Source organism: Amblyomma mixtum, chromosome 2, assembly GCF_055824585.1.
Source record: "Amblyomma mixtum isolate Tamu chromosome 2, ASM5582458v1, whole genome shotgun sequence".
Taxonomy (NCBI): Eukaryota; Metazoa; Arthropoda; class Arachnida; order Ixodida; family Ixodidae; genus Amblyomma; species Amblyomma mixtum.
In genome coordinates this window covers 113003064-113073766 of record NC_143013.1, presented here as the reverse complement: position 1 = coordinate 113073766, position 70703 = coordinate 113003064, and the positions used below count along the sequence as shown (strand labels likewise).

General features: G+C 50.2%; 5 protein-coding genes and 1 pseudogene across 5 annotated transcripts; all 6 read right to left on the bottom strand.

The window, feature by feature from the left end:
- Positions 1-1674: 1674 nt before the first annotated feature.
- LOC149360617 (uncharacterized) lies at positions 1675-2699 on the bottom strand (annotated as a pseudogene).
- Positions 2700-3158: 459 nt separating this feature from the next.
- Positions 3159-4233, bottom strand: LOC149360616 (uncharacterized). The gene has a single exon (XM_089569348.1). The coding sequence runs from the start codon at positions 4174-4176 to the stop codon at positions 3169-3171; it is 1008 nt and encodes a 335-aa protein (XP_089425474.1). The 5' UTR covers positions 4177-4233; the 3' UTR covers positions 3159-3168.
- A 21720-nt stretch (positions 4234-25953) lies between these two features.
- Positions 25954-27132, bottom strand: LOC149360615 (uncharacterized). The gene has a single exon (XM_089567885.1). It carries the CDS (start codon positions 27130-27132, stop codon positions 25954-25956), a length of 1179 nt encoding a protein of 392 aa, XP_089424011.1.
- An 11084-nt stretch (positions 27133-38216) lies between these two features.
- On the bottom strand, positions 38217-43939 carry LOC149360614 (uncharacterized). The gene is made up of 4 exons (XM_089567884.1): positions 43790-43939; positions 40626-41446; positions 40453-40456; positions 38217-38474 (listed from the first exon to the last, which is right to left on the bottom strand). The coding sequence occupies exons 1-4, from the start codon at positions 43937-43939 to the stop codon at positions 38217-38219; spliced, it is 1233 nt and encodes a 410-aa protein (XP_089424010.1).
- Positions 43940-43978: 39 nt separating this feature from the next.
- LOC149360613 (uncharacterized) lies at positions 43979-45169 on the bottom strand. The gene has a single exon (XM_089567883.1). It carries the CDS (start codon positions 45158-45160, stop codon positions 43979-43981), a length of 1182 nt encoding a protein of 393 aa, XP_089424009.1. The 5' UTR covers positions 45161-45169.
- A 4616-nt stretch (positions 45170-49785) lies between these two features.
- On the bottom strand, positions 49786-50967 carry LOC149360612 (uncharacterized). Its single transcript, XM_089567882.1, has one exon. It carries the CDS (start codon positions 50965-50967, stop codon positions 49786-49788), a length of 1182 nt encoding a protein of 393 aa, XP_089424008.1.
- Positions 50968-70703: the final 19736 nt, after the last annotated feature.

Below are 70703 nucleotides of genomic sequence, written 5' to 3'. Positions count from 1 at the left end.
ATTGCAGAGGGAAATTGGACGATATCCCTCAACAGTTTTCAACCGATTAGTATCTTTGCTTTTGGGAATTAATATTGTGTGCCCAGAATAGAAAGTGGGAGGCAGGACACCCACATCATAAGATGCTTGGAAAACTTCCATCAAAACAGGCACTAGGCAAGGCGAAAAAGTTTTATAGAATTCGCTAGTAATACCATCTGGCCCAGGAGATTTCTGGCTCTGCAGGGCAGAAATGGCTGATTGAATTTCATCCAAAGTGATAGATCCCTTCACTATAGCACACTTCTCATCGTCTAGTCGAGGGAAGTTTCCGAGTAAGGAACTGTAATCGAAACCCTGATTTGGATCATCGCAACTACCAAACAGCTTTCGATAATAGTCGAAGAAAGCAGCAAGAATACCAGGCGCATCGCTGTATGTGCAATCACCCTACTGAATTTCCAATATTTCCTTCGCAAGAGCATTCTCTCTTTCATCATTCAGGGCCCGACGAGAAGGTTGCTCATCAAGAAACCTTCGGGACCGAGATCGTATCAAGGCCCCCTTATATCTTTCTGTCGCAAATTGTTGAAGCTCTGCTTTTACGTTATTAATCTCTTCGAGATAGGCACCCGGGCTTACCCTCTCTACCTCATGTAGCTCCGTTAGGGTGCGCCCAAGCTCACGAAGGTGGTGTCTCTTCAGGAAAGCGATTCTTGCTGAGGCCTCAATTGCCAAGTTTTTGATCTCCTGTTTAAACAAATCCCACTTTTGAAAAACGGACAGATCACGGCGTGACCATACGTCCTTCAAACAAGTAGGTACAGCACGCTGAAAGATTTCGTCTGAGAGCAGACAGTTATTCATCTTCCACAACTCCCATCGAGGGTGAAGTACATGCCGAGTGTACCTCCCTATCTGAAGAGACACCATACAGTGGTCACTGAAGAAGATGGGGCGCACCCAGTAGCCAAACACACTTGCTAACGCGTCAACAGAAACGTAAATTCTGTCAAGGCGAGCATTAGAGGAAAACTGAAAATGAGTGAAATGTATACAGTCGCCTTTTTCCTGTCCCACATCCACAAGACTATATTCAGAAACCAAGTCGGTAAGTAATGCAGCACTAGGGTCGTATCTCTTACATACCACTGATCGGTCCTCATCCCTACAAACGCAATTAAAATCTCCCAACAATATAATTTTGCGGTCCGTGCACAAATGTTCAACTAATGACAGAAAGAAGAGCCTTCTCTCGCGCTGCTTTGTGGGGGCGTAAACACAAATAATCCGCCACTGTACACCTGAAATTGTGAGATCACAGCATATAAGTCGCCCCTCGTCATCTATGCAATAAGACAAGGCTGTCATCTCTAGCGTGTTCGCCAGGAATAGCATACAACCTCCTGATAAGCCTCTCGCGTGGCTAACAATGTTGTATTCCGACAAAAAAGGCTCGAGAGCAGCTGCTGTCTCTTCATCAGAGGACAACTTTGTTTCCTGGATAGCGGCCACACACACACTCCATTTCTTTAATTAAGAGATGCCGTACCTGCTGTTGCCTCCTACGATTACGCATACCCCTAACGTTAAGGGTAGCGACTTGATATGCTGCGACGCTCGCCATTTTTGGTGCCAGTCTTAACAAACGCCATCCCCTGGAATGGGGTGGCCCGCCTCCAAATTGGCGGCCTCTCAGGCAGACATCGCCCTCCTCTTTAACGCCACCCTTCCCGTAGCCTCTACACATTGTGCCTTGTGGTCAGCGCCATCGATACACACCTCGTCAGCTGCTGGACGTTTCAAAGGTGCGGTGCTGTCCATGTCTTCCTCTGAGACAGCCAAGGCCTCGGCCCACGAACCCGAGGGGAGCACATCACTCGCTGCCACACTGACAGCCGACAGAGAACCGGACACGCCAGAGATCGACGCCACACACGGCTCACCGTTACCCTCCAACGACGAAGCAGAATCAGCAACAGAGGAGGATCGGCGAGCATTCACTGGCTGTATTGCCTCGTCTGACTCCACAGGAGGCATATCCGGACGTTGACCTGTGGCGACGAGGTGTTCTTGTGCAGCAAGCACAGCAGTCTCTGTAGCACTCACGGGGGGGCCCGGGTCCGGCGGTTTTCGTTCTGGAGGCGCGGATGCTAGATGGCCAGTCGCTTCAGATTCCGTGTTGATTTGAGGTGTTGAAGTCTTCTGTTCCCCATCTATTCGATGCTCACGACTTAGTTCTCCGGTCGCGTCGACAACCTCAGAAACATCCATGATGTGTTCTAATGCCACGTCATCTTCCCGTGACCACTGGCCTTGACGCAGCCTGTCAGCGTAACTCAAGACACAGTTCTCCGCATTATGGCCAAAGCGTCGGCACTGGGTGCACCGAGGCGTGCGACACCGGCGCCGTACATGCCCAACCCGGCTGCATTGGAGGCACAGTGGAGGTCTCCCTGGGATAAGGACTAATGCCTGCACTCCATAAACATTAAGTGTGTGTGGGATTGTGCTTGCTGACACACCATCCTGAGTGTGAGGGAGATTTCACGGTTCGACGTTTCCATATGCTCCATCCCTGGGCACCGCCACTTTTCACGCTCCACAGACTGAACCGTGCCATAAGGCTCTAATACTTCCACAATCCTCCGGTGTTCCATATAGCGGGGAAGCCAAAGGAGCTTAACCTTGACGTTCTTGGTATCCGGGTCAAACACCATGCACCGCAGTCCTTTGACAGGAAACTGCGCCACTCTGCTGGACGAGGAGGGAGAGAAAAGTTCCAGGTATTTCAATTGCAATAGCATAGTGGCCACGTGAGATAGCCTGCCTCCGAAGAGAGAGAGAAAAAAAAGAAGTAGCAGAGCGTGGTTTCGATCCACGGACCTCTGGGTTATGGGCCCAGCACGCTTCCACTGCGCCACTCTGCTGGACGAGGAGGGAGAGAAAAGTTCCAGGTATTTCAATTGCAGTAGCATAGTGGCCACGTGAGAGAGCCTGCCTCCGAAGAGAGAGAGAGAGAAAAAAAAGAAGTAGCAGAGCATGGTTTCGATCCACGGACCTCTGGGTTATGGGCCCAACACGCTTCCACTGCGCCACTCTTTTTTTTTTCTTTATTGCCGTCTGTGACATGATAACAAAAATGTACAAATGATAAAAAACAGCCTAATTCGGCTGACGTATCAGGGCTTAAAATCTTCTCAATGCGACCAGTTCATCAAATACAGTAATCCATTCAGGTGGGTCAGCTTGTGCTCGGTACATTTCTCTCAAGCTCGCAACACTTTCAATAAAGTTTTCGCGCACCGAGCGAACGTTAACATCCGCGTGTCGCACTTGCATCCGTGTCCTCCAGAGGCTGTGGAGGCCCAGAAGCATGATTAAATCATACGGTACTCCTGCTTCATTCTGAATTGGCAGGAATGTGATGCCGTAGGGGTCCAGGGGAAAATCTTTTTTGACTGTTCGTTGTAGCACATCCCAATAAAAAACGGGGTCCCAACAGTCCAGAAATACATGTTCTACTGTCTCAGGTTTTTTGCATAAGAGACAGTTTGTGGTCCATGGGACAAAAATCCCCTTTTCGTGCAGCCACGTTTTAACAGGAAGTGTATTCGAGTGCAATTTAAAGAAAAAAGATTTCGTAGATGGGTTCACAGGCATATTTTTAACTCTCTTTAATACATCGTGCCCTGGGCCTCCACGATAAGGTAACCGGTAGATTGGGGTCGGTAACATGGTGTCCACCAGATCCTTATACAGCTTTTGCTTTGACACTTTAGATAAGTACTCAAGGGAAAATCGCACATGGAGCAGCCTAAAAGAGAGTACAACTTCTCGCATGTACCCATTGACAGTGCCACACATATTCGCACAAGATGAGACGACAAATTCAGGAAGAAGTCTCTGCAACCGCACTTGGATAACAGTCATAAGAAAATTATCCCTTTGATTTCGGAGAAAGAAAAAACGCGAAACAACTTGACGCAGAAATAAATGCACAAGGCCGAGGCCTCCTTTTTTCACTGAAAGAAACAAATTGGTACGGCTGGTTCTCTCCCAGTTTGACGACCAAATGAAAACAGCAAACACTCGATGCATCTTTTGAATACTGGCCCGAGATGCGCACAGCACATTCATCAAATACCATATTTTGGATACAAGGAAAAGATTGCAGACGGAGGCTCGCGCAAACATTGATAACTGCCTCCCTTTCCAGGCATCTGCTTTCTCCCTCGCCCTTGACGTATCTTCATTCCAGTGTTCACTTGCATCGCGATAATGCACTAAGGGGACGCCGAGATATTGCGTTGGCAAAGACGACCATCGCATCCTGGAAAAGTGTTCAGGCATCGCTTCCCAGTCGCCATGCCAAAAGCCAGAGCTTTTGTCCCAGTTTATGAGACACCCCGTTTGTTTGCAGAATTTATCCACCGTGCTGATCACCTCAGTAATGCTGCCTCTGTCTGAACAGAATACCGCAATATCGTCCGCATAAGCAAGGATTTTGACGTGAGTCGACTGCAATCGAAAGCCCGTGATGCTCTCACTTTTGATGATAGCTAAGCACAGTGGCTCCAAGTAGGCCGCAAACAGCAGAGGCGATAGCGGGCATCCCTGCCTTACTGACGAATGAACTGCTATCCTGTCTGTGAGGTCACCATTAACAATAATGCGCGTGGTGCAGTTTGCATATGCCATCTTAACACCTTCTGCAATAATACGGCCTACATTAGCGTGCTCCAAAATGCTGAAAATGACATCATGGGAAACGCGATCGAAGGCTTTTGCCAGATCTAGCTGCATCATAGCGATGCGGTCCCCGAGCACATCGCAACATTCCAGCACGGTCCGTGCGACGTGCACATTTGTGGCGATACTCCTACCTTTGATTCCGCAAGTCTGGTGCGGCCCAACCAATTTCGTAATTATGCTCTGCAATCTCTTTGCTAAAACCTTCATGTACAATTTATAGTCCACGTTGGTGAGGCTTATCGGGCGATAATTTCCCACCAACAACCTCTTTTCTGGGACATCTGATTTCGGAATCAGCACTATGTACGACGTGGTGAATGAGAGTGGCACTTGTTTTCTTTCGTAAGCTTCATCTAGAACTCGTAGCAGTAACTGAGCGACTGTGGGCTTAAATGCTTTGTAAAATTCGGCCCCTATTCCATCAGGTCCTGGAGCTTTTCCGGCTTGCAGGTCTTCGATTGCAGTCTCTATTTCTTTTGCAGTTATGGGCTGCTCAAGACGCTCCTTCACTTCGTCCTGAAGTCTCGGCAGGAGAGGCAAAAAGTCAACCAGGAAGGCCTCATTCATGTCACGCGTATGTCCAAGAAGCTCAATGTACTGCTCTTCAAATAGCTGCTTGATTGTAAAAGCGTCATTCGTGACTTCATCTCCGTTCCTTATCTGCCTGATTTCGTTTTGGCAAGCATAACGCTTTTCGTCACACAAAGCTCGCTTCGTCGGCGTTTCACCAGCCCACAGTTTCTGTGTCCTTGCGCGTATAACGGCAGCTTTATACCTTTCAGTGTCTAAGCGTTCGAGCAGGCTTTTCACCTCCCTTAGGTCCTTAGAAAACTTCCCAGGCTCGGAGCTTTCCATGCCTATTAAAATTTGCAGTTGCTCGCGAGCTGCTTTTTCTTCCTGTTTTTCTTCGTATCGCTTCAAGCAACTTTTTTCAATGGCCCTTCTTTTTATCCACTCCTTGAAATCTTCCCACTGAACCGCAACAACGCTGGGTCGCTCCTCAAGCAGCTTCTGCATTTCATCCGCAATATCAGTTACGAATTCCTCGTCCTCTAAAAGCTTTACATTAAATTTCCAGAGGTTCCAGTTAAATTTTGTTTTTCTTTGCTTTATGCCGAAACTTGCGATCACTAGGCAATGATCACTGAAAGCTACAGGTATAACTTTGCAACTCGTGCAAAGAGACACGAGATCAATGGATGCATAAATTCTATCCAACCTGGCATGACTATTACGCTGAAAATGAGTGAACTGAGGTTGATTCCCTTCGGTAAATATACTGCCAATATTCTCTAAGCTATTATCATAAGCCAGAGATTGAAGCAATTGAGCACTCTTGTCACGCACAGGCGTACCCTTCACTCGATCATTAGCGGCACACACACAATTAAAATCTCCCAACAGCAACAACACTCGGTCGCAAACAAGGTAGGGCTCCAAACGGGTAAAGAGATCAAAACGCTCAGATTCAACATTTGGAGCATACACACATATAATGCGCCAACATAAATTGGAAAAAGAAAAATCAACAACAATAAGCCGTCCACTAGGGCAAGAAAAAACCGACTCGACAGTGATGCCTAAATTATTTCGGACAAATAATACGCACCCACCCGAGGTGCCAACGGAATGGCAAACACAAACGTTAAAGGCTGCACGAAAGGTGGACACCATGCGATCAGTGGATTCCTCACTTTCGATCTTAGTCTCTTGGACTGCAACTATGTCAAGCGCGTTTTCAGCAAGCAGGCGGTTAAGCTGGCACTGACGCCGTCGTGCACCAAGGCCTCTCACATTCAAAGTTGCTACATGTAAAGCTGTGTCTAGTTTCATCGCCATGCCCTATGAAAAGGAGACTTGAGTCCCACAGTACCCCTCATAGTCAGCCGAGCAGTCTTCTTAAACTCACTGTGCATGTACGGTGTCGCCTTTCCAGATATCCGCGTGCAGGCGTCGGGAACCCATGGGTAATTCCTTCGCCAGCAGATCCAGATCCGTGCACACAGTCTGATGGGTACCACTCCCCACCAAAAAAAAGACAACAAGGAAAAAAAAAAGAAAAGCAAGAAAAAAAAAACAGCACAAATGCACATTGCAGAACTACGGAGGCGGTTTCCCCGCCTGCCTTGTCTCGGCCATGACGTTCGGCCGCGGCTTGAACATCGGACGCCGGATTCCCGGGGCCTTCGACGGCGGTTCGTCGCTGCCACCATCAAGATGCGTCTTTTCGCCGGCGCTTTCCTCGCGGGAGCGTTTTCCAGCCGTTAGGGTGCCAGCCTCCTCAGTGAAGTCCATGCCTTCGGTGTTGGCAGGTTCAGCGCTGTCCAGAGCTTCGGCCGCGGCTTCTGGCGCGCTCTTCGGCGCGCCATCGCCACCCTGTTGAAAGGCACTCTGAACTTGTACTACACTCGCCGGTACCTCACTTGACGACGCCTTCTGCTTCGTCAAAACCGTAAGCGACGGCCCTTCCCTCGCTGCTGGTTGCCCGTCTGCACGGGCTGCATCTTCCGCATCAGCCTCGTCCATCAGCAACTCAGACTTGTCTACTCCTGTACCGGGGCCGGTAATGCTCGCGTAAGTGCGGGCACACTGTCCGTCTTCATGGCCGAACCGTCGGCAGGTTCCGCAACGCGGGACTCGGCATTCCTTACGGATGTGCCCCGTACTCCGACAGCGTAGGCACAACGGTAGTCTGCCCGGCACAGCAACGAGCGCCAGCTCACCGCTAACATTCAGCTGGTGCGGCAGGTCGTCCAGCTTCACGCCAGCTCTCAACTTCAACGTGACGAGTCTAGTAGTCGAGCCTTTTTCTGACATACCACTCACGCGCCAGCGCTCGCGGGCAACTTCCGTCACTTTTCCGTACGGCGCAAAGGCAGCCCGAACATCCTCGTCTGGCACGTTGTGTAGCAGCCAGTGAAGTTTCAGTCGCACGTCTTGGTTGGCCGGGTCAATCACCAAGCAGCGGCCTTTTTTCACTACCAGCTCACCGACACTAATAATCTTGGTCACCGCTTCAGCATCCTTGAGAGTGACGGCCCAGACGTGGCTCATCCGATACGCCCCCATTGCGATAACATCGGGGAGCAGCGACTGCTCTGCTAAAGCGTCGCGGAAATCTTCCACCCGGTACGGGCGGGCCCTGATATCGGCGTGCAAAAAAACCGTATTCAAAACGAACCGACCTGTAGGCAGTGCTGGCAAAACAACCTGGTAAGTATTTTCCTGTTGACTAGCCCTGTCACCGCGGCCTGACACGGCCGCTGAAGCCGCTCCATCGGAGCCCTGCATCCTGCGTCCGTTCACTGGCGTGGCCGGAAGCAGAATCACTGCGCCACTCTGCTGGACGAGGAGGGAGAGAAAAGTTCCAGGTATTTCAATTGCAATAGCATAGTGGCCACGTGAGAGAGCCTGCCTCCGAAGAGAGAGAGAGAGAGAAAAAAAAGAAGTAGCAGAGCGTGGTTTCGATCCACGGACCTCTGGGTTATGGGCCCAGCACGCTTCCACTGCGCCACTCTGCTTTTTTTTTTTTTTTTATTTATTGCCTGACTTCGGCAAGAACCACAGTACACAAATACACTTACAGAGCGCAATGAGCAATAATTAACAACACATCATATTAAAACTCCTTAAGCGTCACCAAAGGCTCGACTCTTTCGAGCCACTCGGGAGCTTCAGGAGCAAGTTTCTGAACTTCAATATACTTATGCATGCACTCCCGAAAATAGATCCGTGCAGGCCTTGCATCAGGATCGCAATGATATCCTGCCATTCTGGAGCGCCAAATACAATGGAGGCCCATTAGCATAATGAGGTCGAATGGTGTCCCATCCTCACTCTCCACAGGCAAGTACCGAATACCATGAGCGTCGAGCGGAAATTCCTTTTTTAAAGTCCGTTGCAAAATGTCCCAAAAGTATACCCCCTCCCAACAGTGCAAAAAAACGTGGTCTATTGTTTCTGGTTGTTTACAAATTAAACAATGTGATCCCCAAGGTAGAAATAACTGCTTCCTTTCCAAGAATTCCTTTACTGGTAGTGTTCCGGTATGTAATTTAAAGAAAAAAGTTTTTGCACTTGGCGGCACCTGCATCGCCTTCACACGCTTAAGTACGTCGCGTCCCTGGCCTCCATTGTATAAGGCCCTGTACATAGGTTGTGGAAGAACTACATCGCACAAATCTTTATACAACTTCTTCCTGCTAACAGAAGATAAATATTCATACGAAAATCGAACAGACAGGAATCGAACACTCACGACAACCTCTCTAAAGTAACCAAAAATACGTCCCGAGAACCTTTCGGTTGTGACAACAAAGTCCGGCAGTGCATTTCCGAGCCTTAATTGGCACACAGTGCGCAAAAACGGATCGCTTACATCGCGCACAAAACAAAATCTGCTTACAATCTGCCGCAGAAATAAGTGACCCAGACTCAGGCCGCCATTCTTCACCCGCCTAAACAAATTGGTCCGGCTACAGCGTTCCCAGTCCGCAGCCCACACAAAAACGGCAAAGATCCGGTGCAGTCTCTGTACGTGCATCCTTGCACAATGCAACACTTGCATCACGTACCACAGCCTAGACATAAAAAACAGATTGCACACTGTGGCCCTTGCGAAAATTGAAAGGTGTCGCCCTTTCCACCTTTCCACCTTTTCACGCGTGGCTTGCGTCTGTGCTTTCCAGTACGAATCGCTATCGCGATAACCATCCAGTGGAACGCCTAAGTACTTTACTGGGGTCGTCACCCAGGACACGTTTGCAAAATTGCCGGGCTTCGTTGGCCATTCTCCGTGCCAAAGCCCCAGGGACTTTGACCAATTCACTTTACTACCGGTGATCTTGGTGAATTCTTTTACGCATGTCACGGCCTCGGTTATACCTTCCCGGTTCACTGTGAACACCGCGACATCATCCGCATAAGCCAGCAGCTTAACTTCTGCTGCCTGTAGCTGGAATCCTCGAATTTTTTCACTTTCCATGATATTCAAACACAACGCTTCAATGTAAATGCAGAATAGAAGAGGGCTGAGGGGACAACCCTGGCGCACCGAACGCTGCAGGCTAATGGGGGCCCCCAAACTCTTATTTACAATTAATCTTGTCGTGCAGCTCCGGTACGCCAAGGCCACTCCCTCACAAATAATGGACCCTAAATTCACATGGTCGAGTATGCAGAACAGGATATCGTGCGAAACACAATCGAATGCCTTCTCAAGATCTAGCTGAAGGATGGCTACACAGCTATTTGTGTAATCACAACATTCCACCACACACCTCGCTTTATGAATATTGGAAACAATAGAGCGTCCCTTGATCCCACACGTCTGGTGGGGACCGACTATATCCTGAATTACTGACTGTAGTCTACAGGCTAAAATCTTCATGAAAACTTTATAATCCACGTTTGTGAGGGCGATAGGACGATATGCTGTGACCTGCTTTAACTTTTCTGCGTCATCGGATTTAGGGATTAGCACTGTATGGGATTTACCATAAGACGGGGGCAATTCATTTTCTTTATAGGCTTCGTTAAAAACTGCTGTCAGTACTGGCACTATTTCGCGTTTATATGCTTTGTAAAAAGCGGCGCTTAACCCATCAGGTCCAGGAGATTTTCCCAGGTTCAAATTTTCTATCGCTTGCTCGACCTCCGACGCAGTTATCGACAGCTGCAGCCTTTCTTTCTGTTCGTCATCTAATCGCGGCAAAGCGCCAAGAAACTTTTCCTTGAATGCGCTCACATCCACTTCTTGCTTTGCAAACAGCGCCTGATAATATTCAAGAAATGCCTGCTGGATATGCCCGCTTTCTCCAGATAACGCCCCGCCCCATTCAATCTGTTCAATGTGGTTTCGTTGAGCATGCGTTTTTTCCATTCCTAGCGCTCGTTTTGAAGGTGTCTCCCCATCAGCTATATCTTGCGCCCTAGCCCGCACCAGTGCGCCACGATAGCGTTCTTCTTCAAAGAGTTCAATCTTATTTTTTTATTTTCCTAATGTCATCCATCCATTTGCCAGGCTCTTCGCTTTCTCTTTCGAGAAGTCTAGCTAGTAAAGATCTTAAATTGTCCTCCTCACGCTTCTCCTCTTGTCGTATGCAGCTTGACCTTTCGATTGCTGCTATTTTTATTTGTTGTTTGCAAAGTTCCCACTGCTGCCATACTTTCAGTTCCCCGCTCGGCTTTAATTTACTGATTTCTTCGTTTACTTTCCTGCTAAAGATGTCGTCTGTAATGAGCTTATTATTTAATTTCCACATTTCCCAAGAAAACTGATTTCCTCGTTTCTTTGTCCCTATCCCACACTTCACTAAACAATGATCCGAAAATGATACCGGTACTACATTGTAGCTATTGCATTTTGAAATAACGTTCGGTGACACATAAATGCGATCTAGCCGTGCATGGCTTGACCGTTGAAAATGAGTGAGTCTCACCCAACGCTCGCCTTCTAAACATTCGGCCACATCATCGAGGTTGCACGTGTCTATAATTTCTGAGAGTACTTCAGTGCTTCTGTCCCTAAATGCCCTTGCACTGGTTTTGTCACAGCCCCTCAGGACGCAATTGAAGTCACCCATTACGATCAGGCATTTCTCGCAACTGAAGTGCTTTTGTACGCTTTGAAAAAACGCTGTCCTCTCATCCACCGCATTTGGGGCGTACACACAAATGATGCGCCAATATGTTTTGTCGTACAGGAGGTCAACCAAAACAAATCGACCCGAAGGACACGCCGTATATGCCTGAACCTCAAGTCCCGGTACATTCTTTACAAAGATGACACAACCCGCAGACGTTCCTACAGCGTGGGCGACAACTGCAAAAAACCTAGACGTGAAACGTCTCACCATGCTCCCGGTCTCCTCTTCCCCGTCAATTTTCGTTTCCTGCACTGCCAGGACACCTGGCTCTGCTTCTTCTTACTTGCCAGTCCCCTGACATTAAGTGTACCGACTTTCATGGGGAACGCAGGAGCCATTTTAAAGCAGAAGAAAGAGGCCGGGAACATGGTGCTTACCCTTCACGTCTAGCGCTTGGCTAGACGACATCGTTGACACCGGAGCCATCCGGTGCTGGTGCCAGGCCTGGCAGCGGGGGCGGCTTGTCAAGGGCTCTCCTCTCCGTCGACACAGTTGATCGTGTCCGGATGGACGACCGCCGTCCTTGGGTCGTTTTTGCCGGCGGCTCTTCGACGCTGGGGGCTTCCGCCTTGTCGTCTTCGGTTCCGGTCTGGGCGTGTGGCCGCTTCGCTGGGGCAGGGACGCCGGTCGTGCGGGCGCCGCTCTGGTCAAGGTTCTCCTCGGTCAGAGACGCTGGCTCGGTTTCTTGGAACGCTGGCACGCTTACTTCACCGCTCGACGCCTCCGTCTCCTTTCTAGTAGGTTCTGCCCCCTCAGGCTTGCGTCCGGCATCGCTGCGTCCGGCAGCGGCTTGCTGCGTCCGGCATCGGCTGGCGTCCGGCATCGAAGAGCCCGTCGATCCTGTTTGCGTTTCAGGTTCCTCTATGCCTTTCGCAGATTCTTCAGCCTCTACTACATCCATCAGGAGTTCCGCAGAGTCGTCTTTCGACGCCCCGCCCGTAGCCACCGCATAAGTGCGGACACACTCATTATCCGCGTGGCCGTACCGCCGGCATTTCGTACAGCGGGGAACCTTGCATTCACGCCGCACGTGGCCTGTACCATGGCAGCGCAAGCACTGCATTGGACGCCCAGGCGCTACGACAAGAGCCAACTCTCCGGCGACACGTACCTGGTGTGGCAGGTCATCCACTTTCAAGCCAGGCTTCAACTTCAGTAGGACCGTTCTTGTCGTTGAGCTCTTGTCATTGACGCCTTGTATCCGCCACCGCTCACGCGTAACGTCGGTCACTTTGCCAAACGCCGCGAATGCCGTCCGAATGTCGTCGTCGGCCACACCGTGAAGCATCCAGTGTAGCCGCAGCTTTACCTGCTGGTCTTCCGGGTCGATAATGAGGCAGCGGCGTTTCTTAACTTGCAGCTCGTTGAAGGCGAGCAACTTCTTTGCTGCCTCCGTGTTCCGCAGGGTAACCGCCCACACGTGGTTGATTTGGTACGCCCCCAACGCGACCACGTCGGGGAGCATACCGGTCTCGGCCAGGGCGTCTCGGAAATCCTCGACCCGGAACGGCCTCGCTCGCACGTCGCCGTGAAGAAAAACGGTGTTGAAAACAACACGTCCTGTTGGCAGTGTCGGCAAAATAATCTGATAATCCTTATCACCGCAGTCATCGATCCTGTTTCCGCGGCCGTCAAAGTTCGCTATCGCTGCTCCGCTGGAGCCCATGACCCTGCGATCCGTTCAGCTCGGCTGCCGGAAGCAGAATGACTGCGCCACTCTGCTGGACGAGGAGGGAGAGAAAAGTTCCAGGTATTTCAATTGCAATAGCATAGTGGCCACGTGAGAGAGCCTGCCTCCGAAGAGAGAGAGAGAGAGAAAAAAAAGAAGTAGCAGAGCGTGGTTTCGATCCACGGACCTCTGGGTTATGGGCCCAGCACGCTTCCACTGCGCCACTCTGCTGGACGAGGAGGGAGAGAAAAGTTCCAGGTATTTCAATTGCAATAGCATAGTGGCCACGTGAGAGAGCCTGCCTCCGAAGAGAAAGAGAGAGAGAGAGAGAGAGAGAAAAAAGAATTAGCAGAGCGTGGTTTCGATCCACGGACCTCTGGGTTATGGGCCCAGCACGCTTCCACTACGGCACTTTTTTTTTCTTTATTGCCGGACTTCGACACAGGTCACACAAAGCACATTCACCAAAGAAAATCAGAAAAACTAGCACAATAGTAGCCTAAAACCCAATTTGGTTAGGCGTTGTCAGATTAAAATTCTCTGAGATGCGTCAAAGGTCATAACTTTGACAACCACTCAGGAACACATGGTCTTGTTTGTACTATCTCACAAAATTTGTGGATATTTTCCCGGAAATACATTCGAGCCGGCCTCGCGTCCGGGTCACAGTGGTACCCCGCCGTTCGAGAGCGCCATATACTGTGAAGGCCCACGAGCGTAATAAGATCATCTGGTACGCCACCTGCGTTCTCTGTAGGCAGAAACCTGATTCCTTGAGGGTGCAGCGGTAATTCTTTCTTTAAGGTCCTTTGCAGGACGTCCCAGAAATAAACTCCCTCCCAACAATGAAGAAAAACGTGATCTACGGTTTCTGGTTGCTTGCATATTAGACAAAGTGATCCCCATGGAAGAAAGAGCCCCCTAGCCTGTTGAAATGATTTCACACTCAAAGCGCCTGTGTGCAACTTGAAAAAGAAAGTTTTTATCCCTGACGGCACATGCATATTTTTAACTCGTTTAAGGACATCGCTTCCTGGGCCTCCAGAGTATAAGACTCTGTACATAGGTTCCGCGAAAACAGTTTCACATAGCCTCTTATACAACGTTTTCCTCTTAACATTGCTTAAAAAATCCATCGAAAAACGGGTGGTGAGAAAACGAACACTGAGGACAATCTCTCTAAAAAACCCTGCAGTTCGTCCAGTCATTTGTTGTGTTGAGACAACAAACTTCGGTAAAGCGCGCCCGAGCCTTACTTGGCACATGGTACGAAGAAAGGGATCCTTAATATCCCGTAAAAAAAAAACTATTTACAACTTGGCGCAAAACCAAATGCCCGAGTCCAAGTCCGCCTACTTTGACGCCCCGGAAGAGATTCGACCGACTACACCTCTCCCAACTTGAGGCCCAAATAAAAACTGCGAACACACGATGAAGCTTTTGTACATTCAACCGAGAACAGTGCAACACTTGCATGACATACCAAAGCTTACTTATGAGAAAAAGATTGCAAACTGTGGCTCTCGAAAAAATAGACAAATGGGCGCTTTTCCACGTTGCTGCCTTCTCACGCGTTTCTTTCACTTGCTCTCGCCAATAAGGCTCAGAATCTTGATAAAATTCCATCGGAACGCCCAGGTACTTAACGGGTGCTGTCACCCATGAGACAATGGCGAAAGTTTCTGGGGTTGATGGCCAATCACCGTGCCAAAATCCAAAACACTTCCGGCAGTTCACCAAGCTTCCGGTAACTGCACTAAAGCGCCTTGAAATGTCGACCGTATGGGTTATACTGCTCTGATCGGTACAAAACACAGCGACGCCGTCTGCGTATGCAAGCAACTTCACTTCCGCTGCCTGCACTCGAAAACCATGGATTGAATCGTTTTCAATAATTCTTAGACACAATGCTTCAATATATATACAAAACAACAGAGGGCTGAGGGGGCAGCCTTGGCGCACCGAACGTTGTACGCTTATGGGGGCCCCCAACTTCTTATTTACAATTAATCTTGTACTGCAGTTACGGTACGCCATGGCAACGCCCTCACTAATTACAGACCCGACATTAATATGGTCTAGAACACAAAACAAAAGTTCATGAGACACACAATCAAAAGCTTTCTCGAGGTCGAGCTGGAGGACTGCCACACGATTTTGCTTGGTATCACAGCACTCGAGCACGCACTTTGCTTTGTGGATGTTATTTACAATGGAACGCCCTTTTATCCCGCATGTTTGGTGTGAGCCAACTAATACCCGTATTACGGTTTGTAACCTGGCCGCTAGAACCTTCATGTATATCTTATAATCCGCATTTGTCAAAGCGATCGGCCTGTAAGAGGACACCTGTCTTAATTTTTCTATCTGCTCGGTTTTCGGAATAAGTACGGTGTGAGATGACGCGTACGATGCGGGAAGTGAATGCAATTTATAAGCTTCGTTGAACACAGCGGTTAGTATTGGTGCTAGATCGTTCTTAAATGTTTTGTAAAACGCCGCGCTCAGCCCGTCAGGTCCAGGCGACTTTCCCGCGTTCAATTTATCTATGGCCCGTTCTACTTCGGCTTCACTAATCGCCCGCTCCAATCTTTGTTTGTCTTCATCGTCTACACGAGGCATAGCCTCCAAAAAATCTTCTTTGAACCGTGCCACATCTACTCGATGCTGGGCAAAAAGCATTTGATAGTGATCCAAAAAGGCTTGCGCGATACTGTCGTTGTCATACACCGTTTGGCCTCCCCTCTCAACTTCTGCTACGTGATTTCGCCGTGCGCGCGCTCTTTCTATTCCCAGTGATCGCTTTGTGGGCGTCTCACAAGTAGCAAATTCTTCGGCTCTTGCGCGCACAAGCGCCCCTCGATATCGGTCTTCTTCAATCACTTCTATCTTTTGTTGATTTTTTTATATCATCTAAGAACATACCCGGTGATTTTCACTCCTCAGCAAATAATTTGTCAAGCAGGGACCTTAATTGTGCTTCGTGTAACTTTTCTTGGTACTTTATACAGCTAGCTCTGTCGATAGCTTTTATTTTAATTGGTTGTTTGCAAATTTCCCATTGCATCCCCCATATGTGTATGCCGTCGCACGTTACTTTATTTACTTCTACTTTTACCATCTCAGTGAATGTTTCGCCCCATAAAAGCTGGTTATCTAATTTCCATAAGTCCCACTGAAATACACTAGATCGTCTTTTAACTCCTATGTTGCATTGCACCATGCAGTGATTGAGAAAATCACGGGCACGACATCATAACTATTGCATTTTGGCACCAGATCTAAAGATACATAGACTCTATCGAGACGAGCATGACTACTGCGTTGAAAATGCGTGAACCAAACATTACGCGTGCTTTCCACACATTCAGCCGCGTCCTCCAAGGCAAAAAGATCTGTTAATTGGCTCAAAACATCGGTACTTCCATCCCGGTGGGAACGTGTGCTGGTTTTATCAGCAGCATTCAAAACACAGTTAAAATCATCCAGAAGAACTACCTGTTTTTCAGTGCTTAGATATTGCTGGATACTTTCAAAAAACACAACTCGCTCCTCCAGCACATTGGGCGCATAAATGCAAATGAATCGTCATTCAACCCTCGCAAAACAAAAGACAACCACTACACATCGCCCCGATGGACATGAAAAATGCGCCTGCACCTCAAGACTCGGCAGTTTTTTAACAAAAATAATACATCCGGCCGATGTGCCATTGACGTGGCTAACGACTGCGTAATATCTGGCCGTGAAACGCTGCACCAAAATCCCGGTCTCTTCGTCCCCTTCCACTTTTGTTTCTTGGATAGCAAGAGCATCAATCCCACGGTCTGTTAGGAGGCGGTAAACTTGGCTCTGCTTCTTTTTACACGCTAGACCCCTCACATTGAGCGTACCCACCGTGAGCTTAAGCGCAGTAGCCATTTTTATAGAGAGTGAAGAGACCGAGAGATCGGTGCTTACCGCTCACGTCTAGCACGCAGTTAGACGCCGTCGCCGCCACCAGAACCATCCGGTGCAAGAGCCTGGCTCTGCTGCACAGGCCCCTTGTCGTCGACCCGCTTTTCCGACGGGACATTAGGCCGCGGCTTGAAACTGGGCCGCCGCCCTTGGGCCGTTTTCGCTGGCGGCTCCTCGACGTTGCTTACTGTCACTTTCTCTCCATCGCCGCCGGTCTGTTCGTGGGGTCGCTTAGCTGCTGCGGTGACGCTAGCAGTGTGTGCGCCGCCCTTGTCTGGGTTATCCGCGCTCTTTGACGGTTCGGCGCCCTCCGCATCTCTGGTTGCGTCGTTGCCCTTGGCGTCACCGCTGCCCGGTTTTGAAGAGGCCGTCACTGTTTGGCCCTTATCGGCTGAGTCAGTGCCTTTCACCGCATCCTCTGCCTCAACCACGTCCATGGTCAAATCAGCCGCCTCGTCCGTGAGTACAGGCCCTGTAGCTGTCGCGTACGTGCGAACGCACTCGACGTCAGTGTGGCCGAACCGCCGGCATTTTGAGCACCGGGGCACCTTGCACTCGCGGCGGACGTGTCCTGTGCCGCGACAACGTAGGCATTGCATTGGGCGTCCAGGCGCCACGACGAGGGCCAATTCGCCACCGACTCGTACCTGATGAGGCAGGTCGTCCACTTTCATGCCAGGTTTCATTTTCAGAAGAATGGTCCTCGTTGTCGAGCCCTTCTCCTTGACGCCTTCGACGCGCCAACGCTCCCGCGTCACCTCCGTCACCGTTCCGTACGCCGCGAAAGCCGTTCGCACATCTTCATCGGGTACGCCGTGCAGCAACCAGTGGAGCCGCAACTTGAGCTGCTGGTCCTCGGGGTCGATGATCAGACAGCGGCGGTCTTTCACCTTAAGCTCCTTCAGCGCAGCCAATTTCTTAGCACCATCCGCAGAGTCGAACGTCACCGCCCAGACGTGGTTGATATGATACGCCCCCAACGCTACCACGTAGGGGAGCGCGCCAACGTTGGCGAGAGCATCCCTGAAATCTTCGACCTTGTACGGTCGCATTCGCACGTCAGCGTGCAAAAAAACGGTGTTGAGAACAACACGTCCTGTAGGCAAAGTCGGCAGAATAATCTGATAGTCATCTTCAGCGTGTTCAATCCTGTTACCGCGGCCGGCAAGGGCCGCTGTCGCTGCTCCGTTGGAGCCCATGATTCTGCGTCCGCACCGAACGGTAGCCGGAAGTAGAATGCTTCCACTGCGCCACTCTGCTGGACGAGGAGGGAGAGAAAAGTTCCAGGTATTTCAATTGCAATAGCATAGTGGCTACGTGAGAGAGCCTGCCTCCGAAGAGAGAGATAGAGAGAAAAAAAAGAAATAGCAGAGCGTGGTTTCGATCCACGGACCTCTGGGTTATGGGCCCAGCACGCTTCCACTGCGCCACTCTGCTGGACGAGGAGGGAGAGAAAAGTTCCAGGTATTTCAATTGCAATAGCATAGTGGCTACGTGAGAGAGCCTGCCTCCGAAGAGAGAGAGAGAGAGAGAAAAAAAAAAGAAATAGCAGAGCGTGGTTTCGATCCACGGACCTCTGGGTTATGGGCCCAGCACGCTTCCACTGCGCCACTCTGCTGGACGAGGAGGGAGAGAAAAGTTCCAGGTATTTCAATTGCAATAGCATAGTGGCTACGTGAGAGAGCCTGCCTCCGAAGAGAGAGAGAGAAAAAAAAAGAAACAGCAGAGCGTGGTTTCGATCCACGAACCTCTGGGTTATGGGCCCAGCACGCTTCCACTGCGCCACTCTGCTTTTTTTTTCTTTATTGCCTGCTTAGCACATAACAAAATTTCAACATAACATTCACATTCCAAAACAGATAAAATCCGCCAGTGATGCTCTATTCAGCTGACGGTATTCAATTAAAAGCGCTTAAGTGCTGCAAGATGATCCAGCACTGGCATCCACTCTGGCTGCTCCTTCTGGGTCTTCAATACTTCTCTTAAATGCAATATACTCTCTATGAAGTACTCTCTGACAGATTTCACAATTTCATCAGCATGTCTGAAAGCCATGCGGTTTTTCCATATACTGTGCAGGCTCAGAGCCATGAACATGTCGTATGGGACCTCATTTTCTACGGGAAGGAAACGAATGCCATAGGGGGTAACAGGTAGCCGCTTGCTGAGCGTCCGCTGAAGAATGTCTCAGTGGAAAACTGCATCAGTACAGTCAAGAAACATATGCTCGATTGTCTCCGGTTTCCTACATATTATGCAATTTACTGACCACGGGACAAATATCCCTTTCTCCTGGAGCCATGGCTTCACTGGCAGTGTCCCTGTGTGTAATTGGAAGAAAAAGGTTTTCAGTGCTGGCTTAACCGGCATCTTCTTTACCCTTTTAAGGACATTTCCTTCTGAGCCTACACAGTATATGGAGCGGTAGATAGGTACAGGTAACCAAACATCGACAAGATCTTTATATAATTTTTTCCGTGGAACCGCGGCGAGATATTCCATTGAAAACCGAACTTTAAGCATTTGAAAAGCACGGACGACTTCCCAGAGAAAACCTCGCACTCTAGCACTTTTAACATTGCTGGAAGACACAATAAATTCTGGCAAAGCATCCTTCAGCCTCACTTGCATAACAGATCGCAAAAACCCATCCGTTTGGTCCCTAAGAAAGACAAACCTCGAAATTACTTGCCTTAAGAACAAATGTGCCAGTCCCAGCCCGCCACTTCCCACAGGACGAAACAGGTTTGTGCGACTTGTTCGCTCCCATCCCGACCCCCAAATAAACACCGCAAAAACTCTATGCATTCTCTGGACGCTCGTCCGTGCCATGCATAGTACTTGAAGGACGTACCATACTTTCGCCACAACAAACAGGTTGCATACAGTGGCACGGCCGAAAATAGAAAAGTCTCGGCCGCCCCACTTGTCCGTATTTGTACGAGAACGCTGGGTTTCTTCCCGCCAGTAGTCTTCAGGTTTGCGATAGTGCTCTGGCGGCACCCCTAAATACTTTGATGGTGATGTTGTCCACTCAAAATTTTCAAAGCTCGCAGGCGCTCTGTCCCAGTTACCATGCCAGTAACCGAAACACTTGTTCCAGTTAATCAGGCTTCCTGACAACTTACAAAACCGTTTCGCATCTTTCACCGCCTCTGACACACTTTCCTTATCGCTGCAAAAAACAGCGATATCATCAGCGTAAGCCAGCACCTTGACTTCATTTGATAAGAACTGAAATCCCTTTACCCTTTCATTGCACATTAGCTTGAGACAAAAGGGTTCTAGGTACAGAGCAAATAATAAGGGGGACAAAGGACAACCTTGTCTTACTGACGGTCGAACAGTGAAACTCTCAGTCAGTTCCTTATTGACAATGATGGCCGCGTTGCAGCCCGCAAACGCCATTTCCACACCTCGAAGGAGCACCCGGCCCACTTTCACATGCTTTAGTATCGAAAAGAGAACAGTGTGCGCCACACGGTCAAATGCCTTTTCGAGGTCAAGTTGTAGCATGGCCACCCGCCCATCATATGCATCACAACACTCTAGAACGCTTCTTGCTACGTGTATGTTAGTCTGTATGGTGCGGCCCTTAATTCCACATGTTTGATGCGGACCTACAATCAATTTTATCACATTCTGCATCCTACTCGCCAGGACCTTCATAAAAATCTTATAGTCCACATTTGTGAGACTTATAGGACGGTAACTTTTCACTGACACACGCTTCATTGGATCGTCACTTTTCGGTATCAAAACAATGTGAGTTTTACGAAAAGATGGAGGCAGCATACCGCTTTCGTAAGCTTCAGCCATTACCTGGCGTAAAATATGAGCTAAGATGTTCTTGTACGCTTTATAAAACCCTGCACCAAGACCATCCGGTCCAGGCGATTTTCCAGGGCTTAACTCGTCAATAGCTCGCTCTACTTCAGCTACGCTTATCGGTGCCTCGAGTCTCTGTTTTTCATCATCGTCTAATACCGGCATCAGTGGCAGGAACTCGCTTGCAAAGCCGTCTTCCACGCTTGTCTCGTGTCCCAGTAATTCGTGATAATATTCTTCGAAAGCGCGTTGAATAGCCTTACTATCGCGCACGATTTCATTCCCGTACTCAATTTCTTTTATCTCGTTTTTTGTAGCGTGCCTCTTTTCATCACTGATTGCTCGCTTTGTCGGCGCTTCCCCCAACCACAGTCTTTCTGCGCGTGCCCGTATGGCCGCCCCCTTGTATCTTTCTTTATCGATTACCTCTAGCTTGCTTTTGATTTCCCGAGCATCTTTCGTGAACTTCCCTGGCTCTGCACTTTCCAGTGCCATGACCACATCAAGACGATGTTGCAACACTTTTTCCTCTTCATTTTGTTCATGGTGAAGCTCGCTAGCTCGTCCTATGGCGCTCATTTTGATTTCTACTTTAAACAGTTCCCATTCTCTTATGACGTTGCCTTTCGCCACTGAAAGTAAACTATCCATTTTGTTCGTAATTACCTTCTGAAAAGTTTCATCCTCTAGAAGCTTTATAAGAACGGTAAACTGGGCTAGTTGGTAGGAATTCATACTGAAAACTGCGCAAAAAACGAAGACACAGAACGAGAAGGCACAACACGGGCGCAGACTATCAACTGAATTTTTATTCACATGAAGAGGCCTATATACGTATCTTCTACCCACAGTGAGACAAGCACAAAAAACACAACAATCGCGAAAATCAACCCGAAACACAATCACACACTATCCCTTCGCGTGCACCGTGATGCAGCCGTCAATTACACTTCCAAAAAACCGCGCACAAACAAAATCACGACAACTTTAACGGTCACGCTGATATCACGCCAAAGACCCATATCGCCTGCTCGTCTTAAGAAAATTGGCCAAAAAGGTTATCTCCTTGTCAAGCAAGGCCACAGATGGTGATGCCACACAGGAATCCGAGTCTTTCTTGATTAGGTAAGCCTCCACCATCTCCCTGCATACCTGATCGCTATGTTTGAACAAGACGCTGGTCCTGTTCAAATGAGGGTAGCACTTTTCGCAACCCTTGCAATGCATGGCGAGATTGGAGGAAGCCGCTCCCTTCAACGACCTACGATGCTCCGCCATCCGCTCGTTTACACAACGACCCGTCTGGCCGATGTACTTTTTTCCGCACGAGAGCGGCACCTCGTAGACAACTCCAGTGTTACACTCTGTGAACCTAGTTTCCTTCCTGTGCGCTACCAAACAACCAGTTCCAGCACGACTGCCCTCAGACTCTAGCTTTTTACGCACAGCACTGCAAATCCGCGCAAGCTTATTTTTGGCCGTGAAAATCACGTCCACTCCGTACCTCGCCCCCACTTTCTTGAGCCGGTGTGAAATTCCATGGACGTACGGAATTCCCACCACACGTCTCCGTCCCTCGTCCTGCTTGTTATTGGAACCACTACTTCCCTTCTTGGCCAGGATCCTCTCGGAGATTTGAGCCAACAACTGCTCTGGAAACCCGGCTTCCTTCAGCCTCTCCACCTGTGCCAGGAAGCTAGCCTCAACTTTGTGGTTACAGGACTTTGCTAGGGACGCTTTTAAGCAGGACGTGGCTATACCAGCCTTGACTATTTTGGAATGCCCCGAGCTAAAGTTCAACAGTGGTTTCTTCGTTCTAGGGTGATACTCCCAACACACACCATTATCCAGGTACTCGATACTGAGGTCTAGAAACTGGAGGGTATCCGAGCTGGGCATCTCGAAAGTGAATCTGAGGCCACCACCAGCATCCTTGAACATTTTTACGACGTCCGGAACCGCCCTTGGAGAGTTTGACTTCAAAATGATCAAGAAATCATCGACATAGCGGAAAACTCTTAGCGCTTGATCACCAAGATCCTCCGCCAGTTCCTGATCCATCCTGCTCAGATAAATATCGCTCAATACAGGTGCAACCCGGGAGCCGATGCAAACACCTGACTTCTGGACGTACACCTTACCGCCCCACCCAACAAAGGTCGATTGCAAGTAAAAAGAAAGCAGTTCTAGGAAACTCTCTGTTGAAACACCGCATTCCGCCATAAACACCAACTCGTCATTGTCTTTAACAATGCAGTCTTTCACTCTCTTCATCAGCTGAGGATGGGGCAGCGAATAAAACAAGTCTTCCACATCGATGCTGAAGGCGCAGTACTTTTTTCTGTCCAGCGCTGACAGGAACTCAACCACATTTTCAGAGTTGTTCACCAAGAAGGCAGCACGTTGGCAGCACATGGCAGCACGTTGTGTCGGGGTTTCTACAGAGGCACTTGAGATCACTCAATCTTTTGGACCCCTTCTTGGTGAACAACTCTGAAAATGTGGTTGAGTTCCTGTCAGCGCTGGACAGAAAAAAGTACTGCGCCTTCAGCATCGATGTGGAAGACTTGTTTTATTCGCTGCCCCATCCTCAGCTGATGAAGAGAGTGAAAGACTGCATTGTTAAAGACAATGACGAGTTGGTGTTTATGGCGGAATGCGGTGTTTCAACAGAGAGTTTCCTAGAACTGCTTTCTTTTTACTTGCAATCGACCTTTGTTGGGTGGGGCGGTAAGGTGTACGTCCAGAAGTCAGGTGTTTGCATCGGCTCCCGGGTTGCACCTGTATTGAGCGATATTTATCTGAGCAGGATGGATCAGGAACTGGCGGAGGATCTTGGTGATCAAGCGCTAAGAGTTTTCCGCTATGTCGATGATTTCTTGATCATTTTGAAGTCAAACTCTCCAAGGGCGGTTCCGGACGTCGTAAAAATGTTCAAGGATGCTGGTGGTGGCCTCAGATTCACTTTCGAGATGCCCAGCTCGGATACCCTCCAGTTTCTAGACCTCAGTATCGAGTACCTGGATAATGGTGTGTGTTGGGAGTATCACCCTAGAACGAAGAAACCACTGTTGAACTTTAGCTCGGGGCATTCCAAAATAGTCAAGGCTGGTATAGCCACGTCCTGCTTAAAAGCGTCCCTAGCAAAGTCCTGTAACCACAAAGTTGAGGCTAGCTTCCTGGCACAGGTGGAGAGGCTGAAGGAAGCCGGGTTTCCAGAGCAGTTGTTGGCTCAAATCTCCGAGAGGATCCTGGCCAAGAAGGGAAGTAGTGGTTCCAATAACAAGCAGGACGAGGGACGGAGACGTGTGGTGGGAATTCCGTACGTCCATGGAATTTCACACCGGCTCAAGAAAGTGGGGGCGAGGTACGGAGTGGACGTGATTTTCACGGCCAAAAATAAGCTTGCGCGGATTTGCAGTGCTGTGCGTAAAAAGCTAGAGTCTGAGGGCAGTCGTGCTGGAACTGGTTGTTTGGTAGCGCACAGGAAGGAAACTAGGTTCACAGAGTGTAACACTGGAGTTGTCTACGAGGTGCCGCTCTCGTGCGGAAAAAAGTACATCGGCCAGACGGGTCGTTGTGTAAACGAGCGGATGGCGGAGCATCGTAGGTCGTTGAAGGGAGCGGCTTCCTCCAATCTCGCCATGCATTGCAAGGGTTGCGAAAAGTGCTACCCTCATTTGAACAGGACCAGCGTCTTGTTCAAACATAGCGATCAGGTATGCAGGGAGATGGTGGAGGCTTACCTAATCAAGAAAGACTCGGATTCCTGTGTGGCATCACCATCTGTGGCCTTGCTTGACAAGGAGATAACCTTTTTGGCCAATTTTCTTAAGACGAGCAGGCGATATGGGTCTTTGGCGTGATATCAGCGTGACCGTTAAAGTTGTCGTGATTTTGTTTGTGCGCGGTTTTTTGGAAGTGTAATTGACGGCTGCATCACGGTGCACGCGAAGGGATAGTGTGTGATTGTGTTTCGGGTTGATTTTCGCGATTGTTGTGTTTTTTGTGCTTGTCTCACTGTGGGTAGAAGATACGTATATAGGCCTCTTCATGTGAATAAAAATTCAGTTGATAGTCTGCGCCCGTGTTGTGCCTTCTTGTTCTGTGTCTTCGTTTTTTGCGCAGTTTTCAGTATGAAGAAGCTTTATGTTGAATTTCCACAGGTCCCAATTAAACCGAGATTGCTTTCGTTTCGTTCCAACGGTAAACATCACTAACCTATGGTCACTGAAACTGACACTCTTAACTTGATAATTATTGCTCAATGACACAAGGCTTGTGGAAACGTATGCTCTATCAAGTCTAGCGTGACTTGCTCCTTGAAAATGCGTATATTGTGGTCTCCTACCATCGGACAAAATGCTGCCTATATCCTCAAGATTGTTTTCTTCGGCAATAGCCGTCAGGCGCCCTGCGCTTTGATCACGGATGGGCGTATTAAATACTCGATCTTCTGGGGAACACACACAGTTAAAGTCTCCCATCAGGACTGTGTATCGCTGAGTGCTGAGATACGGTTCCACCATGTTAAAAAAGGCACTGCGTTCATTGTCCTTGTTTGGTGCGTACACACAGATTACACGCCACTGTAAATTACAGAAAGAAAAGTCGCACAGAACAAAACGACCGGTATTACAAACAATTACCGATTCTTCTGTAGCACCTATCGAGTTTCTAATTAAAAGCACACATCCACCCGAAGTGCCAACAGAGTGGCAAACACACACGTTGTATCGGCTCCTGAAGGGTTCGACCATGCGGTTCGTTTGTTCTTCGCTTTCCACCTTAGTTTCTTGAATTGCCACAACATCAAGGTCATTTTCCAGAAGGAGGCGACACAGTTGGTACTGCCGTCGCCTCGCAGCTAGACCCCTTACGTTAATAGTTGCAAAACGAAGTGCCGTAGCTGAGCTGGCCATCATGTACGCGATAAACCCAGACAAACCGCATGGTGCTCACCTTGATGCTCAGCCAGAATAACGACCAATCCAGTGACCTTCAGTCTTACTGCGTAAAATCCATGGGCATGGCGACGACGTTGCACGTTGTCGCGATGCTCGCTGGCTTCCTCGGTCGTCTTTCTCCCCCCTTGCCACAGCCGAGCTGTAGCCATCGTCACTGCGTTGGTGTAACCGGTGCCGGCCTTTTATCCGGCGGGAGGTTGGGCTTCGGGCGAAAGGACGCCCGACGTTGTCCCGTCGTTTTAACTGGCGGCTCTCCCGCACTTGAAGGGGCTGGCGTTCCATCGCTAACGCTCTCTTCATGCGTCCTCTTTCCCGCTGCGCTGCTTGTGTCTGTCTGAGTAAGCTCCATTTTTTCGACGTCTCCGCCTGCTGTTGGCGCCTTCGCTGCATTGACCTTGTCTGCTTTGCCGCTGTCATCAATGGTAGTTTCTGCGGCGACCACTGCTTCCAGTTCCTTCGTTGCATCCTCGCTGCGCTTCTCCTCTACACTGTTAGTTGCAGTGGCTAGATGGTCCGCTTTCGCACTTGCTCCTCCAGCTGCTTCTTCAGCTTCAGCCTCGTCCATGAGTAGTTCGGACTCGTCCTCTCTTCTCATGGGCCCTGTGACATTTGCGTAAGTCCTGACACATTGGGACTCGTCATGCCCAAAGCGACGACAGTGCGTGCACCGCGGGACTCGACAGTCACGTCGCACATGACCCACAGTACGGCACTTTAGACAGAGCGGGGCTCTGCCAGAGACCACGACCAGTGCCTGCTCCCCGGCGATTCGCAGTTGGTGTGGTAGGTCATCAATTGTGATTCCAGGCTTCAACTTCAAAGACACTGATCTCGTTGACGAACCTTTGTCCGTGACGCCTTGCACACGCCATAATTCCCGGCTGACGTCGGTCACTGTGCCGTACGGCGCTAAGGCCTCCCGCACATCTTCATCCTGAACGTTGTAAAACAACCAGTGAATTTTCATTCTCACTGCCTGGTTCCCGGGGTCGACAATTATGCACTGCCGATCTTTCACTGTCACATCACGGGCGGCAAGCAGGCTTTTCATTCCTTCTGCACTCTTGAACGTGACCGCCCACACGTGGTTCATTTGATACGCCCCCAAGGCAACGACCTCGGGGAGCAGTGCCAAACGAACAAGTGCGTCGCGAAAATCCTCTACCTTGTAGGGCCTGGCTCTAACGTCGGCATGCATAAAAAGCGTATTCATGACGATACGACCTGTTGGCAGGCGGGGCAAAATAACTTCGTAATCCTGTTGACTTGATACATCAGACCTGTTTCCACGGCCAAGCTGGGCCGCTGATACCGCTCCGGCGGAGCACATGATCGCACGTCCGTTCGCCACGGCGGCCGGAAGTAGAATCTCTGCGCCACTCTGCTGAACGAGGAGGGAGAGAAAAGTTCCAGGTATTTCAATTGCAATAGCATAGTGGCTACGTGAGAGAGCCAGCTTCCGAAGAGAGAGAGAGAGAAAAAAAAAGAAGTAGCAGAGCGTGGTTTCGATCCACGGACCTCTGGGTTATGGGCCCAGCACGCTTCCACTGCGCCACTCTGCTGAACGAGGAGGGAGAGAAACGTTCCAGGTATTTCAATTGCAATAGCATAGTGGCTACGTGAGAGAGCCTGCTTCCGAAGAGAGAGAGAGAGAAAAAAAGAAGTAGCAGAGCGTGGTTTCGATCCACGGACCTCTGGGTTATGGGCCCAGCACGCTTCCACTGCGCCACTCTGCTGAACGAGGAGGGAGAGAAAAGTTCCAGGTATTTCAATTGCAATAGCATAGTGGCTACGTGAGAGAGCCAGCTTCCGAAGAGAGAGAGAGAACAAAAAAAGAAGTAGCAGAGCGTGGTTTCGATCCACGGACCTCTGGGTTATGGGCCCAGCACGCTTCCACTGCGCCACTCTGCTTTTTTTTTTTTTTATTGCCTTCGAGAAAACAACACAAAAATTACATAAACCAAACTTTGAAAACCAGCAACCTGCCAGATCTTCCTGGCAGGCCATGTCAAGTTTAAAATTCTCTCAACAGAGTCAAATTTTCCATCCTAGGTAGCCAATCGGGTACACAAGCTTGCAGTTTCATCACTTCAACAAATCTACGTACATTTTCCCGAAAATACATGCGGGCTGGTCTCGCGTCAGAATCGCAGTAATACCCCGCCATTCTGGAGCGCCATATACTATGGAGGCCCCAGAGCATTACCTGATCAAACGGGAACCCGTCCTGGTTTTCAACTGCCAAATATCTGATACCGTAGGGATGAAGCGGGAGCTCTTTTTTAATTGTTCGTTGCAAAACGTCCCAAAAAAACACCCCCTCCCAACAGTGAAGAAACACATGGTCTATTGTTTCGGGACACTTGCAGATTAGGCAATGCGAACCCCACGGTAGGAATAAACCCCTTCCCTCTAAAAACCTTTTAACTGATAGTGTTTCTGTATGTAGCTTGAAGAAGAAAGTTTTGGTTCCTGGCTGTACTTGCATTCTTTTTACTCTTTTCTGAACATCCCCTCCGTGGCCTCCATCGTACAAAGCTCTGTACATTGGCACTGGAAAAACAACATCACACAGATCTGCGTATAGCTTTTTCCGCTTCACGTCACTTAAATATTCTCTCGAAAAACGCACAACAAGAAATTTAACGCTATCAGCAACTTCTCTGAAGTAACCGAAAGTTCTTGCGGAAAAATAATTTGTTCCCACAACAAAATCAGGCAAACCACCGGTCAACCTTAGTTGACACATAGTTCTCAAAAAAGGGTCACGCACATCTCGAAAAAAGAAAAACCTGTTTACAAGCTGGCGCAGGAACAGATGTCCTAGCCCAAGGCCACCATCTTTCACACGTCTAAACAAATTCGTCCGTCGGCACCGTTCCCAGGTCGATGACCAAACAAAAACAGCTAAAATGCGATGTATCTTCTGTACATTTGCCCGGGAACAGTGCAACACTTGCATGACGTACCACAGTTTGCTTAAAAAGAACAAATTACACACCGTCGCTCTCGCAAAGATTGACAAATGTGCCCCCTTCCATCTATCTGATTTTTCCCGTAGTTCGTTCACTTGTTCTTTCCAATATGCATCACTGTCCCGGTAGCAGTTTAGTGGCACTCCTAGGTATTTTGGGGGGATAGTTACCCAAGTCACATTTGCAAAAAGATCTGGGGTTGATGGCCAATCTCCATGCCAAAGTCCCTGGCACTTTGCCCAGTTCACTTTACTTCCGGTTGCCTTCCGGAAACTGTCAACTGACACAACGGCCTCCCGTATGCTCTGCTGATTCACAGCAAACACCGCTAGGTCATCCGCGTACGCTAGCAACTTGACTTCAGCTGCCTGCAACCTAAAACCTTGAACAGCCTCGTTCTTAATAATGCTCAAACATAGTGTCTCTATGTAAATGGCAAACAAAAGGGGACTGAGGGGGCAGCCCTGGCGTACCGAACGTTGCACCCGAATGGGGGCCCCCAGACTCTTGTTTATAATTAATCTCGTAGTGCAGCCGCGGTACGCCATGGCCACACCCTCTCGAATTACGGAACCTACATTCGCGTGGTCTAGAATACTGAGCAAAATTTCGTGGGCGACACAGTCAAATGCTTTTTCGAGGTCTAGTTGGAGGATGGCCACACATTCATTAGTCAGATCACAACACTCCAGAACCGATCTTGCCGTGTGTATGTTAGTCATAATTGATCTCCCCTTTATCCCGCACGTTTGATGAGGGCCGACAATATCCTGGATTACTGACTGCAGCCTCCTTGCTAGCACTTTCATTAATATTTTATAATCGACATTAGTCAAGGAAATTGGCCTGTAAGCTGTGACCTGCTGGAGCTTTTCCTCGTTATTTGTCTTGGGAATTAGAATAGTGTGAGATAACCCGTATGACAGCGGCAATCTGTTTATTTCGTAGGCTTCTTGGAACAACGCAGTCAATATTGGCGCTATTTCGTTCTTGAACCCCTTATAGAAAGCTGCACTTAAGCCGTCTGGCCCAGGCGACTTTCCCATATTTAAACTATCGATTGCTTTTTCGACCTCGAGTTCTGTGATTGGCATCTCTAATCTTTTCTTCGTGTCCTCGTCTAGTCGTGGCATAGCCATAAGAAACTTTTCTTTGAACAAGTTTATGTCGACCTCCTGTTTGTTAAAAAGCTGCTGATAATATTGGAAGAAGCCTTGTCTGATATGATCGTCATCGGACGATAGCATGCCGCCCCATGCAATCTTATCAATATGATTTTTCTCTGCATGAGCCTTTTCCAATGCCAGTGCTCTTTTCGAGGGCGTCTCGCCCATGTTCCAGCTTTCCGCCCTTGCCCTTACTAACGCTCCTTGGTATCTGTCTTCTTTCATCAACGCAAGCTGTTCTTTTATTTTCCTAATATCCTCTATCCATTTGCCGGGTGCCTTACATTCTTGCTCATGTAGTTTTTCCAGCAAAGCCTTTAGCTGGGTTTCTTTGATTTTCTCCTGATACCGCAGGCAACTGGACCTATCAATGGCCTTTATTTTAATCTGTTCTTTGCACATCTCCCATTGCTTCCAGATTTCGTACAATGTGCCCGGCCTTACTTTAATGAGTTCATTCAGTACAACCCGTCTAAAGGCTTCATCGCTGAGCAATTTGTTGTTAAATTTCCATAACTCCCAGCTAAATGCATTCCTTCGTTTTCTGGTGCCGAATACGCATTTCACTAAGCAGTGATCCGTGAATGTCATGGGCACAACTTGGTATTCATTACATACGGGAATCAAATCCAGCGACACGTAAATTCTGTCAAGGCGCGCGTGGCTCGAACCTTGGAAGTGCGTGTACTGCACGGCACGCGCTCCCCCCAGGTACTCAGCCACATCTTCCATATTCCACTCGCTTGTTAACTGGCACAACACATCAGTACTCTTGTCTCTGAAGCCGCGTGTGCTGGTTTTGTCCCGAGCATTCAGTACACAGTTGAAATCGCCCAGCATTACAACCTGCCTCTCCGTACTTAACTGCTGCATAACATTCTCAAAAAACACTGCTCTTTCCTCAACAATGTTAGGTGCATACACACAAATAATGCGCCACTCAGCATTGGAATATGCAAAATCGGCTACAACACACCGTCCTGACAGACATGAGTAGTGAGCCTGTACAATCAGTCCGGGCAGCTTTTTGACACACAATACACACCCAGCCGATGTCCCTACCGCGTGGCTCACAATGGCGTAAAATCTAGCCGTGAAACGTTGCACCATGCTTCCGGTCTCTTCCTCCCCATCAACCTTTGTTTCTTGTACGGCAAGCACGTCGATATCATGGTCACTTAGCAGGCGGTGTACTTGGCTCTGCTTCTTTTTGGCTGCCAGTCCCCTGGCATTTAACGTGGCTACACTCAAAGGGGTTTCAGGCGCCATTTCCATAAAGGGTGAATAGACCGAAAGCGTGGTGCTTACCTTCCTCGTCTAGCGCGCGGCTAGACGCCGTCGTTGGAACCGCCTCCGTCTGGTGCGAGCGGCTGAACCGGCAGCGGGGGCGCTTTGTCCGCTGCACGCCTCTCCGAAGAAAGGTTTGGCCGCGGACGTAGTGTGGACCGCCGGGGTTGGACTGTTTTTGCTGGCGGCTCGTCGACACCGGGGTCTGTTGCCTTGTCACCTTCGAGATCGGTCTGTGTGTGGGGTCGCTTGGCTGGGGCTGTGACGCTTGGCGAACGAGTACCGCTGGTGTCCGGGTGCTCCTCACCGTTATCCTGCTCCATGTCGTCTGCCGGCTGAGGTGACGTCTCTTCGTCTGACCTAGGGAGGTCAGGTGCAGCGTCACTCCTCCCCGCATCGCTGGAAGCTTTGATGTCTCGAGCGGAGTCTCCCGACGAGTCTGTCTCCCGTACCTGCGTACGCTCTTCTCCGGTTCCCTTTGCCGCCTCCTCTGCCTCGACTACGTCCATAGTGAGCTCCGCCGACCGCTCCCTCGTTCCAGGTCCCGCGGCCGAAGCGTACGTGAGCACACAGTCAGCCTCCTCATGTCCGTAGCGCCTACATTTTGAACACCGGGGCACCTTACATTCGCGGCGGACGTGTCCCGTGCCTCGACAGCGTAAGCACTGCATCGCCCGCCCAGGCACAACGACAAGGGCTAATTCCCCGGCGACTCGCAGCTGGTGCGGTAAGTCATCTACCTTGATGCCCGGCTTCAATTTCAGGAGCACCGTCCTCGTGGTGGACCCCTTCTCCTTGACGCCTTGAACTCGCCACCTCTCCCGGGTCACTTCGGTCACGTTCCCAAAAGCCGCAAAGGCCGTCCGGATGTCATCATCTGCAACGCCGTGCAACATCCAGTGGAGTCGCAGCTTCACTTGTTGGTCTTCGGGATCGATGATGAGGCAGCGGCGGCCTTTAACTTCCAGTTCCTTGAACGCCGCCAGCTTCTTTGTTGCTTCTGTGCTGGTTAAGGTGACAGCCCAGACATGGTTGATCTGATACGCCCCCAACGCCAAAACGTCGGGGAGCGCACCAACGTTGGCAAGGGCGTCACGGAAATCCTCGACCCTGTATGGCCTAACCCGCACATCTCCGTGCAAAAAAAGCGTGTTAAAAACAACGCGTCCGGTGGGCAAAGTTGGCAGAATAATCTGATAGTCGCTATCTTCGTTGTCCTCGAGCCTGTTTCCGCGGCTGGAAAGGGCCGCTATCGCCGCTCCGCTGGAGCTCATGATCCTGCGTCCGTCACGCTCGGTGGCCGGAAGTAGAATGACACTGCGCCACTCTGCTGAACGAGGAGGGAGAGAAAAGTTCCAGGTATTTCAATTGCAATAGCATAGTGGCTACGTGAGAGAGCCTGCTTCCGAAGAGAGAGAGAGAGAAAAAAAAGAAGTAGCAGAGCGTAGTTTCGATCCACGGACCTCTGGGTTATGGGCCCAGCACGCTTCCACTGCGCCACTCTGCTGAACGAGGAGGGAGAGAAAAGTTCCAGGTATTTCAATTGCAATAGCATAGTGGCTACGTGAGAGAGCCAGCTTCCGAAGAGAGATAGAGAGAAAAAAAAGAAGTAGCAGAGCGTGGTTTCGATCCACGGACTTCTGGGTTATGGGCCCAGCACGCTTCCACTGCGCCACTCTGCTGAACGAGGAGGGAGAGAAAAGTTCCAGGTATTTCAATTGCAATAGCATAGTGGCTACGTGAGAGAGCCTGCTTCCGAAGAGAGAGAGAGAGAAAAAAAAAGAAGTAGCAGAGCGTGGTTTCGATCCACGGACCTCTGGGTTATGGGCCCAGCACGCTTCCACTGCGCCACTCTGCTTTTTTTTTTCTTTATTGCCTGGCTTTGACACAGAAAATTGCACAAAACAAACTATCAACAAAAGACAAAAAACGCTATGTACACACCACACATAGTCAGCCAGCATGAGTCTGGCTTCGTCAATTTAAAATTCACTCAAAGTACAAAGTGGCTCTAGCCTTGAGAGCCACTCCGGAGGCTCCGCAGCGGCTTTCTTAATGGCCAGAAACATGTGCATGCTTTCGCGAAAGTAAATCCTGGCAGGTCTTGCGTCTGGGTCACAATGAAAGCCTGCCATTCTGGAGCGCCATATACAGTGGAGGCCTGTCAGCATTATTAAGTCAAAAGGCACCCCATCCTCATTTTCAACGCATAAGTACCGGATGCCATACGGGTCTAGTGGAAATTCTTTCTTTAGGGTTCGCTGCAATACATCCCAAAAATAGACCCCTTCCCAACAGTGTAAAAATACATGGTCTATTGTTTCCGGCGTTCTGCAAATTAAACAGTGAGATCCCCAGGGTAAAAACAATTCCTTTCCCTCTAAAAATTTTTTAACCGGTAAGGTCCCGGTGTGCAACTTAAAAAAGAAGGTTTTTGTTCCAGGCGGCACCTGCATTTTTTTTACTCTCTTTAAAACATCTTTGCCTGGGCCTCCACTGTACAAGGCCCTGTACAAGGGCTCGGGGAAAACTACATCGCACAAAGCACGGTACAGTTTCTTTCGTTTCACAGTGGACAGAAAGTCATTGGAAAACCGCGCGGAAAGAAACCTTACACTGGCAACGACTTCCCTGTAAAAACCGGTGACCCTACTATACACCTCAGCAGTTCCGACTATGTACTCTGGAAGTAGATGCCGCAGCCGAACTTGGCATACGGTACGCAAAAACGGGTCTCTTGTGTCCCGAAGAAACAAAAAACGTTGACCAGCTGTCTCAGAAACAAATGGCCCAGTCCCAGCCCGCCGTCTTGAACCCGTCGGAACAGGTTAGTCCGGCTGCAGCGCTCCCATTCAGACGACCAGATAAAGATGGCGAAAATTCGGTGTAGCTTTTGAACACTTAACCGTGAACAGTGCAGCACCTGCATTACGTACCAGAGCCTGCTGATAAAGAACAGGTTGCAAACAGTGGCTCTGGCGAAAATCGACAAGGTCGTTCCTTTCCACTTATCAGCTCTCTCCCGTACCTCTTTGACCTGTGCTGTCCAATAATGTTCACTGTCACGGTAAGCATCGAGCGGAACGCCCAAGTACTTATCTGGTGTCGTCGTCCAAGGCACGCTAGCAAACCGTTCGGGCGTAGATGCCCACCGTCCATGCCAAAGCCCGAGGCACTTCGACCAGTTAACCCCGCTGCCTGTAGCTTGGCTGAAATCCCGTACACATTGAACAGCCTCGCTTATTCCTCTCTTGTCAACGGCAAACACAGCAATGTCATCTGCATACGCCAAGAGCTTTACCTCGGCTGCTTGTAAAGTGAATCCGTTAATACTCCTGTTTTTCAGAATCTTTAAACAAAGGGTCTCCACATAAATACAAAATAAAAGGGGGCTGAGGGGACAGCCCTGGCGCACCGAACGCTGCACGCTAATGGGGGCCCCCAAACTCTTGTTAACGATGAACCTCGTCGTGCAGTTCCGGTACGCCAGGGCCACACCCTCGCTGATAACAGAACCAACATTAACATGGCCTAACACTGCAAACAAAAGTTCATGGGCAACGCAGTCAAAAGCCTTTTCTAAATCTATCTGGAGTATAGCTACCTGATCATTAGTGTCATCACAACATTCTAATACACTGCGCGCAATGTGAATATTCGTAAAAATGGACCGCCCTTTAATCCCGCAGGTCTGGTGCGGACCAACTAATAAATGGATCACGGTCTGCAACCTTCGCGCCAAAACCTTCATGTAAATTTTGTACTCGACGTTAGTGAGTGCTATGGGTCGGTATGCGGCTACCAGTCGCAATCTGTCTATGTCATCCGTTTTCGGAATCAGCACAGTATGGGACGAGCCATAGGACGGAGGCAGTGATTTTAGTTTAAAGGCTTCATTAAAGATGACCGTCAATACCGGGGAAATTACATGTTTAAATTCTTTGTAGAATGCCGCGCTGAACCCGTCCGGTCCAGGCGACTTACCAGGGTTTAAGCTGTCTATTGCTTGCTCGACTTCCAATTGAGTTATCGCCTGCTCTAATCTGTCTTTAGTTTCGTCGTCCAGGCGCGGCATCTCGGCCAGAAACGCCTCCTTAAAAGTGACAACATCTACCGGATGCAATGCGAAGAGCGCCTGGTAATGCTCGAAAAAAGCTGCTTTGATATGATCGGTGTCCGTTTTTGAAACACCTCTCCATTCTATTTCGTTTATGTGATTTCTTTCGGCACGGGCCTTTTCTAAACCAAGCGCTCGTTTCGTTGGCGCTTCCCCTGCTGCCATGTCTTCTGCCCTTGCCCTCACCAGCGCTCCCCGATAACGTTCTTCTTCGATAAGCTGTAACTTTTGTTTGGTTTTTCTTATGTCTTCTATCCATTTACCAGGCGCTCGGCATTCCTGTTTTGTCATCGTCTGAAGCAGTGCCTTTAGCTCCATTTCCTGCTTTTTTTTCCTCATGACGTATACAGGTGGCTCTTTCTATGGCTTTTAATTTTAAAGTTTCTTTAGTGAGCTCCCACTGCTGCCAAATCCTCATGTTGCTACTTGGTTCTATTTTTGCTATTTCTTCCCTTGCAGCTCGGTTATAAAATTCGTCCTGAAGTAGCTTCTCGTTAAGCTTCCACATTTCCCACGAAAAACCATTCCCCTTCTTAACGATTCCTATGCAACATTGAACTAAACAGTGATCCGAAAATGAAACCGGCACAACTCCATAACTATTGCATTTAGGTACAGTATCAGCGGATGCATAAATGCGGTCTAGCCGTGCGTGACTTGAGCCCTCGAATCGTGTGTACTTTACAGCACGCGCTCCTTCAAGACACTCAGCCACATCCTCGAGGTTGTAGTTCACAATCATTCGCAACAACACTTGAGTGCTCTTATCTCGGAAATTTCGGGCGCTTGTCTTGTCGCGCGCACTAAGGACACAGTTGTAATCGCCCATAACAATGAGCTGCCTGTCCGTGCGAAGCCGTTCTTCGACACTTTCAAAAAATGCTGCTCGGCCATCGACCGCATTAGGAGCGTACAGACAAACAATGCGCCAGTCAGTGTTGCACAGCGAAAAATCTATGGACACGTATCGACCCGACAAACACGAATGATGACCGTGTACCTCTAGCCCCGGCAACTTCTTGATAAACAGAATACAACCAGCCGATGTGCCCACCGCATGGCTGACCACGGCAAAAAATCTAGACGTGAAACGTCGCACCATGCTCCCGGTCTCTTCCTCACCATCGACTTTAGTTTCCTGCACTGCTAATATATCAATATTTTGCTCCGTTATAAGTCGGTACAGCTGGCTTTGTTTTCTTTTGCCTGCCAGGCCTCTGACATTTAAGGTGGCGACTTTGAACGGAGTTGCAGAAGCCATTTCAACTTAAGAAGAAGGGACCGAAAGCATGGTGCTTACCTCCCGCGCCCAGCATGTCGCTAGACGATGCCGTCGCCGCCGGTGTCATCCGGCGCGAGCACATGGACCTGGTCAGGCGGCGCCTTGTCGCCGCCACGCCTGTCATCCGGAACCTTCGGGCGCGGTCGCAGACTGGGTCGTCGTGCTTGTGGCGTCTTTGTCGGCGGTTCCTCCACGCTGGGCACTGCTGCCTTCTCCCCGTCGTCCTTGGTCTCGGCGTGCGGACGCTTCGCAGGGGTGGTCACGCCGGTGTTCATGCGGGCGTCGGCCTTCTCGTCGCGGTTCTCGCTGGCCGCCTTTGTTTCCGCTTCCACGTGCTCTGGGGGGCTCGGGTTATCTTTGGGCGTCTCCAGAGGCGTCACAGGTTGGTCACAGATGGGCGACCCGCTCTCCTTTGCGCCAGCCGCGTCGGTGTTGCTGGTCGAAACCGCAGGCTCAACCCCCGCCGTTTTGCCCGTGTCGTCGATGCCGCTGGCTGCTTCCTCCGCCTCGACAACGTCCATGAGCTCTGCGGAGTCGCTCGCCGCTACACGCCCGGTAGCCGACGCGTAGGTGCGCACGCAGTCGGCCTCGGAGTGACCGTAGCGTCGGCACTTCGAGCACCTGGGCACCTTGCAATCACGGCGCACGTGCCCCGCGCCGCCGCACCGCAGACACTGCATCGGCCGCCCGGGCACCACCACGAGAGCCAACTCGCCAGCAACTCGAACCTGGTGGGGCAGGTCGTCTACCTTAATGCCTGGCTTCATCTTTAGGAGCACGGTCCTCGTGGTGGACCCCTTCTCCTTCATACCAGCGACGCGCCAACGCTCCCGGGTGACCTCGGTCACGTTGCCGAACGCCGCGAATGCCGTACGGATGTCCTCGTCGGCGACGCCGTGAAGCATCCAGTGCAGTCGCAGCTTGACCTGGTGGTCCTCTGGGTCAAAAACGATACAGCGGCGTCCCTTAACCTCGAGCTCCTTCATCGCGGCCAGTTTCTTTGCGGCATCCCCACTGCTGAAGGTCACCGCCCACACGTGATTAATCTGGTACGCCCCCAACGCCACGACGTCGGGGAGCGCACCAACGTTAGCGAGGGCGTCTCTGAAGTCTTCGACCCTGTAGGGTCGCACACACACGTCGCCGTGCAGAAAAACCGTGTTTAACACAACACGTCCGGTGGGCAGCGTAGGCAGAACGATCTCGTAGTCCTTATCAGCGTCGCTGGCAAACCTGTTTCCGCGGCCGGCAACGGCCGCTCCGTGGGAGCCCATGATTCTGCGTCCGTCACGCTCGGTGGCTGGAAGTAGAATGACTGCGCCACTCTGCTGAACGAGGAGGGAGAGAAAAGTTCCAGGTATTTCAATTGCAATAGCATAGTGGCTACGTGAGAGAGCCTGCTTCCGAAGAGAGAGAGAGAGAAAAAAAAAAGAAGTAGCAGAGCGTGGTTTCGATCCACGGACCTCTGGGTTATGGGCCCAGCACGCTTCCACTGCGCCACTCTGCTGTTTTTTTTCTTTATTGCCAGAAAACAGTACATGCGCAGGCGTAAAAAGTCGCTAGCCAGACTTTGGCTAAGGCGACGGATTAAAACATTTTCATTTCGATCAATTTGTCCATAACTGCCACCCAGTCCGGTGGTTGAGGTTGACTGCGGAGAACATCTCTCAGAGAGGCTACACTTTCTATGAAGTTTTCCCTGACAGGTCGCACATTTGCGTCTGCGTGCCTAGCCGCCATCCTAGTTTTCCAGATGCTGTGGAGGCCCAGTAGCATAAACATATCGTATGGCACTTCGTCATTTTCTATAGGTAGGAACCGGATGCCATATGGAGTAACAGGTAGCTCTTTTTTTTAAAGGGGTGGAGACACCAAATTTTGAAGCTATAAAAAGCCTGCTATGGGATTCCTATGTATGCAAGGGCACTCAAGGCCAGGTGTTGGACGCAACAAACGTTTAAAAAATATTTTAATTCGGTTCCAAAGATTACCTAAATGCTCACTCTCACAATCTAGACCCATCGCTAGCGCCATCAACCATGACGTCACAAGGGGTGCAGGAAAATTAAAGTTTTAGTGACGTCATACCAAAATACAGTGACGTACGATGAGCGGGGCACAGCCGCGTGAGCGCAGTCGACGCACCAGCTAGCCGCGTTTGCTGCTAACCGCCACTCGCTCGGTTTGCGGCGCGCCGTTGCGAACAGCGTCGCAACGTCCGATTGCAGCTCGTTGCCTGCGTCCAGCCTGCTAGATGTCAACGGCGGGCCGCTCGCGGCAACAACGACGGGAAGCGGCAGCGTCATGATGACATAGGGCGCACTCCGTGGAGCCGGGCGGTCTGCGCCAGTCTTCGTGCCGAACGCCGGCATCTGAAGAACGCGATAGTATTGTTTGTTCACGTTCATAGCAAACCCTGGGATATATGAATATCAAAAATGCATCGTTTCTGACGATCGTTGGCAAATACCGAGTTCCTGGTAGAAGTGATGACTGCGATGCAAGCAAATTTCATCAGCCGGTTTTGTGCTGCTGCTACCTGGTGCGGATCGCCTGCCGTCTGCTAGCTCTGTTGCTGAAGACGTCGTGGAAATCGAACATATCTTTTATTATGGGACGAGTTCACAGTAAAGGGGTGCCGAGCGGAGCACGTTTCTGAGCGCTGGCCAGTCCCGAAGCGCCCTCAGCTGCGGAGTCGATATGCGAAAGCAGCTAGGCCTAGCGACGACTAGGGCAGTCTGGGACCAGCGCGCAGGTCGTCGGCCGGCGTTGCCGCAGGCAGTGTCGCTGCCGAAAGATCCACTTTTAGCACAGTCATGCTGTCGTATCTCGAATCTAGAAAGCATCCTTTCTGGTAGCATGGCTGTTTTGTATTTTCTTGTCCGGATGTGAAGTACGCCGAGTCTGCCGGCCGGTAGGTCAGCCTGGATACCGTCTGCCGACGTCATAAAAGCGAGCTAAAGAGTGTTCTTGACGTAAATAATAAACCATGGGACAAGAAATGTGAAAAAAGTGTCATTTTTGAGGATCGCTGACCAATACTGAGCTGCTGGTAGAGGTAACAACTGTGATATGAGCAATTTTCTCACAACCGCGCCTAGCAGCTGCCGCTGGCGCGACGTTGGGGTCCGGCTCGCCTGGCGCCCGCTAGCTCCGCTGCCGAAGGCGTCGAGGAGATTGACCATACTATTATTTTATTGTGAGATGATTCTGTTAACACTACAGCTATTTGTGAAAAGTAGGCCTTTTATTATAGCGCAGACGACTTCCGAAGCGCCGGCCGCTTGCTAAGCAGGCTATAGGCCTAGCGACGACCACGGCAGCCAGGCAGCAGCAGAGCTCGTCGCCCGCGAGCGGTGCCGTTGCCGAAAGCTCCCAACATAAGCAGACATGCTTTGTCGCTGCTCGAGTATAGCTGGCAGTTCTGATAACAAGGCAATCTCGTCTTTTATTGTGATATTTGTACACCATCCCAAGCAGCGCTCAGGTACTGCCGCACGGCAGCGAAGTGTGACACCGGTTGTGGGCGCAGCTTCGGTAGAGCGGCGCAGCGATGCTTACTGGCATTTTGCAAAGTGTTTCGCATCCTCACGCGAATCCGCGAAGGCGATATTAGCGTGCGAACAAAAAAAAAAGTCGATGTCCTCACTCATTGGAATCAGATCTGTCAGAATCCGAGCTGCTGGGACTAGACGTGCAGTAGATTGTTTTCATGCGCTGGTCAGCACATGTGTGGGAAAGCAGATGATGCAGCAGTAGGTGCGTCACAACTTTTGTGAGCCCACGTGACCAAGCGAAGCAGTTGATCTTCCCCCTCTGTGACGTCACTGTACAACTCGGCGTTCCGAAACCGAAACTGAAAATCGTTCACCTAAAAATGCTATAATAAATTATTCACTGTGAATATATGAATCTTTGGGTGTGTATCATGCTTCCTGGAGCCATAAGAAACGTTTGAAACTAAGAACGCGCGAACGACAAATTTGGTGTCTCCACCCCTTTAATGTTCTTTGCAAGATATCCCAGTGGAAAACCGGGTCCCAGCAGTCGATAAAGACATGTTCGATGGTCTCGGGTTTTTTGCACAGTGTGCAGTCGACGTTCCATGGTACGAAAATGCCCTTATCGTTTAGCCATGTTTTCACCGGAAGGGTACCAGTGTGTAGTTTAAAGAAAAAGGATTTGACGTTCGGTCTTACCGGCATCTTCTTAACTCGATTTAGCACATCTTTGCCTGGGCCTCCGCAGTAAAAGGATCGGTATAAGGGTACAGGTATAAAGATATCTAGCAAATCCTTGTACAATTTTTTCCTGGGTACAGAAGTCAGATACTCTGTCGAAAAATGAGAGCTCAAAATGTGAAAGGCAGCCACAACTTCACGTAAAAAACCAGTTACAGCACGATTCGTGGCTGGGAAACTGGACACAACAAATTCCGGTAACACATTTCCTAAGCGCACCTGCAACATTGTGCGCAACAAAGGATCGGTTTGATCACGTAGAAACAAAAATCTTGAGACAACTTGTTTCAGAAACAAGTTGGAAAGTCCAAGGCCACCTCTTTTGACCGGTAGGAACAAATTAGCTCGACTAGTTCGCTCCCAATTCGAGCTCCAAATAAAAACAGCAAACACTCTATGCAGCTTCTGCACGTTTGCTCTGGTGATGAGCAAAAACTGCAAAAAATACCAAATTCTGGCTATCAAAAATACATTGCACACACTTGCACGCGCGAAAACAGAAAGGTCACGTCCTTTCCATCCATCCGCTTTTTTCCTTGCACTCTGCGTTACCTCACCCCACAACTCTGTACTGTTCTAGTGCTCTAAGGGTACCCCCAAATACTTCGCAGGGGAGGTCGTCCATTGCATGTTGGCAAACACTGGTGGTGTGCTCTCCCAATCACCGTGCCAAAACCCAATGCACTTATCCCAGTTAACTTCGCACCCGGTCTTTTTGCAATAGGCCCCCGCAACTTTCACAACTTCTTTAACGCTTTCTTGGTCAGCGCAAAAAACAGCGATATCATCAGCGTAAGCAAGCACTTTTACTTGCACCGACTGAAGAGTGAATCCGCAGATCCCATCATTGTTTAACAGCGATAACAGAAAAGGCTCAAGATAGATCGCAAAGAGCAGGGGCGAGAGCGGGCAGCCCTGCCTGACCGAGGAACAGACAGGCACAGGTTCAGTAAGCTGTTTGTTCACTACGATACGCGTAACACAGTTTTCGTACGCCATCTGTACACCTTGTAATATTACAGAGCCGACGTTGGCATATTCTAGAACGGCGAAAAGAATATCGTGTGACACGCGATCGAAGGATTTCGCCAGGTCAAGCTGCATCATGGCAACTCGTCCCACGAACGCATCGCAACATTCAAGAACAGTTCTAGCAATGTGCACATTCGTTCCTATGGTGCGACCTTTAATACCGCACGTTTGGTGCGGCCCTACAAGGTCCTTTATAACCTTTTGCAGTGTATTGGCAAGAATCTTCATAAACACTTTATAGTCGACGTTGGTCAGGCTTATCGGCCGATAAGCCCCAACGGACAGCAGTTTAGCCTGGTATTCACTCTTGGGCACTAAAACCACGTGTGCTGTTTTAAATGACGGAGGCATTTTCTTTGTTTCATAAATTTCGGTGAAGACGCAGTGCAGAGCATAAGTGAGTTCGGCTTTGAAACTCTTATAAAAATCACTGCCTAAGCCATCAGGACCAGGAGATTTTCCGGCACTCAGCTCTTCGATTGCTCTTCCCACTTCGCTTACGCTGATTGGTGCCTCCAGCCCTTGTTTTATTTCATCTCCAAGCTTTGGCATACGAGACAAGAACGTCTCTGTAAAGCCCTCTTCTACAAGCTGACGGCGCCCAAACAATTCCCTATACTGCTCAACAAAAGCTAACTGAATCACCTTGCTATCATTCGTTACCTCGTTTCTATACCTGATTTGTTTTATTTCATTTTGAGTCGCGTACTTCTTTTCATCACTAAGCGAGCGTTTAGTAGGCACTTGGTCAAGCCATAGACGTTCAGCACGCGCCCTTATCACGGCAGCTGTATACTTGTTTTTTTCGATAATCTCAAGTTTACTTTTTGTTTTTCTTATCTCTTTCTTATATCTTCCCGGCTGGGAACTTTCCAGGCTTACGAGCAAGTCAAGTTGGCAATGTAGTTCTTTTTCTTCAGCACGTTTATCATGGCAAATAACGCTTGCTCTTTCAATCGCGTTCATTTTCACTTGCTGTTTGAAGTCTTCCCATCTAATTACCCAGTTCCCAGGCTCTGCTGATAGCAATGCTTTAATACATTCATTAACCTTACTACCAAAACGTTCATCCTCGACTAGCTGTGCGTTAAACTTCCAAAGGTCCCACGAGAAACTAGATTTCTTTTCTTTTTTCCCCAGGGTAAACGTAACTAAGCTGTGGTCGGTAAAAGACATGTTTTTCACCTCGTAGCTGTTGCACAAAGGAACAAGATCAAGGGAAACATACCCTCTGTCCAATCTCGCGTGACTTTCACCCTGAAAGTGAGTAAAATGCCATGCTACCGAAAGAACTTCGGCAACATCATCTAAACCATTTTCGTGTACAAGCGCATTCAACGATTCCGCACTTTTGTCGCGGACAAGTCTTTTTGTAGTTCTGTCCTCTGCTTTACATACGCAGTTAAAGTCACCCAAAAGCACAATTAAACGCTCACAGCATACATATTGTTCAAGACGCTCAAAAAATTCCTCTCGCTCGTTCTCTTTGTTAGGGGCATACACACATATGATCCTCCATAGTAAATTGGAATAAAGAAAATCAACTACGAGCAAACGGCCAGTTTGACACACAGTTAAATTCTGTTGGACAATCCCCATGGAATTCCTAATAAAGACAGCACAACCCCCCGATGTGCCAGACGAATGGCACACACAAATATTGTAACGTGTCGTAAAAGGCTGCACCATACGGTCCGTCTGTTCCTGTCCTTCGACTTTGGTCTCCTGAACGGCTATTATGTCTAGGTCATTATCGAGGAACAACCGGCTTAGTTGGTACTGACGTTTTTTAGAAGCCAGTCCCCTAACATTAATTGTTGCAATGCGCAACGCTCTAACAGGTGTCGAAGCCATCTAGTTTAAGTACAGGAGCCGTATGGTGCGTACCTCAGGACACAAGGCGACGGTGGAGGGCGACTTGCCTAGTCCATGGAGCTCGATGGGTACAGTGCCGGTATTCCAACGTCTCTTGCACCTCTGCCTCATGCGTACGGACTGGAAACCCAGCCCATGGTGTCCGTCACCGAAAAAGGCCATCTCGCGTCCACAGAAGCCACACACAACGCACTCACTCAACTAAGGCGGCGGCTTAGCCGCCGCTCGTTGATCGGCCGGTATATTCGGCCGCGGTTTCAGCGTCGCTCGCCTCACACCAACAGTCTTCGGCGGTGGCTCGTCGCCCTCGCTCGCTTTAGGCTCTCCATTCGCACTGTGCTCGTGCGGTCGCTTTCCTCCCTGGTTGCTGGTTGACGCATCCGTCACTTCCATGCTTTCAGCATGTTGGGGAACGCCGGGAGCTGACGCCCCACTCCCCAAGAAGACTTCGTTCTTTGACGCCTTAACTTCTGCAGGCGGCGCTTCCTGTTGCTGCAGTTTACTGCTGAGCGTCTCCGCGGTTGCGGATGTTCCAGGAGTCGACAGAGCCGGGGATTTCTCCTTCTCCGCTCCGTCACCTGCCTCTGCTGCAGCGTCTTCCGCGTCAGCCTCGTCCATGACAAGCTCGGACGAGACGTCATTGTTGACTGGGACGGCAGCGCTCGCGTACGTACGTACACAGCTGCTATCCTCATGTCCGTAACGGCGACAGGCGCCGCACCTTGGGACTTTGCACTCACGGCGAATGTGTCCAGTACCGTGGCAGCGCAGACATAGCGGAGCTCTGCCCGGTACAACCACGAGAGCCAGCTCACCGCCAACCCTGACTTCGTGAGGGAGGTCTTCCAATTTCACGCCAGGATTCATTTTCAATGAAACCAGGCGCGTCGTTGACCCCTTGCTGGCGACACCCTGGACGCGCCACCGTTCCTTGGTGACTTCGCTCACCTTGCCGTACGGGGCGAAGGCTACCCTCACGTCTTCGTCGGGCACGTTGTGCAGCAACCAGTGCAGCTTGACGCGGACGTCTTGGTTTGCCGGGTCGATGACTAGACAGCGGCGGTCCTTCACTTTCACTTCCCGGGCAGAAAGAATTTTCTTCACCGCATCAGCACTGGTGAAGGTAATAGCCCACACATGGCTCATGCGATACGCCCCCAAGGCGATAACCTTGGGGAGCAGCATCAGCTGAGCCAGCGCATCCCTGAAATCTTCGACCCGATAAGGGCGGGCCCGCACGTCAGCGTGCAAAAAAACTGTGTTTAACACAACATTTCCTGTAGAAAGGGTAGGCAGAATCACCTGATATTCATCTTCCGAGGCAAAAATCCTGTTTCCGCGGCCAGACATGGCCGCTGTAGCCGCTCCAACGGAGCCCGTCATCGCACGTCCGTCACGCTCGGTGGCCGGAAGCCGAATCCACTGCGCCACTCTGCTGGACGAGGAGGGAGAGAAACGTTCCAGGTATTTCAATTGCAATAGCATAGTGGCCACGTGAGAGAGCCTGCCTCCGAAGAGAGAGAGAGAAAAAAAAAGAAGTAGCAGAGCGTGGTTTCGATCCACGGACCTCTGGGTTATGGGCCCAGCACGCTTCCACTGCGCCACTCTGCTGGACGAGGAGGGAGAGAAACGTTCCAGGTATTTCAATTGCAATAGCATAGTGGCCACGTGAGAGAGCCTGCCTCCGAAGAGAGAGAGAGAAAAAAAAAGAAGTAGCAGAGCGTGGTTTCGATCCACGGACCTCTGGGTTATGGGCCCAGCACGCTTCCACTGCGCCACTCTGCTGGACGAGGAGGGAGAGAAAAGTTCCAGGTATTTCAATTGCAATAGCATAGTGGCCACGTGAGAGAGCCTGCCTCCGAAGAGAGAGAGAGAGAAAAAAAAGAAGTAGCAGAGCGTGGTTTCGATCCACGGACCTCTGGGTTATGGGCCCAGCACGCTTCCACTGCGCCACTCTGCTGGACGAGGAGGGAGAGAAACGTTCCAGGTATTTCAATTGCAATAGCATAGTGGCCACGTGAGAGAGCCTGCCTCCGAAGAGAGAGAGAGAAAAAAGAAGTAGCAGAGCGTGGTTTCGATCCACGGACCTCTGGGTTATGGGCCCAGCACGCTTCCACTGCGCCACTCTGCTGGACGAGGAGGGAGAGAAAAGTTCCAGGTATTTCAATTGCAATAGCATAGTGGCCACGTGAGAGAGCCTGCCTCCGAAGAGAGAGAGAGAGAGAGAAAAAAAGAAGTAGCAGAGCGTGGTTTCGATCCACGGACCTCTGGGTTATGGGCCCAGCACGCTTCCACTGCGCCACTCTGCTTTTTTTTTTTCTTTATTGCCGGAAAACAATACATGCGCAGGCATAAAAAGTCGCTAGCCAGACTTTGGCTAAGGCGACGGATTAAAACATTTTCATTTCGATCAATTTGTCCATAACTGCCACCCAGTCCGGTGGCTGAGGTTGACTGCGGAGAACATCTCTCAGAGAAACTACACTTTCTATAAAGTTTTCCCTGACTGGTTTCACATTTGCGTCTGCGTGCCTAGCCGCCATCCTAGTTTTCCAGATGCTGTGGAGGCCCAGTAGCATAAACATATCGTATGGCACTTCGCCACTTTCTATAGGCAGGAACCGGATGCCATATGGAGTAACAGGTAGCTCTTTTTTTAAAGTTCTTTGCAAGATATCCCAGTGGAAAACCGGGTCCCAGCAGTCGATAAAGACATGTTCGATGGTCTCGGGTTTTTTGCACAGTGTGCAGTCGACGTTCCATGGTACGAAAATGCCTTTATCGTTTAGCCATGTTTTCACCGGAAGGGTACCCGAGTGTAATTTAAAGAAAAAGGATTTGACGTTCGGTCTTACCGGCATCTTCTTAACTCGATTTAGCACATCTTTGCCTGGGCCTCCGCAGTAAAAGGATCGGTATAAGGGTACAGGTATAAAGATATCTAACAAATCCTTGTACAATTTTTTCCTGGGTACAGCAGCCAGATATTCAGTCGAAAAATGAGAGCTCAAAATGTGAAAGGCAGCCACAACTTCACGTAAAAACCCAGTTACAGCACGATTCGTGGCTGGGAAACTGGACACAACAAATTCCGGTAACACATTTCCTAAGCGCACCTGCAACATTGTGCGCAACAAAGGATCGGTTTGATCACGTAGAAACAAAAATCTTGAGACAACTTGTTTCAGAAACAAGTTGGAAAGTCCAAGGCCACCTCTTTTGACCGGTAGGAACAAATTAGCTCGACTAGTTCGCTCCCAATTCGAGCTCCAAATAAAAACAGCAAACACTCTATGCAGCTTCTGCACGTTTGCTCTGGTGATGAGCAAAAACTGCAAAAAATACCAAATTCTGGCTATCAAAAATACATTGCACACACTTGCACGCGCGAAAACAGAAAGGTCACGTCCTTTCCATCCATCCGCTTTTTTCCTTGCACTCTGCGTTACCTCACCCCACAACTCTGTACTGTTCTTATAGTGCTCTAAGGGTACCCCCAAATACTTCGCAGGGGAGGTCGTCCATTGCATGTTAGCAAACACTGCGGGTGTGCTCTCCCAATCACCGTGCCAAAATCCAATGCACTTATCCCAGTTAACTTCGCACCCGGTCTTTTTGCAATAGGCCCGCGCAACTTTGACAACTTCTTTAACGCTTTCTTGGTCCGCGCAAAAAACAGCAATATCATCAGCGTAAGCAAGCACTTTTACTTGCACCGACTGAAGAGTGAAACCACAGATCCCATCATTGTGTAACAGCGATAACAGAAAAGGCTCAAGATAGATCGCAAAGAGCAGAGGCGAGAGCGGGCAGCCCTGCCTGACCGAGGAACAGACAGGCACAGGTTCAGTAAGCTGTTTGTTCACTATAATACGCGTAACACAGTTTTCGTACGCCATCTGTACACCTTGTAATATTACAGAGCCGACGTTGGCATATTCTAGAACGGCGAAAAGAATTTCGTGTGACACGCGATCGAAGGCCTTCGCCAAGTCAAGCTGCATCATGGCAACTCGTCCCACGAACGCATCGCAACATTCATTTACAGTTCTAGCAATGTGCACATTCGTTCCAATGGTGCGACCTTTAATACCGCACGTTTGGTGCGGCCCTACAAGGTCCTTTATAACCTTTTGCAGTCTATTGGCAAGAATCTTCATAAACACTTTATAGTCGACGTTGGTCAGGCTTATCGGCCGATAAGCCCCAAAGGACAGCAGTTTAGCCTGGTCTTCACTCTTGGGCACTAAAACCACGTGTGCTGTTTTAAATGACGGTGGCATTTTCTTTACTTCATACATTTCAGTGAAGACGCAGTGCAGAGCATAAGTGAGTTCGGCTTTGAAACTCTTATAAAAATCACTGCCTAGGCCGTCAGGACCAGGAGATTTTCCGGTACTCAGTTCTTCGATCGCTCTTCCCACTTCGCTTACGCTGAATGGTACCTCCAGCCCTTGTTTTATTTCATCTCCAAGCTTTGGCATACGAGACAAGAACGTTTCTGTAAAGCCCTCTTCTTCAAGCTGACGGCGCCCAAACAATTCCCTATACTGTTCAACAAAAGCTAACTGAATCATCTTGCTATCATTCGTTACCTCGTTTCTGTACCTAATTTGTTTTATTTCATTTTGAGTCGCATACTTCTTTTCGTCACTAAGCGAGCGTTTAGTAGGCACTTGGTCAAGCCAGAGACGTTCAGCACGCGCCCTTATCACGGCAGCTGCATACTTGTTTTTTTCGATAATCTCAAGTTTACTTTTTGTTTCTCTTATCTCTTTCTTATATCTTCCCGGCTGGGAACTTTCCAGGCTTACGAGCAAGTCAAGTTGGCAATGTAGTTCTTTTTCTTTAACACGTTTATCATGGCAAATAACGCTTGCTCTTTCAATCGCGTTCATTTTCACTTGCTGTTTGAAATCTTCCCATCTAATTACCCAGTTCCCAGGCTCTGCTGATAGCAATGCTTTAATACATTCATTAACTTTACTACCAAAAAGTTCATCCTCGAGTAACTGTGCGTTAAACTTCCAAAGATCCCACGAGAAACGAGATTTCTTTTCTTTTTTTCCCAGGGTAAACGCAACTAAGCTGTGGTCGGTAAAAGACATGTTTTTCACGTCGTAGCTGTTGCACAAAGGAACAAGATCAAGGGACACATACGCTCTGTCCAATCTCGCGTTACTTTCACCCTGAAAGTGAGTAAAATGCGATGCTACCGAAAGAACTTCAGCAGCATCATCTAAACCATTTTCGTGTACAAGCGAATTCAACAATTCCGCACTTTTGTCTCGGACAAGTCTTTTTGTAGTTCTGTCCTGTGCTTTACATACGCAGTTAAAGTCACCCAACAGTACAATTAACCGCTCACAGCATACGTATTGTTCAAGACGCTCAAAAAATTCCTCGCGCTCGTTCTCTTTGTTAGGGGCATACACACATATGATCCTCCACAGTAAATTGCAATAAAGAAAATCAACTACAAGCAAACGGCCAGTTTGACACACAGTTAAATTCTGTTCGACAATCCCCATGGAATTCCTAATAAAGACAGCACAACCCCCCGATGTGCCAGACGAATGGCACACACAAATATTGTAACGTGTCGTAAAAGGCTGCACCATACGGTCCGTCTGTTCCTGTCCTTCGACTTTGGTCTCCTGGACGGCTATTATGTCGAGGTCATTATCGAGGAACAACCGGCTTAGTTGGTACTGACGTTTTTTAGAAGCCAGTCCCCTGACATTGATTGTTGCAATGCGCAACGCTCCAACAGGTGTCGAAGCCATCTAGTTTAAGTACAGGAGCCGTATGGTGCGTACCTGAGGACACAAAGCGACGGCGGAGGGCGACTTGCCTAGTCCATGGTGCTCGATGGGTACAGTGCCGGTATTCCAACGTCTCTTGCACCTCTGCCTCATGCGTACGGACTGGAGACCCAGCCCATGCAGTCCGTCACCAAAAAAGGCCATCTCGCGTCCACAGAAGCCACACACAACGCACTCACTCAACTAAGGCGGCGGCTTAGCCGCCGCTCGTTGATCGGCCGGTATATTCGGCCGCGGTTTCAGCGTCGCTCGCCTCACACCAACAGTCTTCGGGGGTGGCTCGTCGCCCTCGCTCGCCTTAGGCTCTCCGTTCGCACTGTGCTCGTGCGGTCGCTTTCCTCCCTGGTTGCTGGTTGACGCATCCGTCACTTCCATGCTTTCAGCATGTTGGGGAACGACGGGAACTGACGTCCCACTCCCCGAGAGGACTTCGCTCTTTGACGTCTTAACATCTGCAGGCGGCGCTTCCTGTTGCTGCAGCTTACTGCTGAGCGTCTCCGCGGTTGCGGATGTTCCAGGAGTCGACACAGCCGGGGATTTTTCCTTCTCCGCTCCGTCGCCTGCCTCTGCTGCAGCGTCTTCCGCGTCAGCCTCGTCCATGACAAGCTCGGACGAGATGTCATTGTTGACTGGGACGGCAGCGCTCGCGTACGTGCGTACACAGCTGCTATCCTCATGTCCGTAACGGCGACAGGCGCCGCACCTTGGAACTTTGCACTCACGACGAATGTGCCCAGTACCGTGGCAGCGCAGACAGAGCGGAGCTCTGCCCGGTACAACCACGAGAGCCAGCTCACCGCCAACCCTGACTTCGTGAGGGAGGTCTTCCAGTTTCACGCCAGGATTCATTTTCAATGAAACCAAGCGCGTCGTCGACCCCTTGCTGGCGACACCCTGGACGCGCCACCGTTCCTTGGTGACTTCGCTCACCTTGCCGTACGGGGCGAAGGCTACCCTCACGTCTTCGTCGGGCACGTTGTGCAGCAGCCAGTGTAGCTTGACGCGGACGTCTTGGTTTGCCGGGTCAATAACTAGACAGCGGCGGTCCTTCACTTTTACTTCCCGGGCAGCAAGAATTTTCTTCACCGCATCAGCACTGGTGAAAGTAATAGCCCACACATGGCTCATGCGATACGCCCCCAAGGCGATAACCTCGGGGAGCAGCATCAGCTGAGCCAGCGCATCCCTGAAATCTTCGACCCGATAGGGGCGGGCCCGCACGTCAGCGTGCAAAAAGACTGTGTTTAACACAACATTTCCTGTAGGAAGGGTAGGCAGAATCACCTGATAGTCATCTTCCGAGGCAAGAATCCTGTTTCCGCGGCCAGACATGGCCGCTGTAGCCGCTCCAACGGAGCCCGTCATCGCACGTCCGTCACGCTCGGTGGCCGGAAGCCGAATCTCACTGCGCCACTCTGCTGGATTTTTTTCTTTATTGCATGGAAGAACTTCCGTAGAAAGTGCGCCACTCTGCTGGACAAGAGCGCACGCAAACTTGCGAGGTATTTCAGTGTAAGCAATGTAAGCATGTAATCAGAGCTAATTATGGTTTGATAGTCAAATATTAAGACTTCCCAAAAATTAACCCCCTTCCAAATGTGAAGAAATGCATATCATATTGGTTTAGGCAGTTTTCAATTTAGGTAGTGTGAACCCTACGGAAGGATCCCCTTTCCCAAAAAAAGATTTACGAAGTACCTGCGTGTAATGTGAAAAAAAATTGTCCCGGCGAGATCTGCATTTTCTTGGAGATGGTGCAATGCATGGCTGCCTAGGTCACCTGAATATCAGGCCCAGTAGATGTGCGCCGGAAGCAGAACGGCGCGAATATAATTGTACAATAGTTTTTCGTTAACTGTGCTCAAATATCCTTAGTAAAGTTCAGGTTCTTTATCTTCCTTCCTTGCACCAGAGGAGCCCCGCCAGAGACGGTTTGTTCACTTGAAGACTGAAGCGTTCCTTCGCACCAGGGGTGCCCCGTCAGAGACGGTCTTGCAATGCACGCAGGGATAAAGGGAATACTTGAAGTTGATGTACAGAAATTTACATTGCGTACAAGTTCAGGCACTAGAGACAAATTAAACAGCAAAGGACAAACAACAAAAAAGGTGTAACTGGCTAACACTAGGGGAGGCCCCTACTCGGCATAGCCGAAGATGCATAGCGCCTGACCTTAGCGCAGAACCTCTGTTTCTGGCGCCGGAGCCCGGTTTTAAAGACCTAAAGGGCCGGCCCACATCTGGTAGCACCCAATCATTCTACACTCTTCATATGATTGGCTAATCGACAGCTATGGCCAGCCCTCCAACTACTGTAGGGTAAACACCCTCTCTACCACAAAATAAAAATAAAAACAAACACAAATACACATTCGTGCCAGCACGTGCGCGAATCGGTACCGCGGGGCGGGTGGTGGTGGTGGTGAAAAACTTTAATCAAAGAGAGCTTGAGGGTTAAAAAAAAAATTTAAAAAAATAACCCTGCTGCATGGTCGGTATCCTTAGTCCGGGACACCGCATGACGAGGCCCCGTCTCGCGCCCGCTTGACCAGAGCCCTTTGGGACTCCAGTGTGGAGCAGTTGAGGAGGGCAGTCTCCCATGCCTCTCGGGTGGGGGTGGGGGAGGGGGGAAGGTGAGGATTCTGAGTACATGCCCACACCATGTGAAAGATATCGCAGATCTCTCCACAGTGCGGGCAGCGCCCATCTTTGTTCGGATCGAAGTGTTTTGCTATTGCAGGACAGAGAAGGGTTCCTGTCTGCAGGCGCCGCAGAGTTCGCTCCTCCGCCTTACTCAGCCCCTTGGCAGGTGCCGGGTAGAGACGGTGGCTGTCGCAATAATAAATTAGGATTTCGCGGAACCGCAGAAGCGGTTTATGAGCTTCTGAGCCATGAGAGCTAGGATGAGGAGCACGGTGTGTGAGCGCTCGGGCGGCCGCATCAGCGGCCTCATTGCCTCGTAGACCCTGGTGGCCAGGAGCCCAGATCACTTTTGTGCGAGTTGGATCGGCGAGAGCGCGTCTTAGAATTTCCGAGGCCAGAGGTGATATTTCGCCTGCAAGATAATGTTCACAGGCCCGGCGAGGGGACGCCCGTATTTCCCAGCGTATTCGCGAGCGGCCGCGTTCCGAGAAAGGAGACGCTTCGCTTTGAGCGCCCCCAGCCGCGTTCCGATGACCCCGCGTACACTACCGATCCCTTACATCCTTTCATAAAGTAAGTGCTTTAAAATTGCCTACAGCAGTTATCCAGTACGCATGAGGGCATCATGTTACCGTCGGCACTGGGATTTGCGACGGCGGAGCACGGTCAACGCCACGGCCCAGTCTTAGCCACGAAAGCGCGGCCCCCCTTTTTCTGCTTTAAACATACGTCCCTCGTCGTCCATCGAGCCCTCGTCAAGTCCTTGGGCTTGACCAGTCGTACTGGTGAAAAAGAAGGACGGCAGCTGGCGCTTCTGCGTTGATTATCGGCACCTCAACCGCATCACAAAAAAAAAGACGTATATCCACTCCCGAGGATCGATGAGGCATTAGATTGCCTCCACGGCGCCAAATATTTCTCTTCAGTTGATCTTCGATCGGGGTATGGCAAATTGCCGTTGATGAAAAGGACCGCGAGAAGACCGCCTTCGTGACGCCTGATGGCTTATACCAGTTTAAAGTCATGCCGTTCGGCCTCTGTAACGGGCCGGCTACCTTCGAACGAATGATGGACTCCTTCTTCGCGGCTTTAAACGGTCCACTTGCCTCTGTTACCTAGACGATGTTGTGGTCTTCTCGCCTACTTTTACCCCGCACCTCCACCAAATATGTTGCGGGAAAGAATATATTTACAAATATTTACAAATAGAGAAGAACAGCTGCGAGCGGCACCGAGAACACAGTCCGAACTTCGTTGTCGTCTTCTACTCCTCACACTCGTGCCATCCCTCATTTTCGTCGTCGTCTACCCGCTTCAATATATTTTTTGGCTAGGGCACGCATTTGCGCTCAACTCATACAAAGGATAGAGCTACAGTTCATTTTCATCATCGCAGAGTAAAGATTCCGCAGAAAAAACAATATACCAGGCAGCCAGGTGCACCGTCGTGCGGCCGAAATATTTTTCGGAATGGTATATATAGTTGCTGTTTTTTTTGTTGTTGTGCACGTGACTTAAATGCTGCCAAACGCGTCACAGCCATCGTTCCGTTGAACTCAAGAAAGCATGCAGAGATTATTTATCCGCTGTAGCCGAATGCCATGTGGTGAACTTAGTGTTCTTATATCTAATGCATCAATTGAATGAAGAAATCAAGCAACTCAAACTAAGAGGTATCTATGGTGCTTTAAGAAACTAGTTTATCAACTTAGCGGTGAGCGTTCTCTTTGTTTGCTTCCGGAATCGCGAGAAAGAAAAAGTTTGTTAATGTAGCTCGAGACGATAGCCTGACATGCATGCCGCTCCATATAAGAGCAATGGATGACATGCGCGCATACTCCTGAGTATCACATCGGGCTATTTTTTCTCGCATGAGTAAAGGTGAGCCAGCATGGTCATTGGCGAACAAGATGGCTGCGACGCACGCCTATTGTTTGCTCCTCTTCCAACCTCCTTCTGTACACACGCGGCAGTTGTAAAGGCCCAGTTTCAGCCACCTTATTTCTACAACTACGATATACCGCTTCTGCTACTGTTACTGCTATTAATACTATGCCTGCTGCTACTACAACTACAACTTTCTACTACTACTACTACTACTACTACTACTACTACTACTACTACTACTACTACTACTACTACTACTACTACTACTACTACTGCTACTACTCATACTAGTACTACTAGTATACTGATACTACTACCACAACTACTACCACTCTGCTGCTGCTGCTACTGCTACTACTGCTACTATATACTACTACTACTGCTACTGTCTGGCATTTTATGCAAGCAATACGAGATTACCATACTGGAATTCACACTGGAAAAGGCAGTGCGCGTTTTGTTTGCGGAAGAAAAATACATAGATTTTTCTCCCAAATAGGGTTTCTTACTCTTGATGTATTTCATAGTTTTGAATGCCTCAAAGTCATATGTACACTTTCATTAATTCACCTTGTTTCTCATCGCTAGATAATTGAGATTTTCCAACTTCATCTATAAGGAGCCACTATCAGATCCTTCATGCTCTTTTCATTCACGTATTCAGTTGTTCAGATACAGGCTTTTAAGCACACTGCTCAAATATTGTCACGTTGTAGTGACTGCAGTCCAGTGGTCAGGAAGACACCAGCCAGTCTTGGAAACGAAGCTCTTTATTTGGGCTGACTTGCGCCCGCAAAATAACTGAATCACTCGGCGGCGGCGTAAGCAACAAACGTACTCGTCGGTCGTCGAACTACGAATGTCCGCCGCTCGCGGCATCGCTCAATTTAAAGCCGGCAAGGAAACTTCCAGATAACAGGACAAGATCATCTACAGTAACCTGGAAAAACCTAGATGCAGCCTTTCATGGCTGCGATCCATCGAGATTAGTCTGGTCGCTTCTCGCGTCACGAACAAAAGTGATAACAACCCTTTCCTGCAGCCTTGAGCGTGAACGAACAAACACTGCAATGATACGTGGCATAGTTTTGAATGCCTCAAAGTCATATGTACACTTTCATTAATTCACCTTGTTTCTCATCGCTAGATAATTGAGATTTTCCAACTTCATCTATAAGGAGCCACTATCAGATCCTTCATGCTCTTTTCATTCACGTATTCAGTTGTTCAGATACAGGCTTTTAAGCACACTGCTCAAATATTGTCACGTTGTAGTGACTGCAGTCCAGTGGTCAGGAAGACACCAGCCAGTCTTGGAAACGAAGCTCTTTATTTGGGCTGACTTGCGCCCGCAAAATAACTGAATCACTCGGCGGCGGCGTAAGCAACAAACGTACTCGTCGGTCGTCGAACTACGAATGTCCGCCGCTCGCGGCATCGCTCAATTTAAAGCCGGCAAGGAAACTTCCAGATAACAGGACAAGATCATCTACAGTAATCTGGAAAAACCTAGATGCAGCCTTTCATGGCTGCGATCCATCGAGATTAGTCTGGTCGCTTCTCGCGTCACGAACAAAAGTGATAACAACCCTTTCCTGCAGCCTTGAGCGTGAACGAACAAACACTGCAATGATACGTGGCATTACCCCCCTTCCAAAGAAGCATCGTCTCGATGCTTTAAAATGAAATTAAACACTGAGAATGCTTCGAGAACTTAGAGTCCTTTAGCGTTCCTAATAAGGTGTAAGGGCAGCGGTAAAAGCTTCAAGTCTGGCCGTGTCGTCGTCGTCGTCGGTGTTGTCGTAGTTTTTGTCGTCGTATTTGTCGTCGTAGGGATCGTCGTCGTCGTAGGGATCGTCGTCGTCGTAGGGATCGTCGTCGTCGTAGGGATCGTCGTCGTCGTAGGGGTCGTCGTCTTCGTAGGGGTCGTCGTCTTCGTAGGGATCGTCGTCGTCGTATCGGTCGTCGTCGTCGTAGGGGTCGTCGTCGTCGTAGGGGTCGTCGTCGTGGTAGGGGACGTCGTCGTCGTAGGGGACGTCGTCGTCGTAGGGGTCGTCGTCGTCGTAGGGGTCGTCGTTGTCGTAGGGGTCGTCGTTGTCGTAGGGTTCGTCGTCGTCGTAGGGGGCATGGTCTTCTGTTTTCGTCGATGGAGGATCTTAGTTCTTGCGCTCAGAAGCAACCTCACCTCCAGAGGCTGCTTTATTCAGTTTAACCTTCGGGGGCGGGGGAAGCGTCCACGCACTGCGTAGCCTCGGCTAGGAGATACTTAGCGCGGTGACGATGGCGACGGGGAACGTGATAGGCGGCTCGGCGATGAGTATTCTTCCCGACGTAAAAACTCCTCGATTTCGGCTGGTCGCTGGCCGGGTCGGGGTCGTGGAGCGTCGTAAGAGAACCCTCGGATGCCCAGTCTTCTGTATGGGCAGTGCCGGAGGACGTGACCGGCTTCGCCACAGTGGAAGCATAGTGGGCGGCGCTGGTCGGGAGTTCTCCACTCGTCGCATTTCCTCGGCTGCGCGCGTCGCTCGTAGGACGGGCGGGTTGGGGCGAGTGGGCGGCGGTCCAACGCAGCTGGCTGAGGGCGATAGGGGCTTGGGTCCCGTCGTCGAGGTGCAGGACGGCGCACAGCTGCGGCGTAAGTCATGGCTGGGGGCTGCAGAGGCTGCGTGGGTGTCGGCGTCACACCCAAGACCTGTTGAACCTCGTCCCGGATGACGTCAGTGAGCGATGAAAGTGGCAGCAACCGTCGGAGCTCCTCTCGCACAACTTCACGTATAACCTCCCGCAGGTTATCATTGTTAGCGGTGTCCATGCAGCTTGCTGACAAAAAGCGCTGCTGGCGGTCATACTGGCGGGCTCGGGCGTCGAGAGTTTTCTCCATTGTGGATGCCTCTTCTACGAATTCAGCGACGGTTTTCGGTGGGTTGCGAACGAGGCCGGCAAATAGTTGCTCTTTAACTCCTCGCATAAGCAACTTCACCTTCTCTTCTTCCTTCATGTTCATGTCGGCACGCCGGAAGAGACGCTTCATCTCCTCAGTATACACTGCAACGGTCTCGTTTGGGTGTTGTATGCGAGACTGTAGCAGCTGCTGGGCTCTCTCCTTTCGCACGACGTTTGTGAAGGTCTTCAGAAGCTGTTCCTTGAAGGTTTCCCAGTTGGCAAGGCTGGCTTCCTCATTCTCGAACCAGACTCTTGCTGGTCCCTCCAGGGCGAAGAAGACGTACCTAAATTTCATGGCGTCGTCCCAGTTGTTGAAGACAGCCACACGGTCGAACTGCTCCAGCCATTCCTCGGGGTCGGCGCCAGGCGAAGCGTCGAAGGTTGGTGGCACCCGGAGCTGCTGCAGAATGATTGGAGTGGTCGTCTGGGGCAAGGTCATGATGGACGTTGGTACTTGCTTCCGCTTCCGGGTAGGGTCCGGCAGGGTCCCGAACTCAGGTGCGTCCCCTTGCAGGCGTCGGCTTGCGCGGTGGACTGGACTCAGGTCCTGCGGTAGATGACTCAAAGGGCTGGCGTCTCGACTTGTTGGGGGTGTCCGGAACATGGGAGGCTACCCCGCACCTCCACCAGATGTCACGTTGTAGTGACTGCAGTCCAGTGGTCAGGAAGACACCAGCCAGTCTTGGAAACGAAGCTCTTTATTTGGGCTGACTTGCGCCCGCAAAATAACTGAATCACTCGGCGGCGGCGTAGAAAGAGAAGTTTATTTTTTCTGTTTTAACATAGAAAATACAAAACAAAACAGATGAACTTAATTCTCTGATCAGTCAAGCACATGCGCAGTGACGCAGCACTGAGCACGTCAGTAATGCAGTAAAAATGCCGATACTCGACCGCCGCGCAGGACGATAAAGTATGTCGACCATTTGCGCAAGAACTCGGCCTCGCTCATTGACAGAGCGTCCATGCATGCTTGTTCAAAGAGGCGCGTGCGCAGGCGCTGCAACATTGGGAACATTGTTCTTTGCGGACGCCCATTTAAGGATGCCACTCCACGCTGCCGCCACAAAACGAACATGCCGACACACAAGAGCATATTTGTGAACAGTTCGCGTGAACTAGTGCGCGCTTCGAGGCGGGTTAAAAACATGCGTGACACTAATGTCCAAAAGGTGCGCGCAACTACACACTCAAACATTGCGTGCTGCAAAGTTTCAAGCAGACCGCACTGCGGGCATCGGGCGGAGGGCGCCACGCCCCACGCCGCAAGGCGGTCTCTTGTGGGCAGGACCCGCCAGCCTCGCAGCCAGCCGAAGTCCCTGACATCTGCAGGAAGCGTAGCTGAGGTCAGTTGGCGCCAGCGTGCCCGTCTCGTTTTCTGGAGTTGTTCGCGGGTCAGCGCAGCGACCGTTAGTGCTTCACACATTCTGGAGGGCGGGGTTTCATCAACATCCAGATCGGGCACGCTGGCAGTCAACGACGTCAGTGTGCGACGCACATTAACGAAAAATTCCGGCGGCTGCTCGGCTGTAGGGCCAACCACGTGTTGTGAAAAAAACACGTTACGCGCTGTACCCAGAAAGTATGTGAGGAGTGTTCTCCCGGGATAGTCTGGGTTGCGTACAAGATCTCGTACTCCTCGCAAGGCGAGCACATTGCACATGGTGCGGATACAAGGTATACCAAACCCACCCATGTACGATGGAAGGCGCATGAACATTCGTGACACAAGTTCGGTTTTGCCCGCCCAAACGAAAGAGCCACAGGCCGAGGTTAGCCTGCGCGCAAACGTGCGCGGTGGGTTTGCGACGCGGGCGACAAAAAAACATGCGGCTAGGATTGTGGACTTAACTATATAGCAGCGCTCTGCCATTGAAAGGCGGAAAGTTGACGCCACCGAGAGGCGTTTCTCAGCGTTCGTGCGGAGGTTAGTCCAGGTTTCGCGGGCTACTTCTCCGCTGGCGAGGAATACTACTCCCAGGACTTTCACTCCCTGCACCCACTCCACCTCGCCCGCAAGGTTCGGTGTGAAGGTGCCAAACCTTAGTGCCTTGCTTTTTCCCCTGTTCAATAGGGCCCCAGATATCTCGCTGTACTCGAGAAACAGCCGCGAAAAAGCGGCGTAGCTATCCTCGTCCTTGAGGAAAAGCGACACGTCATCGGCGTAGGCCGATACCTTGATTTGGCCCTGGCCAGGCAGAGGGAAGCCGCGTATGGATGGGCTGTCGTTAATGCGCCGGATGAGTGGATCCAGGCACAACACGAAGAATGTTGGGGAGAGAGGACTTCCTTGCCTTATGCCCCTGGTGACTGAGAAGGGAGCGCTCTGGTGGCCGTTTACGGAGAGACGAGCGTTCAGGTCTGCGTAAAGTAAGCGCAGCCTGCTGACAATTTGCGGAGGGAATCCGAAAGCTTCAAGGACTCCGAACAGATACGAGTGTTCCACCCGATCGAATGCTTTCGCCTGGTCTAGTGAAACAAAGCACCCGCTGAAGCCCGTCCTGCTGGCAAATGTGAACAGGTCTCTAGTGAGTGCCAATGCATCAAACACAGAGCGGTCAGGGACGCTGCTGGTTTGAGCCCGGTGGATTAGGTGAGGTAGGATCGTCCGCATTCTTGTGTTCAGTAAAGATGTGACTATTTTGTAATCTGCGTTTAAGAGGCTTATGGGCCGCCATGCTTGCGGGTCGGAGGGGTCACCGCCCGCTTTCGGAATGAGTATGATGCGACATTCGCGGAAAGAGTTTGGACGTAACCCATCCGCGAGGAAGCCGTTGACCATCTTCAGGAGCGCTCCTTGGATCTCGTAAAAAAAGTTTGAATAAAAACTTGTTGGAATGCCGTCTGGACCGGGGGCAGAGGCTGCATTCATACTCTGCAGGATGGCGTGCAGCTCTTGGCTTGTGGCTGGTGCGCAAAGGTTTTCATGCAACTCTTCAGCTACTCGTGGCAAGTTTCCAAAAAAACTTTTTAGAAGCCCGTCATAACCATCTTGAAGATGTAGCCAACTGTCCGTAGAGAACAGGTTCGAAAAGTGGCTTGCGAAGATCGTGCAGATATCGGCCGTGGTTTTGCTTTGGGTGCCGTCTGGGAGTGTCACGAAAGGCACAGTAGCGGGAGCGAATTCCTCTGCCGTGCCTGCGCGTACGTGTCGTAGCACAGCCGGGTCTGATATCGGCCGCCCGAGCTGGTGTGCACGACTAGCTGCCCGTGATGACTGGCAGAGCAACACGTGGTAACGTGCTTTAAGTAGACTCAGGTAATCGCTCATGGCAAAGGTTAAGGGTGCTCCCCTTTGCACTATACGGATGCGCTTGAGGGTGTCATTCAGTGCATGAGTTACCCGGCGTCTGCGGTCTTGACCGGCCGCCACCAGAGTTGCCTGCCAACGAGCCTTGAGTGTGTCCCATGAATCAGTCGCAACGAAGCTCTTGCACGATGCTGCCAACGCCGTACGCAGCGACGCCACGCTTTCCGGGTCCGCCAGTAGGCTCGTGTCCATGCGCCACGTAACAGTACGTGGGGTGTCCTCACCAAAGTCGAGCCTGACTGACAAGGGGTGGTGATCGGAAATCACCGGCGTGCCTGCAGGGAACGCGAGAACTTCGCAGCTAACGACAAAAGAAGCGAGCTCTGGTGGAAAATAGAATTTGTCTATCCGACTCGCTGACTGTGCTCTCTCAAACGTCGCTCCAAAGGCATCCCCGTGAAGCTGCACCCACGCGTCAGACAAGCGGAACTGAGTCACGAGATCGCGGAGCGCGGGGGCACCGCAATAACGGCGACCGTGACCCTGTCCGCGGACGTCACGGTCGATGTTAAGTACACAATTGAAGTCACCGACGATGAAAGTGGGGTAGGGATCAAGGAGGAATGAGTCGAGGCGCTCAAAAAAATCAGAACTACTAGTCCGCCGTGCTGGCGCATATACAACCAACGCACGTACCCGCCGCTGGTTTAGTGTGAAGTCGACCGCAAGAGTGCGGCCGTCCAGCCCGAAAGTGCAATGAGCACCCGCGCGCAGGCAGGGGTTTACAAAAACGACACCAACACCGCACATATGAAAATCAGTCAACGAAAAATAAGCAAAAACAGAAAACCGGGTGGTGAAATTCAGCACATCAAGTGAAGTACGGAAGTTGCATTCCTGTAAAAACAGGATGTCGACGCCCCTAGCCCTGGCAAAGTGCATCACCTCTCTATGTCTGTCTACGGATTGAAATCCCCGAACATTCAGGGAGAGGAGATGCACAACCGCCATGACTGCCAAGAGCACCGACGGCATAGCATACAACCTAAAGAGCGCTGCCATGGGCGGCGCTTGGCGCGCGCGGCACTTTTTTGCTAGAACGTTCGTTAACAGTCCCTTCGGATTCCGATGATTGGGGGTGGGCACGTTTGAAGTCTGGTCGGGAAAAGTCCATGTTTTCGGTGCCGTCGGCGCTTGTGGCCTCGCTCACCGGTTGCTGCGTGGTCTTGGCGACGCTCGCAGCTGAAGCCGATGCCGACGCCAGGGTCGCCGATGGGAGGGTGTGGCTGGCTGGTGACGGGAAGCGCGCGTCGTCCGCACCTCCAGGAGTCGTCGTTCCTGACACCTGGCCGCACGTCAAGTCGCCTGTCAGGCGAAGCGGCGTGACTTTGTCCGGTACGTCCACCAGGTCGCCCGACGCCACGCTCGACTCATCGCCGCTGCTGCTCTCGGTGTTGAAGGAAGCTGTGCGGGGTAGCGGCGGCAAGGGTTCCGCGAAAACAGCACCGAACGGCTCCACCTCGTTTGAAGGCGTCCCCTCGAGCTGCTCCTTCACGGGCACCTCCGTCGCGGGGGTGGGCTCGGGCTCCCTCGGGCTGCTGGTCGTAAGGTCCGCGTCGGCAACAGGCGTCCGGACAGTTGGTGTGCTCCGCGTTTCTGCGACCACGTTGTCCTTGCTCGGTTCCTTTCTCGAGGCGGCGGCCGCCGCATAGGACCGTGGTCGCAGGCAGTCCGCTGTGGCGTGGCTTCCACCGCAGCGCCTGCAAGCCGCTCCGCATCCGGCCGTGTCGTGGCCGAACACCTCGCAGCGAGCGCACCGCGGCGTTCGACACGCCGCGCCGATGTGGCCGTCCTGCCCGCAGCGGGAACACACCTTCCGGACGCCTCGGTAGTCAAACATGACGCGGTGGCCCTGGACGGTCAAGAAGTTCGGCACCGCCTGCTTCATCTCGATCCGGACCACGCGCGTCCCGTTGCCGACGTGACGACGGCCCTTGAGGACGGGATGGGTGATGTCAAGCACCTTGCCGTAGGAGCTCAGTGCCGCTGCCAGCGCCGCGTCTCCCACGAACAGCGGCACACGAAAAGCCGTCACGTGGACCACGGCAGGACCCACACAGGCTACTGGGACGGAAGTGCCGTTCACGTTGAAGGCGCCTTCCACGAGCATCTTCTCCGCCGCCGCAGCCGAGGCCATGGCGACGCAGAACTTCATGCCTCCATGGTGCTGGAGGCTCTCTAGCCCTTTCGGGCCGACAACCAACTCGATGCCGTCGACGATGTCGTCAGCTGTCGCGTCGGAAGTAACTGTAAATGAAAAACAGTGCGCCTTTGGGGGCGGCGCACGGAACACGGGAGGGGCAGCAGGTCCCGGGCCTCCCATGACGTCACGGGTGGCCGGCTGGGCTGCTGCTTGCACGAACTTCACGCAGTTTGCCCGAGCACCGGCAAAGGCACGGCGCCTGGGCGGGGGAGGCTGGTTGCGGAACCTCCGGGTCGCAGTGGATCCGGGGCCCGCCTGCACTTGTCGATGAAACTTCTCAGGAAGCCAGCGCCGAAAAAAACCTTCGCTGGGTCTGGACGAGCTCGGGCAGCAACAAACTTGCTCGTCGGTCGTCGAACTACGAATGTCCGCCGCTCGCGGCATCGCTCAATTTAAAGCCGGCAAGGAAACTTCCAGATAACAGGACAAGATCATCTACAGTAATCTGGAAAAACCTAGATGCAGCCTTTCATGGCTGCGATCCATCGAGATTAGTCTGGTCGCTTCTCGCGTCACGAACAAAAGTGATAACAACCCTTTCCTGCAGCCTTGAGCGTGAACGAACAAACACTGCAATGATACGTGGCATAGTTTTGAATGCCTCAAAGTCATATGTACACTTTCATTAATTCACCTTGTTTCTCATCGCTAGATAATTGAGATTTTCCAACTTCATCTATAAGGAGCCACTATCAGATCCTTCATGCTCTTTTCATTCACGTATTCAGTTGTTCAGATACAGGCTTTTAAGCACACTGCTCAAATATAAAACTCTTTATTTTCCAGAAAAACGACCGTTCGTCACTAGAAGGATTTTTACAGGACTTTTATTTGATGTTTTGTGTGTTCGTTTTCTCCCATGTTAGCCCATTTCTGTAACAGTATCGCTGATGCTGCAGTATGATTCAGCAAGGGATAACAAATAAAAATCCAAATGTCTGCTCTGCCCGATGTACACTGGTTTGGGACAAGGTGGTTTAGCTGGGAGGACAAAAAAAAACTCGCAGGACGTTTACGATTGCGTAACGCGAATTTTCAGCGTCAGCTGACGCAGAGGTAGGCAGGAATTGCAGAAAACGGTGTTTTGTAATCTTTTCTCATGTTCATTTCCGCTTAGAATCATGAGTGCACCGTCTGCTTCTGGTGTGGATGGCAACAGCGCCAAAAAAACCAGGGTAACCGCTAGTAGCAGCTCACGCTGTTCAAAGGTAGTGTGCACTCTGAGGGCTGTGAGGGGAACGAAGGAGGTTCCTTCCTGGATTGCGGGAAATCATTTTATAATCCGCGCCCAATACATCCGTAAATGTACGTTATTGCGTAACTTACGGCAAAAGTAATACCCCCCACCCATTTTTTTTTTTAATGCGATGTTGATTGCCTCAGGGCATAAAACGGCATGTAATGATAAATGCGGATGCCTAAATAAATTTTCTCATCGGTTCCGGGTAGGCCCCATGCACTGTGATGTTTTGGATGTATAGGATACAGATTACGTGCCTGCTTTGTATGTCTTCCTTGCCCTGGCTATCGACCTTTCCAAAAAGGGTTCCCTGGGCGCTGCCATATTGTTCCCTGGACTACAGTGGGCACCTCGCGCTAGCACGGTGGAAGCGGCGGCGGAACCGGTTTCCAGCAGTCCAGAGAGGAGGCGTGTCGCCGCTTCCACCGTGCTAGCGCATGGTGCCCACTGCAGTCCAGGGAACAATATGGCAGCGCTCAGGGATGTGGTTACGTCACACAGTTGACCGCGGCGAGGAAGCCCCGTAGCCCGACAATGGTAGGCTGTATTGTTCCGTGCATATGTGTAAGGACCTTCGTCTCTCTTTTAGTGCATTAGCTCTAAGGCGTCCACTCCAGCCAAAACCCAATGACCTTTAGAGCGCCGATGGGGGAGGGAAGGAGCACAGCTCTGGCGCGGAGGAACCAATCAGGCGAGCGCCATACGTCTCAGGCGGCGCAGCTAATCAGAAAGCACTCGCCTCACATGTGACGTCACAGGCTCCCTAGTAGCACAAAATGTCGCCAGAACGTTATGGCAATGTCGCCAATGTTTTATAATGTTGTGCAGCATACTCCAACGTTACAACAACATGCCCATAAGTTGTTCAGGATGACACTCTCTGCTAACATTGCAGCCAAATGCTCAGAAATTCGTTAGGATAACATACCATCTGCCATCTTTGGAACAACGTCGAGAAGCAACGTTGAGGCAATACAGCCTGATGAACGTTATTATAATGCTTGAATCATAACAATAAAGCAACATTACAAATATATTTCAAGCACAGAGTTCCAGAAGTTTCTGACTGTTGCTACAGTAAACATTTTTTTCAACTAGCAGTACTTTGCAACTAAACCTCTTCTGTTGCGCCTGCTATAAATTGCATGCACAGCTCGATTAATATGTCGCAAAGCTTTGTTTATTACCTATTCGTCACTGTCACCCTTGGGACACCCTTCAGGAACGGCTATATAAGCTTGACTCTATGTCATTCGCTCGGAGGTGAGTGTATGAGTTACATATGTTGTACTGTATTGTGGAGCTCGAGTGTCGGTCACTCTCGTTGGTCCTCGAAAAGCGTTATGATATGTTGTGAAGCTTACCAATTGGCAGGCCTGCATGCTTGTGCAGGGTTGCTAAAATTTTCAAGAATGTTACATTGATATTATGAAACATTGTGGCAACGTTGCAGCAGTGTTGTACATATGTGGACACAACATCGTGGGAAATGTAGCAGCCATGTTTTTCACGTATGTTGTCTTGATATTGCCAAAGGAGGACACTAGCCACGTTAATGCAGCCTAAATAGGTAACATTGCTGCAATGTTCCAGCAGCAATCTGTGCTACCAGCTGCTCCGCCACAGCTACCGCCTGCCGGGGGTAAAAGGATTTTTGCCTTAATTTGCTTCGCATTCGCAGCTGTAGGCGTGTTAGAACTCGGTGTGCCGTGGCTCCGCTTCTCAGCTCGGGTGAGCATGGAGGCTAACCCTGGGCAACCGAGGTTTTCCGATGAAGAGTATCATCGGGCTCAAAGACGAGGACAACAAAGGGCACGACGACAGCGGGAGTCGACAGATCCTAGCTGTTGTCGTGGCTAAACGTCGGAAAGAATGAGACGGTAAGAAACAGCATGACGAAGCAAGGTGTGCTCAACAGACCAAAGAATAATGGCAGCGTAGATTGGACCTATAGAGGCGGCTAACCTAACGTTATACCCTGACTGGCGATGCCAGACAGTCTGTAATTTTTTTCAACTAAGTGTCGTCCGCGAGTGATACGGCTTTTGTCATCAACGAATGAGTGTCCCAGGAAAGTTTGCGTATCACCAGCATGTTTTCGGCAATAAACATCTCATTAGCAAGCGAGCGACATTTGTGCGGTGTGGTATGGTAAGGCATGGCATCGCATGGTATAGTAGGGTATGGTATGGTATGGTGTTCTGAACATGCGATGACAATTGACGCACAGCGCATGGGTATTTTTGCATTCGGCCTCCATGGAAACTCGGTGCCGCGGCCGTGATTCGATCATGCGTCTTTGGACTCGGGACCCGAGAGTCAGAGCTTCATACAGAAAAGAAGCGGCAGACTGCGTCGGTGTCCTTCCGCCTGCCTCAGGTCGCCGCTCCCACAAACCTCAAAACGAATAATCTGTGCATATTACCTTTATAAGATTGCCTAATAAGCCTTTTGTTATTATTTCAACAACCAGCTAGTAATAAAAGATGTAGTAAAAGGAGAAGAAGTCAATGATTTTTGCATAAGATATGAAACATCGAGATGATGATCTCCTTCACTGCCTTGTGTAGCTAGTGGAGTAGAACTAGTAGTACTACTACATTGTGGGTGATGCGGTATTGTTGCCAGATGCGATATTTTTTAACCCTAGTGTACAAGAAGGAACCATGCATAAAGGGGGAATATGAGGAAGGTAGGCAAGCGGAGCATTCGTTCGTGTGCTGATTTTAGCAGCACACCGTATGAAAACACACGTCAGAGTATAAGGACGAGATTGTAAACAAAAAATACTGAGGGAAAGGCTAATTACGCGCTGTGAATGCAAAAGCGTGCACGCGGAGTGTTTGTCTGCGGCGATTGCCAGTAAAGGTAATCTCTTCGCGCCGTCCGAGTGAAAGTTGATGAAGACGACGATACCCAAACCCAGCGTGAGAGACTGGATAATCACATAATAGAAATTTTAGAACAACCTTTTCCAGTTACCGAAGCCTCCAAAGCCATATACGAAATTAACCCTGGTAAATCACCAGGACCGGATGGATTGCCTGCTGTATTTTATAAGACCCTAAAATACGAGCTAGTACCTATTTTAACAAATTTTCGCAGCGAAGCTTTTGATGTGAAACTGCTTCATCCATCATTTCTATTATCCAACATGGCCAGGATTCTGGTTCATGCGCCCCTAGTTCACAAATCTGCCACCACGCGCCGCATGAAGTTGAGCTCCTCCTTCTCCTCTTACATTCCTCCTTCCTGGGTTGGGGGAGAGATGCCTTCACCTTCCCGCATTCTCCACTTTGTGTGCGCTCCCCTCACGTGAGCCCAGCTTTTCGGGGTCCCGGCAGAGATTCTCTTTCTTCTTTTGTCAACCAGCGTATTCAAGGCGCGCTGATTGTGTCGCTCCCCTACTCGCTCCCTTCTTTGCTGGGGTGAAAGAAAAGAAGCCGGACCGTGGCTAGTGGGTGTACGCACGCCGTCTTTGTCGAAAAATTGGGGGCGGTTTAGCCCTGCTAACTACGAAATATTTTTCGAAAGCAAGTTTTTTATGTGGTCCCGACGCGCTCGCTCGTGAGCGAGCGCGTCGAGACCGGCCGTGCTATGCTTTGGTTGTTTGCGTTGAGAGGTTGAGTCGTGCCACTTGAAGGCGTACTTTAATCAAAAGTGCTCCCATCGGAGTGGGGCTATATCATGGGCTGCTGCATAAAGTGCGACAAGAAAGCGCGCCCGGGGTGGATAGAGGAGATTACAAGGACTCTTTTGCGTGATAGGTACATTTTTTATTAAGCGCGTACAGTGACCACATATGCATAATGACACTGATATTGCGTACGCATTAACAATACAAAAGCAATGAAACTTCCAGGGACACTCGTTCAAGCAGTGAAATGCGTAATTCCCGACGCTCATACTTAGAGCTCACTCACGAATACTTGTATGTGGCTCTTACTCTGTGCATTAAAAATATTAAAATCGTGTATTAATCACTGCATTTCAACACTCATGTTATTGGCCTCGATAGCAGTCAGCTCTTCGAAACTTCTGTCGATGTGGTGAAAATGCAGTACGAATGCGTTGAGTGAGCAAGTGCTGCAGTATAATAAGCGGCAACACCTGATGCTGCGCTTCATGCTTGTTTCACTGACTCATTGTGCGCGGTACGTGATTTATCCAATGTAACAATTAGTAGTGTGGTAGTTCACATTTTTTCTAGGTTGGTAAAGTGCCTCCGATGATTATTCGTTCACCGTCGATAAGGGCTTTACCACTGCTGCAAGCGATGCTAGTTTTGGAAAATATTCCAGTGGTGTACGTAAACTATGAAGAGCTAAAGAATACTTCACAAACGGCATGCTGGGAACTATTCTGAAGCGTTTCCCGTCTGTTCGGCAAGAAACTACGCTTTTACCCAGAGCAGCACTCAAGAGTCAAACCTTAGTTAAATGTTGTTGATTATGATTTAAATTTCTTGAGAAATGAAGAGAAGTTATTTTTAGATGACACGACGTTTAAAAGCTGACTGGGTTTCTCAAGCGCGGCGGCTTGGCGCTCCACCCCGCCCGCTTGTGCAGTGGGCCGCTCGCGCGATTCATTAGCGAGAGGACGCTACGTGCGCGCGGCCCTGAATATGCAGTGAATTTACCCGTCACGGATGCGAATACGTGCAACGATACCTAGGCGCTCGCACGCGAGTGGCGCGAAGATATAATTTTTTTTTTCATTTTGGAATATTGTGCAAAGCTACCCCTGCCTTTTTCCTCTGTCGCTCCGCTACGTACTTCTCGCTATCCTCTCCCTTTGCCTTTAATTACACCGGCGCAGCTCCAATGTTTGAGGTCATCATCATCATCATCAGCCTGACTACACCCACTGCAGGGCAAAGGTATTAGATAGCAATCACCGCGGCCGGCAACATTTTTAATTTCGTTATTTTATTTTTGTCAGCTTTTATTGCCTCTGGCAAACCACTACTACTACTACTACTTCTTCAAGGAGGGACTGCAGGGGAGTTGCAGGTTTTTTTAAGCCCACAAACGCGGGTTAAGAAGAGGGAGCCATTTCCAGGGAACGATTAACATTCCCCCGCGAATTTTAAATCAGCCAGGGCAGCAGGTTGGCATGTTGGTTACTCATTTGCATTTGTGATGGAACAGCGCAAAAACCGGTGTCCCGGTGTTTTTGGTGTTTTACTCTGTTCCATCACACACACAAAGAAAAATTAACTGTGCCATGACTTAGGGCCGTTTCACATGCATGCGATTCTCGCCTGCGACGCTGTGACTGGGGAGGGCCGTCGGTCTAGCCTATTCGGTCTAGAATAAACAGTTTTGATTACGCCGAGGCAACAGCTCCCACGTGACATCACGTCACGCGCCGTCTCGGCATGGGGTCACGTGGGAGCTGTTCCCGCGGCGTAATCAAAACTGTTTATTCTAATCACAACATACGAAATATTGCCTTGCATCTAAAAACACGCTGGCCATAACATCGTCAACACATTCCGTGCAGCCTTTCTGTCGCGTTTAATCGTGGGTTGCCTATGCAAACATCGACCAACCTTGCGTGTCCCTCCGACCGAATTCGCTAGGTACGCGTTGCATGTGAAAGCACTGCGCGAAAATCGCACTGCGGCGTCACCGACTAGGCCGACTATTTTCGTTCTGCGCAAATCTGGCTCGGACTCGTGCACAATGGTTCTGTTGAAGTCAGTCCTGTTGACAGACGCCTCGAAGGGCTAGGCCACCGCGCTTCGCTCTACGTTCATTTGTTTGACGTAAGCATTTTGCTGCTTCACCTTACCCCTATATTTCACAGCCTACGACACCAAGTACTTGAAGCAAGGTATTACATACCACGCCTTAGGCCTTTTCTTTAGGATGACTGTCTTTGGGACGGTGGAAGAGGCGCCCGATAATGGTGGCCGGCTTGTGTGTAGTTTACATCCTTTCCTTTTTGAGAATACCGGCCAAGGTTTCGCTGACTTCGTCTTAATCAAAACTTGCTTGCATTTCACTGTACCCTTCGGACATGACTTTTTGGCAGTGTTCTTCCCACAAAGGCTACAAGAACAAGACGCACTGTTGGCAACATCAAACCCTACTGAAAAAAAAGGTCTATGATGCAATAACCTCATAGAGGCTTCATCATAGAATATCGTGCAATTTTTATGATATATCATACAATTTGTATGATATTCTGTGACATCTCTATGATGACTGTGTGATTTTACAGAAATGTATGACATTTCTATGATAATTTTCTATGATTTGTATGATAAGTATATGATATTTGTATGACAAACTGTATGAGTTTATTGCATCATACAACTTTTTCCAGCAGGGAACTGATGAAGAAGGGGTAGGTGTAGTATCATGAAGGGCGAAGGATGATGTGACTCATGTGAGCTGTTGCATAGGTAGGGAGAAATTGGTGTTATTTTTTAAGAGCGGTTATTTAGCAACGGGGGATCGGTCGTGGGTGGTAAGGGGCGGGAGAGAAAATGACAGTAGGGGGGTCTCCTGTTGTGCCTTTGCCTGCCTTTCTTTTTCCCCCTTTTACTTTTGCTCGAGTCGTAGAGCGCAGACCGTGGTTGCTTCTGGAGTCCGCTGTTTTTCTGCTCCTTACAGTGAAACAGGACGGAGTCAGCGCCTCTGCGAAAACGGCCCGGAAAGGTCTCATACATGAACGCACTCTTGTCTCTAGGCTGTCATAAAAAAAAAAAAACTTACAACCCGTAATGTGTCAGTCCTGGCGAAGGGTCACTCCATGCGCGAAAGAAATCTCCCAAAAATGACATCAGAGCTTTTGCAGAGGATCCGTTACATTCTTTAATGCCTTCCACCAGCTTAAGGACTTCCACTAGCTTTGTTAAAACCAGAG

Excerpts from the sequence above, each read along its gene's own strand:
- LOC149360616 (XM_089569348.1), bottom strand. The coding sequence starts at position 4,176 with ATGTTTGCGCGAGCCTCCGTCTGCAATCTTTTCCTTGTATCCAAAATA.
- LOC149360615 (XM_089567885.1), bottom strand. The coding sequence starts at position 27,132 with ATGTGCTCCGCCGGAGCGGTATCAGCGGCCCAGCTTGGCCGTGGAAAC.
- LOC149360612 (XM_089567882.1), bottom strand. The coding sequence starts at position 50,967 with ATGACGGGCTCCGTTGGAGCGGCTACAGCGGCCATGTCTGGCCGCGGA.
- LOC149360613 (XM_089567883.1), bottom strand. The coding sequence starts at position 45,160 with ATGACGGGCTCCGTTGGAGCGGCTACAGCGGCCATGTCTGGCCGCGGA.
- LOC149360614 (XM_089567884.1), bottom strand. The coding sequence starts at position 43,939 with ATGGCCTTTTTCGGTGACGGACACCATGGGCTGGGTTTCCAGTCCGTA. Across the intron at positions 41,447-43,789 it reads CCGTCGCCTTGTGTCCTGAG|AACAGTACAGAGTTGTGGGG; the intron begins GTACGCACCATA and ends TTAGAGCACTAG.